The sequence below is a fragment of the Petromyzon marinus genome, chromosome 21 (genome assembly GCF_048934315.1).
Source record: "Petromyzon marinus isolate PM22_M1 ecotype Great Lakes invasive population chromosome 21, UKy_Petmar_22M1.pri1.0, whole genome shotgun sequence".
Lineage (NCBI taxonomy): Eukaryota > Metazoa > Chordata > Hyperoartia > Petromyzontiformes > Petromyzontidae > Petromyzon > Petromyzon marinus.
In genome coordinates, this window is record NC_133687.1 from 11,978,035 (window position 1) to 12,048,966 (window position 70,932).

Sequence of the window (70,932 nt, forward strand, 5' to 3'; positions counted from 1 at the left end):
ATACGGGGGATCTTTGTCTTCGTGTGTGGTATGAAGTCGGGCTATTTGCATGACGCGTCGCCGATAATATATTTTCGTGACGAACGTGTTGAGATTTTAAACAATTTGAAACACTCATTACGTATTGTTCCTGGGCTGTTGAGATGCAATTGTGTCGCTTGTAGCGTGGTCTCTCCGAGCTGCGCGCAACGTCAGTGTTTAACCGGTAACCGGATGAAACGGATAAAAACAAAACACACCTTTGACGGTTATGCAGCACATAAACATATATGAATGTCGAGAGCAATAAGCTCAACATATTTGGCGTTTTTTTTTTAGTGAGAAGCGTCTCGAGCTACCGATTAATGGGTTCTGAAAACGGCATCTGTATCGATAGAGTGCGGTGTGTGTAACGGGGAGTGGTGGCGCAGTGGTTAGCGCGCTGCGCTGCGAACCCGACCACCCGAGTTCGCTTCCCGCTCACAGCCAGGACCAGAGGCGAAGACTGTTGCTGAAACCGGTTCTGGGCCTCCCTAGGTCGACTCAACCTTTAATTTGAGCACTTCGCGCGGTGTGTTGTGAACGCCGTGAACCAAGGGACACCCCTCCTCCCCCCCTAATATTTTGCTATTAAAAATATTGCTATGCTATGTAAATAAAAATAACAATTTGCTAAACCTTGGCCACAATATGTGGACTTGTCTTCATGTAAATCAATGCATAGATTTCTGCTTATATGATTGTGGTTATGGTTGTACTTTATTAATCCCTAATCTCTGCCATTACATACAATGAAACAAGAAAAGGTAAAAAAGTAAAAACAGAGCAATGTAATACAATAAACACTATTAGACATTATTGTACTAAATAGATAAAAAGTCCATCCTATGTGTTAGTGATTTTTTTTTCATATTTTAGGCAGGAAATTCGTTTTCAAATGTAGATATTTTTGCAGGCTTGGGACCCCCAGACACCCTGGAAGATTTGGTCCCCTCCCCCCACCCCCCCATGTTGACTCCATGGCTACGGCCTTGCTGTGAACCTCGTACGGGATTAAAGAGTCAACACGCGCGTGTCCATTCCCTCCAGCACGCCCGCCCTACCGGCCCCCCTTGAAACAAGGGCACGCTACGCATGAATGAACGACTGAGTGAATGAATGAGTTAATGAATGAGTTAATGAATGAGTGGATGAATAAATTACTGAGTGAATGACTGAGTGAATGAATGAGTGAATGAATGAATGAGTGGATGAATAAATGACTGAGTGAATGACTGAGTGAATGAATGACTGCGTGGATGAATGAATGACTGAGTGAATGAATGACTGAGTGAATGAATGAATGCAAGTGTGGACCGTCCAGGGTTCTTGCCACCGCCGTCAAGAGCTGTGCGTAGATAATTTCACCGCAGACAATTCGCCTGCATGCATGCCCCTTATCGGAGCATTCACATTCAACAACAACAGCAACAACAACAACAACACGTAATACGCTTTACACATCTCCCATCGGCCACACGGCATTCCTGGGGGTTTGCGTGAAATATCGGCAGCAGTTTGACCCACACGAGCAAAACCGCGGCACCCGTGTTGAGATTCGGGCGTATCTCCATCATCAGGCGGCCAAAGGTGGGGCGCTATGGACCAGCCCGTGGTGACGGCGGTGAGGATGGCGATCTACAGCCTGCTCCTCGCCTTGGGTCTCCCGGCCAACGTCTACGTGATCTACCGCAACTGGACGAGGTCGCAGCAGCTGCCCCTGGGCAACCTGCTCATCGTCAACCTGTCGCTGGCCGACCTCCTCCACCTCGTCTTCCGGCAGCTGTCGATCACCGTGAGCCACGTCACGAGGAGCTGCGTGTCTGGAGACGCGGTCTGCAACATCATCGGCGTGGGCATGTACGTGACCATCGGCCTGAGCGCCAACTTCACCATGCTGCTCACGATCTACCGCCTCGCGAAGCTCAGGGGCGTGCAGTGCCCCTCGCGTCTCCTGCTCCGCACCGAGGTGTCCAGGTCAGCGAGTCGCGGCACGCGGACGTCGTCGTGGTCGTCGTCATTGCGGGGGGGGGGCAGTGGGGGGGGGGGGCAGGGGGAGTTGTCTGGTAGGCAGTGGGGGGGGGCAGGGGGAGTTGTCTGGTAGGCAGTGGGGGGGGGGCAGGGGGAGTTGCCTGGTAGGCAGTGGGGGGGGGGCAGTGGGGGCCAGGGGGAGTTGCCTGGTAAGTGGGGGGGGCAGAGGGAGTTGCCTGGTAGGCAGTGGGGGGGGCAGGGGGAGTTGCCTGGTAGGCAGTGGGGGGGGGCAGGGGGAGTTGCCTGGTAGGCAGTGGGGGGGGGCAGGGGGAATTGCCTGGTAGGCAGTGGGGGGGGGGGGCAGGGGGAGTTGCCTGGTAGGCAGTGGGGGGGGGGCAGGGGGAGTTATCTGGTAGGCGGTGGGGGGCAGTGGGGGGCCGGGGGAGTTCTCTATAAGGGGGAGGGGGTGGGCAGGGTGCCGCCACGCGCTTTGGAATCCCCAGCTCCTTGCTCCTCAGTGTCGCTCTGGGCCCCCCCCCTACTCTCCCCCCCATCCCCCCCCACTAACCCTCGCCCCCCTACCCCCCCTACTCCCCCCCCTGCTCCCCCCCTGCTCCCTCCCCCGCGCCGTCTCGCGCCCCCACCCGCACGTGTCTCCCAGCAGGTGGCCGTGCCGCGTGGCCGCCCTGCTGTGGGTGCTGTGCGGGGTGTCGGGCGCGCCCTACTTTGTCCTGCTGAGGCCCACGGACACGGCCAACATCTCGTGCGCGTGCACCGCCAACCCGCGCCTCGTGGCGGGCGGAGAGGCCCTGCTGGGCTACAACACCCTGCAGCAGGTACGGGTACCACAACACCCTGCAGCAGGTACGGGTACCACAACACCCTGCAGCAGGTACGGGTACCACAACACCCTGCAGCAGGTACGGGTACCACAACACCCTGCAGCAGGTACGGGTACCACAACACCCTGCAGCAGGTACGGGTACCACAACACCCTGCAGCAGGTACGGGTACCACAACACCCTGCAGCAGGTACGGGTACCACAACACCCTGCAGCAGGTACGGGTACCACAACACCCTGCAGCAGGTACGGGTACCACAACACCCTGCAGCAGGTACGGGTACCACAACACCCTGCAGCAGGTACGGGTACCACAACACCCTGCAGCAGGTACGGGTACCACAACACCCTGCAGCAGGTACGGGTACCACAACACCCTGCAGCAGGTACGGGTACCACAACACCCTGCAGCAGGTACGGGTACCACAACACCCTGCAGCAGGTACGGGTACCACAACACCCTGCAGCAGGTACGGGTACCACAACACCCTGCAGCAGGTACGGGTACCACAACACCCTGCAGCAGGTACGGGTACCACAACACCCTGCAGCAGGTACGGGTACCACAACACCCTGCAGCAGGTACGGGTACCACAACACCCTGCAGCAGGTACGGGTACCACAACACCCTGCAGCAGGTACGGGTACCACAACACCCTGCAGCAGGTACGGGTACCACAACACCCTGCAGCAGGTACGGGTACCACAACACCCTGCAGCAGGCGTTCGCTCATCAGGGCCCCGACACGCGACACCTCACGACAGCGAGGGACCTGGGCTCGATTTCTGCATCTCGAGTGCCGCTCCGTGCGGAGTTTTTGTTCACGTTCTCTTCCCCGCTGTGCTGCAGTCTGCCAGGGTGTGTGTACCAGTGTGTGTGTGTGTACCAGTGTGTGTGCCAGTGTGTGTGTGTGCTCAGGATTAACAGCAGAGGTCTCACTCCGAATCAGTCGAGCGGCAATATCTTTTAATCGATTGCGTAACGCTGTGTGGAAGCTACCTGGTCTGTTGCTCCGCACGAAGCTTTGGGTCTTCTCGGCCAAGGTCATTCACTCCCTTCTCTACGCTAGCGAAACGTGGACCCCCCTAATGGAACATCTTCGCCGGTTAGAAACATTTAGGCTGGCCTGCCTACGATCAATCCTGGATTTACCAGGCTGGATTGTGTGAGGAGCTCCCAAATCCTCGAAAGATCTGGACAAAGTCCCATCGATGAGCACCTCCGGCAGGCAAGGCTGCGTTGGCTGGGCCATGTAGCCCGCATGCCCAATCACCGCATGCCAAAACAGCTTTTGTTCGGCCGGATTGAGGGGGCTAAACGGGCGCGGCACGGGCTAGAGAAGAAATGGAATGACGTGGTACAGGGGGATGTGGAGCTGAGTGGACTTGCCGATGACTGGTACCAGCGGTGTCAAGATCGGCCTCTGTGGAGGAGGCTCGTGAAGGACGCTACCGGGCAGTTGGAGGCAGTCGCCCTCCAACAACAACAGAGGGTGGAGGAGTGATGCTCACAACAACGAGCGGAGTGCCGGGTGGCTAAAGCACAGCAAGTTGGCACAGTAGGGGGCACAGATGGTGCATCAGCCAGTCATCTCGGTCATCTCAGTCAGTCGACCCGTGGCACCTGGGTCTGCCCCGTGACCTCCTACAAGCGGGCGTTTGACACTTTGTTGTATATGCCGGGTCTTGAAAATTTAATGAAAATAATGAAAATTCAATGAAATTTAGAAAAACGCTATAATTAGCCGAAATTATGTTAATTTACGTAATTATGCACATAAATTATGTTGATTGGGTAGGTGTAATCTTATTAAGTTATGTAAATGTGTGCGAATAGGCTAATGCAAGCCGTTATGATAATTAAGCCCTGCCTCGCTGACGAGGACAGTATTATCAATCGGGATCATACAATGAATTGTATGAAGCTATGCAGGTGTGCTGTAAGTATGCTAGATTAAGCTCGGCTTCGTTGTCTAGGGTTGAATTATCAATTGGTATAATACAATTATTCTCGCTTTAACATTTACTGATTATGTCTTAGTGTGTTTATGTCAGGTCTCCAAATTCAAATCTCACCGCAGGATACAGTTCTTATAAATAAGATTATTACGCATGAACTTAGGAAGGCACCACTCAGACACTTCTGTGTTAAGCAATTTTTATTTCTAAACAAAACCTTAACTCTCTAATATGCGAACTCGTATGCTTGGAATTGTCAACACAGTACTCCTGGAGATGTTCCCCTCATTGATCCATACATTTAACCCTCAATGATCACGTTTGTTAACTGGGTAACAGAACAAATGATTAATTCCTTAGAGTAACGCGAGCAAATACGGTGATAGGAAAAAGTCCTTAAAAATTCATGCAACGATATTCATACAAAGGGCAATAAAGAAACATGACCCGAAGGCAAGAGTAGTTATCAATTAATTCATTGGCAAGATTATGCAATTAACAAAAACGAATGACTAAAATACTTCTACAATCGTATTCATGTAACTCGACGGGCAGCAATGTTCTTCACGATCAGTTGATATTTAACGCACCACCTTGGGATGGCAAGCCTTCTTGAAAAACAAAGATAACTTTTTGGAACAATCTTATTTGTCCCGATATGCGTGTTTGTGTGCCTTCTTCGCCACTTGTTCAATTCTTTGCGCAAAGCAGACGCCGGGGTTGGGCATCCCTTGCATCAAAAATGTGTTCGTTCCCTGCGGAGCGGTGAGGGTTGTGAGGTTGTGTGTGTATCATACGGACAGCTTGGCACTCCCTCTTTCACACGGGCGGCCACAGTTTCTGTCCACAGCTGGCTGGAAGAGTCGGCACGACGCTCGCCGTCGGCGCGCGATGATCCCGTCGTCAGATAGCGCCCGCAGCTTGTCCGCTGCCTGCAGTTCCTCACCCTTGTCCTGGTTCCCAGCTGGTGCTGGTCGGTGTGAGTGTGGGTCGAACCCACGGCGCTCTCGCCGTCGCTCTCCTCCTCCTCCTCACGGGCGGCTGGTCAGGCTCTTTCCCCTGCCCCGTGCTCTCTCCTTTATCGTGCAGGTGCCAGCTTCACACGGACACCCGTCCCCTTACTTCAGGGCTGCGCTGGCTCTCAGGCTCTTTCCACTGCTCCGTGCTCTCTGGCGATGCACGATGGATCTCGTCGCTCACCCGCTGCTGCTGGTCCTCTGCGATGCTCGCTTGGTCGACGCTTGGCGCTTTCCGCCCTTCCTCCAGGTCGATCGCTTGTCGTCGCTCGGCACTCTCTCTCTCTCTCTCATTGCCCTTGCTCACTCCTTGACCGTGCAGCTGCCAGCTTCACACGGACACCCGCCTTTACTTCAGGGCTGCGCTTTGTCGTTGCTGCTCAACTCTCGTGCTCTTCGCCCTTCTTCCAGGAGGGCTCTTGCTGTGTGAGCTGCTCGTGCGCTGGCTGGATCACTCACTCTCAAAACTTGAAAAATTGTATTTGCACACCTCTTACACAACTCTGATATGCTTAGCACGATACAGCTTATCGCAATCCTCGAGTCCGCAAGCGACTCAAAACGTCAGACTGAATGTGGAATAAAACTTTCAGCGATGCTCTGTCGGTTCACGCCGAGCTCAGCTCTTAACAACACATCGTCCCTTTCTCGCTGCGAGACACGACACCCAATGGTTGATCTCGAGGCCGTGCCCCGGAGCCAGCCTGCCCCTTAGCAAGACTATTGTCGTTCGCAGCGCTCCGCCTTGCAGAGCTGTCCCGAGCCGAGCTTAAATGTGAAATTCTGCCTCCTCTCTCCGCGTCTCTTGCGAGAGAGAGAAAAAAAACAGATGCCGTCTGTCACCGTACTCCTCCCGTGGCCACAGCTGCCTGGCTGCCCCTCCCCCCCCCCCCCCTTTTTGACCTTTAATAGTTGATGTTTTTTTGTTTGCATTCCCAAGCCCTCTCTTCGTGGTGTCTGCTAAGAGGGAGGGGACGCACCTTTCGTACGTATTTATGGCTACCATGTGTTTGTGTCAAATTGTTGGAAGACAAAGGCGGCCGGGGAGGCTCTGATTTCATTGAATACATATTATCCGGTCTTGTGTGTTTGACCTATTTTCTTGTATCTCTTTTGAGTCACCCTAGGTCTAATCTCTCGTGATTATTATTTGGTTTATGTTTAACCAAGATTTGTAATGCACCATTAGATGTTACCTCCGGTATTTCGAGGGTTTGCCAAGCTTTGTTATAAGTCCGTGTCACCAGGGATCGGTGTTTTATTCTCGAGTTATATTTTGATATCCCGAGGCTGGAGATATAACCAAGCCCTCACTTTCTCGACTGCCAGAATTCACATTCCTTGGTTCTCTTGGTGAAGTTACATAGATGGAAATGTACAATAAGAAACAATATATGAGTTGAATAAGGGTGAAATGAAATAAGTAACAATAAAGCCACTAATATAGACTGCAGTCTATCATGTCGACTTATTCTTATAGCCAAGCTTCAACTTTTTCCGTACAAAAAAAATATATGTCAGTTATAATGTCCGTTTGACCTGCGCTCTGTGTCCGTGCCTGTGATTCTGGATATTTGTTTGTGAACTGTCCAAAGCGCCAAGCAGGTCATGGCATGCGGTCCTCTGGCAATCTGAAGATTTTGCAGATCGTCGTCGATAACCTCCCTTTGCCCCGGAGTTTATTATTTAATGGCCTTTTACGACCTCCAGATGCTTGGTGCTTGTGGGAGGTAGCGGGTTTGAGGGTGCTTTATTTATTTATTTTATCGATTATTGTTTAAAACAAAAAATATTGGCAAAATCATTATTAATATCAATTTTGGAAAAAAGGCCTATAGAGTGAGGGAAAAAATTATTTGATCCCCTGCTGATTTTGTACGTTTGCCTACTGACAAAGAAATGATCAGTCTATAATTTTAATGGTAGGTTTATTTGAACAGTGAGAGATTGAATAACAACAACAAAATCCAGAAAAACGCATGTCAAAATTTTTATAAATTGATTTGCATTTTAATGAGGGAAATAAGTATTTGACCCCCTCTCAATCAGAAAGACTTCTGGCTCCCAGGTGTCTTTTATACAGGTAACGAGCTGAGATTAGGAGCACACTCTAAAAGGGAGTGCTCCTAATCTCAGCTTGTTACCTGTATAAAAGACACCTGTCCACAGAAGCAATCAATCAACCAGATTCCAAACTCTCCACCATGGCCAAGACCAAAGAGCTCTCCAAGGATGTCAGGAACAAGATTGGTGAGAAGGTGACAACAGTTGGTGCGATTATTCGCAAATGGAAGAAACACAAAAGAACTGTCAATCTCCCTCGGCCTGGGGCTCTATGCAAGATCTCACCTCGTGGAGTTGCAATGATCATGAGAACGGTGAGGAATCAGCCCAGAACTACACGAGAGGATTTTGTCAATGATCTCAATGCAGCTGGGACCATAGTCACCAAGAAAACAATTGGTAACACACTACGCCGTGAAGGACTGAAATCCTGCAGCACCTGCAAGGTCTCCCTGCTCAAGAAAGCACATATACATGCCCGTCTGAAGTTTTCCAATGAACATCTGAATGATCCAGAGGACAACTGGGTGAAAGTGTTGTGGTCAGATGAGACCAAAATGGAGCTCTTTGGCATCAACTCAACTCGCCGTGTTTGGAGGAGGAGGAATGCTGCCTATGACCCCAAGAACACCATCCCCACCGTCAAACATGGAGGTGGAAACATTATGCTTTGGGGGTGTTTTTCTGCTAAGGGGACAGGACAATTTCACTGCATCAAAGGGATGATGGACGGGGCCATGTACCGTCAAATCTTGGGTGAGAACCTCCTTCCCTCGGCCAGGGCATTGAAAATGGGTCGTGGATGGGTATTCCAGCATGACAATGACCCAAAACACACGGCCAAGGCAACGAAGGAGTGGCTCAAGAAGAAGCACATTAAGGTCCTGGAGTGGCCTAACCAGTCTCCAGACCTTAATCCCATGGAAAATCTGTGGACAGAGCTGAAGGTTCGAGTTGCCAAACGTCAGCCTCGAAACCTTAATGACTTGGAGAAGATCTGCAAAGAGGAGTGGGACAAAATCCCTCCTGAGATGTGTGCAAACCTGGTGGCCAACTACAAGAAACGTCTGACCTCTGTGATTGCCAACAAGGGTTTTGCCACCAAGTACTAAGTCATGTTTTGCAGCGGGGTCAAATACTTATTTCCCTCATTAAAATGCAAATCAATTTATAACATTTTTGACATGCTTTTTTCTGGATTTTTGTTGTTGTTATTCTGTCTCTCACTGTTCAAATAAACCTACCATTAAAATTATAGACTGATCATTTCTTTGTCAGGGGGCAAACGTACAAAATCAGCAGGTGATCAAATACTTTTTTCCCTCACTGTTTATACAACTTCACGTGGCCTCAAGGCGCACATGGCCTGGCACAAGCGTCGTGGTGACGCCACCGCCACTTAGCGGCGTATGGCGGTTGTTGTTGTTGTGTGCGTACATAGCGAGCGGTGGTGCGACGGTTAGCGCGCTGCACTTCCATACCCGGCGACCCGAGTTCGATTCCCGCTCGCGGCCAGAGACAATGACGAGCATCTTGCATAGGTTCCCGGACCTCCGCTAGGTCGACTCAGCCTCAAATGAGTGCCGAGCACGGGGTGTAAACATCGCCACTTGGGGAGACAAAGGCGGCCGGGCGTGGGTGCTGGCCACCCACCCCCTCGTGTGGCGTTGCCGGCCTTCACAGGTGCTGCTCGCTAGCAGCACTCGCAGCCCCTACAAGTCCGTTAAGGCTACACGGGCGATCTGCGTCTGCATGTGCAGAGGCTGTTTAAGAAACATCCTTCACTGAAAGCAATCCAATTTTGCTCCATTGCATTGGAGCAAGCAGGCCCGGCTCTGCTGCCGATGAGACCCCGAACGTCGAGACCGGTCCGGGGCTTTGTGCTTGCATCGACGGAACCGATCACCGCCTGCAGCAACGCACGCCGCGATCGGGACGCGTGATCGTGAACCCCGCGATTCGCATCCAATTCGCCGATGATCAATCGATCGCTGCCCCCATTTGCCGCTCCGCACGCGACAGGTCCTGTACGAGTTCGCGCCGGTGCTACTGATGGTGGCCGCCAACGCCAAAATCATCGCGTTCCTGGTCGCGCACAAGCGCAGGGCCAGCACCACCACCACCGCCGCCGCGAGCAACAGCAGCAGCAACAGCAGCAGTGCCATCATAGCCGGCGCCCGTCGGCGAATACGAGCGGCCAAAGTGCTGGTGCTGTTGGTGGCCGGCTTCGTGCTGTGCTGGGGCACGCATTTCGTCGCCACCGTCTTCCTGTCCTCGAGCTCGGCGGCGATGGTGGCCGGGCGCGTCGTGGGGATGTCCTTCTCGGCGTGGAGTCCGTGCCTCATGGTGCTGACCGTCGAGGGGCGGAGAGGAAGGGGAGGAGAAGGAGGTGGAAGAGGCGGCGTGTGTGGGCGGCTGCGCGAAGTGTGGAGACGCGTGCGGCCGTGGCACAGCAGCAGCAACAACAGCATCAACAACAACAACAACAGCATCAACAACAACAGCATCAACGGCAACAACAACAGCATCAACGGCAACATTTTACAATCTGGGGGAAGATCGCAGAGTCCGAGACGGGAGGAGGCGGGGGGCACGTGGACAGTGGATAGGGCACAGACGATGGAGCCCAGAGGATAGGGGACAGATGCTATCGCCGAGGGGATAGAGCAGGGACGATGGGGCCCAGGGGATAGGGCAGGGGCGATGGAGCCCAGGGGATAGGGCACAGATGCTGCAGCCGAGGGGATGGGGCATGTGCTGATTTCACAGAAGCTATTCGCAGGTCTCAACTCGGACATTCGTGACGTTCCCGAGTTCGATTTCCGCTCACGGCCAACACCGGTGACGATTATCTGTACCGGTCCTGGGTCTCCCCTAGGTCGACTCAGCCTCAAATTAGTACCTGGTGCGGTGTGTAGTAAACATCGCCACTGGGGAGACAAAGGCGACCGGGCGTGGTGTTGGCCACCCACCCCCTCGTGCCTTCATAGGTGCTCGCTAACAGCACTTGCTCCTACAGTGTGATAAAGGCTGTATGGGGGATCTTTATCTATGTTTTGTTTATGTGTGCGTATGCTCAATTTTAAAATAGGCAAAGTGATTAATAAGTTTGTGCAATTGACTGAAACGTCCAATAAAAATGATTAAACCCTACACTATTTTCAACTATACACTATATATAAACGCTGTATACCCATGAAGAGTCTACAACCAGTACAGAACATTGTAAGGTAGACTCGTTTCTTGTACAAACATTTTTTTCCTGCATGGCAAAAAAAATAAAATTATTTACAATTAAATATCTATTATTTACAATAAAGTAGCAATTTTTTTATTTAAAGCTTTCGTGACTGCAGTGATTCATATTCTTGGTTCTTTCGGTAAAGTCACGTTGAAGGGAAACAATAAAATAATAAATAAAATAATGGTTTTCACACCTGATGATGACTGTTTGTGTTGCAGTCGAAACGTCGTGAGAATTTTATTGTTTTATATATGTTTTATTATTTTATTGTTTCCCTTCAACGTGACTTTACCGAAAGAGCCAAGCATATAAAGTAGCAATTCTTTACACTCTTGATTTGAAGCTTTCGTGACTGCAGGAATCCATATTCTTTCGGTAAAGTCACGTAGTAGGTAGAAAATAATTATATTCCACTGTTGGATGAACGCCATCGGTCAGTGTGGGTTGGTGAATGGAGGGGCAGAGGCATTTGGGCCTCCGGTGCAGATATCACTCGCCGCTGACGTTGGCAGTGGCTCTCACCACTGCGCCACCGCTCCCTCTGATGGCACCCACCACACACCCGCATCCACGAATAGAGGCAAAGATCCCACGTGGAGAATGTCACAGGCAATGACGGAGCCAGGGTTTTCATGTAGGGGGGGGGGGGCAACCCCTCCAGCAATGAAAAATTATAGAGGAGTTGTTAGTGAGTAAGGAGTTGTTAGTGAGGAGTTGTTAGTGAGTAAGGAGTTGTTAGTGAGTAAGGAGTTGTTAGTATTTTGATTTAAAGCTTTCGTGACTGTAGTAATTCATATTCTTAGTTCTTTCGGTAAAGTCACGTTGAAGGGAAACAATAAAATAATAAAATATATATAAAACAATAAAAATTCTCACGACGTTTCGACCATAACACAAACGGTCGTCTTCAGGTGTGTCGGTTTGCATAAATTTATTTATTTTTAAACAGTGTATTTATTTATTTAGGACTAGTCCATCTATGTTCAGAACATAGATGGACTAGTCCTAAATAAACTGCCAAATCGCTGCGCGTGGCGCTAACGTTTTTTTATAAATAAATAAATACACTGTTTTAAAATAAATAAATTTATGCAAACCGACACACCTGAAGACGACCGTTTGTGTTATGGTCGAAACGTCGTGAGAATTTTTATTGTTTATATATTTTATTATTTTGTTGTTTCCCTTCAACGTGACTTTACCGAAAGAACTAAGAATATGAGTTGTTAGTAAGTAAGGAGTTGTTAGTAAATAAGGAGTTGTTAGTAAGTAAGGAGTTGTTAGTAAATAAGGAGTTGTTAGTAAGTAAGGAGTTGTTAGTAAGTAAGGAGTTGTTAGTGAGTAAGGAGTTGTAAGTAAGTAAAGAGTTAGTAAGTAAGGAGTTGTTAGTGAGGACTTGTCCCTTGCTTTTTATCCGACGTGTGTGCGGCGATGGCCGTCGATCGAGGGGTCGAATTGGAACCGCGTGGTGTGGTCGGCACCGCGCTCGCTGAAGGTGTCGATGCCTTCAGGGAAGTCGTGGACTCTGTAGACGCAACTGCGCACAATTCTGAGTCACTTATAACCGCTCTGCCCTTACTTATTGCCAATTATGGACTCAGACTATTGTCCTATCATCTCAGAGTCCCTGGCACGTAATAATATGCTGCACAGTGGCAGCGGGGTTCGCAAAATGCCGATTTATTACTAATAAACCCCAATCACCCGATCAAAATTCCTAATTTCGATCGGATCATTGGGGGGCGGGGGGGGAGGGCACGTACAGCCCTTGGGCCGACAGGCCGTCGGTCCAAGGGCTGCTGTTATCGCGCAAACTTATATCAAGGGCATTCATCTACAAAGGTTTCGCTGGTAATCTATTACCAGAGAAACGCCGTGCTCAAATTGCGCATGTTGTGGATTTACTCTCCAACACACCGGTGGGCTGAAGTAGTAAACTAATTGGCCTTTTCGTTCACGCGACAAATCCCTGACCATTGGGCTGTGTCTGCTGGTGGTGAAGGCTCACGACACATTGATACTTAGGCGATCTAACCACCCCACCCCCCCAAAAAAAAAACACATTTGCTACGAATAACATCGGTCGCGAAAGCGTACCACGTGTTCAACTATATCAAGGCCGCCAGCAAAACGAAGGGGTGATGTGGCCAGCGCCACGCCCCGGCCGCCTTTGTCTCCCCTCGTGCCGACGTTTACACCACCGGCTCCTCAGAGGCCCGATGCCGGCAGCCGCGAGCGGGTCTCGCAGCGCGGCGCGCTCACCACTGCGCCACCGCTCCCTCCCCCCACATTCGAACATCACGCGCGAGGCTCTCAGCGCCAGCTGACTCCGTCTGGCGGTGCCGCCCTGCCAGCCCGCGCGAGGCTCATTACGCGCATCGCGGGCAGAATTGTGAGATCATTTCTCATTCTTCACAAACACCTCTCTCAGCTCCCCCCCCACCCCCCCATTAAGCCAGGGTGCGAAATGATGGCCTGGGGGGAGGGGGGTGGTGGAGGGGGAGTTATGGGAGGGATCGAGGGGAGGGGGGCACTGGGGTACATGTAGCCCCCCCCCCCCTCCCCGCCCCGGGATAAGAGAGGTTGAACTGGCTGCACGCACGTTTCGCGACGCTCACGACATCTCTCTCTTATCTCCTCTTCTATCTCCCCCCCCGCCCCCCCCCTCTCTATTTGTCGCAGCGCTCCCGCTGAGCCCGCCTAACCCCTGCGGTTACATCCACTCGCTCCGAATCATCGACACGCCTGCGGTTGAATTGGCTCTCGAGACCACGGCTCAGACAGATCCCTCTGGCCCCGTGAGACCATAAGCATCAGACGTCATTACCAGCGCTGCAATTAAATTTAGTTTTATTTTATATATATGTATGTACATGTGAAGGGGAGACTTGCGCTGGTCAAAGAAGGGATTCTCCTACAAGCTCATTTAATTTTAACACAAAAAATGTCACCTTCTGATTGGAACCACGTAGACAACATGACTGCTTCTTCTGCTGATTCACTGTCAGTCAAATGCAAAGCTAACCTGATTTCTAAATTCAACCACCTATCAAAGAAGAACCCAGTTCCACGTATAACAAAACTAGACGTTAACAAAATCGTCATTACTCTTTGGTTCTATTCGGTAAAGTCACGTAGGTAAAAAATAAAACAACAAGCACCCCGATTTCGGACAATCTGAAAACAGTACTGGCTAGAGGACTAAATTTTGCTGTCACCCCAAAACATATACCAATAGATGATATCATCTCTCAGGTCGATGTAGCCCTCAAAGGCGTAGGACACATCCAAGCAGACGTTGCGAGAGCTGAAATAGCCACTATTCTTAAGAATGTTAAGAAACCCATTAGCAACATCAGCAAAAATGAACGCTCTGAACTCGCAAATTTAAAAAACAGAAATGATATAGTCATCCTCTCAGCCGACAAAGGCAACGCTACTGTAATTATGGATAAAGATTCATACAACAACAAAATCCAGAACCTGCTCAACGATGGAAGTTACTCAAAAATTAAAAATGACCCTACTAATAGCCTAACGATGAAAACCAACAAGATCATCCATCACAAGTTCGACCTCCCTAATCGAACCAACTAAACGTCCCTTCCTAAAACCTTCTGCTGTAAGACCCCCTAGATTCTATGGTCTTCCCAAGATTCATAGAGAAGGCACCCCACTACGACCCATCGTATCCACAATCAACTCCCCTACCTACAGGCTAGCCCGTTTTCTGTCAGATATCTTGCTACCTTTCACTGGCAAGACCATCTCAGCAGTACATAACTCAGCCCAATTGGTGTCTATGGTCAAAGACGTTGTACTGTCCCCTGACGATATCCTTGTCAGCTTCGATGTGGTCTCTCTGTTCACCAAGGTCCCAGTACCTGATACCATTGAAATAATTGAAAATTTGGTCCAACATGGACTAGACCCCGATACACCTGCGCTGGTTAGGCACTGCCTCACCAATACCTACTTCACTTGGAATGGCACCTTCTACAAACAAAATGAGGGTACCCCCATGGGGCCCCCCTTGTCACCAATGATAGCCAATTATTTGTTTACCTACTTGACTTTACCGAATAGAACCAAAGAATAAGGGCCTTTATTCTCGACGCCAACTCACACCGCACTTCCACTCGTTATTCAACAAAAAACAACCAACCGCGAACTCTCCAACTCGATTCCCTTTAAGAGCGTCACGCCACTCTATAATCGGATCGCGTGTCGTGCACGGTCAGTGCTCCCGTGACCCCTGACCCTCAACACGCGGTCTGTCTTCTTTGGTTCTTTCGGTAAAATCACGTAAGGTGAGAATACAAAATAAAATAAAATGAGACAATAAAATTCTCACGACGTTTCGGACACAACACAAGTAGCCTACTTCAGGTGATGGAACAAAAAACTGTCGGGACGACAGAGCTTCAATGGTCTGTGTTTGGTGTTTGTTTGTGTGCGAGGATGTCCCGAACATCCCCTACATATGGGTAGAGGAGTAAAATGGGGACGTGACGTCATACGCGCTGTGAGGTGCGATGACGTCATGTAACCTGGGGGTACTTAAGGGGGGGGGGGGGCCCCGTGACGAAAGCGGGGTCGTTGGAGGAGTCGGAGATAGAGAGCGGTTGAAGGCAGCTGTAGAGACAGCCGGGGGTAGAGTTGAAGAAGTCTGGAGAAGCCTGCTGTAGTCATGGAAGGAGAGACAGCCAGTAGGCTAGCAGTAGAGAGAGCTAAGGGTCCAAGAGAAGGACCCAGTCAGTGTAGGACACCAACCCCTGGTGTTTATTCTAGATTTAAAGCTTTCGTGACTGCAAGGATCCATACTCTTTGGTTCTATTCGGTAAAGTCACGTAGGTAAAAAATAAAACAACAAAAATCACGACGTTTCGGCCACAACACAAGCGGCCTTCATCAGGTGAAGGGATCAGGCTGTCTCGAGGACAGCGCTGGAGTGAAACACAGCCACGCTCAGACCGCGCTTAAAGGTCCGCGGTCTGAGCGTGGCTGTGTTTCACTCCAGCGCTGTCCTCGAGACAGCCTGATCCCTTCACCTGATGAAGGCCGCTGGTGTGTTGTAGCCGAAACGTCGTGATTTTTTGTTGTTTTATTTTTTACCTACGTGACTTTACCGAATAGAACCAAAGAGTATGGACCCTGGTGTTTACTTACTTGCTTTGTTAATAAACCGGCGCAAGCCCTTACCCGAATACCTGCCTCAGCGTCCTCATTTACCACACAACAAATGTACCGCAAATAGGTTTGCTTGACCTGTCGGCACGTGGCAAAAACCACAAACAACAAAAAACGAGGCCGTTTGCTGCACTCATTCCACAGTTTCTGCGGTACCGTCGCCTGTGCTGTAACGGAGAGCCGCAGCCACCTTGCTGAGGTCACGGGTTCGATTCCGTCTGCCGGGGCGCGGCAGTCGGAACGATGATTGCGCCTTCACTCAAATCGCATCCATCCGCCGTAGCGGTGAACGCAGTAAAGGTTTGCCCTGCCACCAGCCGATGATCGGCAGGTGGCGTGAGGTGGCAGGGGCGAAGTGTGGGCACATCCACGCCTTCCATGCAGGGCCGGATTCAGATTTTATAGCCCGCCTGCGTTACAGGTACTGTGAGGCACCCACCCCACCGGGTAATATTTTCAAAAGGAAAACAAAGTTAAAGAAAAAGTAAAATTGTATTTGTTTTTACAAGGCTAACAGCAAATACAAATTCAGCATTCACAAGAGAAATCACGATTCACTTCGTCTCCGGAGGCCCCTGCAGCCCAGGGAGTCCCCTGGGCTGACAGCCCCTAAAGCCGGTGCCTTCATCCGTCCCTGCTTCCGTGACGTCTCGTCAAACATCCGTTCTGGGGCTCTCTCGAGCGGAGCGAGAAACTTGCGTGGGCGCTGCGCCGTTGCCTTTCACCCCGAACACTGACGGCGAATGAACCGCAGGGCGAACGAGGTCGTCCGTCTGCCCCACAACCGGTTTGTTATTTCGTGACCTAAATGTCGCGCGGGGAGGAGGCAACGATCAGCGGTCGGGGGTGGCGGGGGGGGGGGACCTGTCTCGTTCCGGAGGAGTTCAAGCGCAAGGGAATTCCAGACAGCGGGAGCAGAAGCTGAGAAGGAGCGACCTCCTCCCGCGGATCGAAGGTTGATGACTGCGCGCGGCTTTGTAAGACGGAGGAGGCATCCATTGCTGGAGCAGAGGCGACATCCGACCAGAGGAGAGCCAGATGAGAGGGGAGAGGTGTGAGAGCGTGTGGGGAGTGAAGTGAAACGAGAAAGGGGTTTTATTAGGAGACCGCGCGAATCCGTGAAAACAAATTTTTAAACAACAATAACCTCAACTTTCAACTGCATTCGAGGCTTAGCACAGCGTGCTCACCACTGCGCCACCGCTCACACGACCACAATCGTGAATGCAGATCCTGCCGTGGACCAGAAGATATAAACACCCACACATGCTGTGGTGGACAAGCGACGCTGGCGAGCGCCTAGAAAGAAAGGCCAGCAGCACACTGCATGTTAGGGTGGTGTAGCCAGTATCGCGCATGGCTGTTGTGGCCATGTGTTCGTAATCAAATATTAGTCCACTTCTCTATATTCTTGCCATGTCGTTTTCTAGGGGTATTAATTTGTTTTATTCATCATTACCAATAGCAAGACCTTCACGTCCCAAAGTTTATAGAGCACGTAAAACGGGGTGGAAGAATGCGCCCAGCCCTCGAATCTCAGCGATGTCACGACGCGAACGCACCAAACGGTGGCCGAGAACATCGGTTCAGCACGACGCGATGTCAGGGAGCGCACGCGCGCAAAGGGCCGCGATAGGCGTGATCAGGGTGCCCGAGGTTTGTGTACGCGGTGGGGGGGGGGCGGTTTGAAGGCCCCAGGGTGTCCTTCAACGAGATGGTCAGCTGTCAAGGATGCTTCAGATGTAGGTGATGGTGCAGCAGTTGTCGTGCCGGCGAAGCAAGGTCTCCTCCTCCAAATGCGATGGACGTTCGGCCAGCTCAAGGCGGCGCTCAGGAGCACGCTGTAGCCCATGCGCTGTATGAACCCGGGTTGCAAGCCGGGCCACGTGTCCGTGAGCAGTCGTGCTGGGCAGAGCTGCGCCTATGAGTCCGACGACTCTGGGGGACTCTGGGTTCCCTTAGAGTCTGGACTCAGAGGAGGCTCTCTCATGCACGGTCGAGTCGCGTGCCACTGCCGTGACACTTACGGAGAGTGTCCGGCCGAGTCGCCTCCGTAGTTTTTAAATTTTCGCGGAATATTAAAACTTAACGCGGCACGTCAGACTGAGCAGCGCAGCCCACATCACAGCCTCCCTCCCACAGGGAGCGCTCCCCCCCCCCCCCAGATCACCCCCCTCCCAAGTTCCCCCTTTCCCAGCTCCCCCCCCCCCTCCAGCTCCCCCCAGTTCCCCCCCAGCTCATATTGAAACGGCTGTCCGTCGTATGGACCCGAAAACGAAACTTTACCCGTACAAGAATGCTTGGTGAACCCGTGCGTATGGGTCGAGAAGTTACAGGGACCCTGGTCAGCGATTCCAGACCGCTCCGACCGCTCCCGAGGGCGCGCACAAGAACCGAGGCGGTCTGACGCACGCGGCGACCGATGAAGTGGAGATGCCGCCACGACAGTGGTCATCACGTGGTTACATGGAGAGGGGTGGGGGGGTGGAGGTGAATTCGCGTGCTCCATCTCAACGTAGGTGTACATTGCAAAAAAAAATCTCCAATACACAACCATCGCGATGTTCATTTATGAATTAAAAGGGGATGTGGATACACCACGGCTGCCCTTGTCTCCCACAGCGGCTATACATTTACGGTTGCCTCGCCCTCCGTAGGGCAACCTTAGGGCCAGTTGAGATGCAATCGCAAATCGCCGTTATAGCTGTGGATGTGAGGAGTCAAACCCGGGTTGCCTGGGGCTGCGCTATCCGCTGCGCCATTCCTCCCCTAACGCGCGCGCGCGCGCACAATCACGAACGCATCTCTGGAGGAAATGGCTTGAAGCCACGAAACCTCAGAGACTCACCATTACGCGGGTCGCCTGTAGCTTTTTTTCCAGTCGAGGCTTAGGGCGCGTTCCGTGTGGCTGGGCAATGTTGGCTACGTACCCCCCCCCCCGCCCCCCTAATCCAGCACTGCGGGTAGAGGTTTGGTTGATCACCGCGCACATTTGCGCTGCGTAGCGAGACTCCCTTCCCGTGGACATCGAGGCCCGCCGGCAGAATACAGTCGAGAAAAGTGTGGATTAGTGTCGTCTGTCACTTCTGTTTGGGATAGAGTGCGCCCCCCCACTTCCCCCCTGTCACGTGCGCGGAGTTTTCACGCAGTCTCGCAGTATAAACGCTCGTGACTTATTGGCTGTAAACATCTTAACATATAGAGAACCGCAGAGCGATCGTTCGGCGCTGGCTGGCTCATCCGCCTGGCTTCCTTCCAGCTTGGTCCGTCGTTCCTGCTCAGCGTATTGTGCGACGCAATTTTGCACGAGCAGCGACAACATTCATCGACATAACGAATCATTCTATTCGTGTTGTTGTTGTTGATATTAGTGAGCTCGCCTCTACATTCACAGCTCTCCGACTTGCTCAACAGGCGGTCCACTCGTCTCAAGGTACGTTCGTGTGCTCGCGAACAGATGCTCGCTAACGGCACTTGCCCCAACAGGGTGTCGAAGGCTACACGTGGGATATTTGTCTTTGTTCCTATGTATGGGTGAGTGGGGTGGGGGTGTGTGTAAGCAGTGGCGTATAGTCCTAAACGCACTGCGCTCATGAATCGACCGGCCTAACTTTAATTGCCTGCCTGATACTCCGACCGATGCTTCTGTTGTTGTGGAGTAACTCATGCAGCCAGCTATGGCTCGAAGATTTGGTGTTACATGTTATTTATGTAGTTCATTGTAAAAATTCGCTCACAGTCCCTGTGATCACTGTTACGTTGCAATTATGGCATTAGCTTTTGGTGATTTGGAAAACGTTTTTTGGTTTGGACATGTTTGTTTTGTTGTAGTACGGAGTTTTTAGACTGATGGCCTTAATCTAAGCTTTCTTGTGGTTGTTGTTGTTGTTGTTGTTTGGAAAACGTTTTTTTGGTTTGGACATGTTTGTTTTGTTGTAGTACGGAGTTAGACTGATGGCCTTAATCTAAGCTTTCTTGTGGTTGTTGTTGTTGTTGTTGTTTGGAAAAGGTTTTTTGGTTTGGACATGTTTGTTTTGTTGTAGTACGGAGTTGTTAGACTGATGGCCTTAATCTAAGCTTTCTTGTGGTTGTTGTTGTTGTTGTTGTTTGACTTTCATCCCACTGGGATTTTTAACACGCGGCGTTGGTGTACGGTGCTTTTTTTCCAGCAATATTTTGCTGTTTTTTTTCATGGATTTTCTGTTTGCACAGTCAACACATAGTCACTTTAAGATGTTTTTTCTTGTTCGTGTTTTTGTTTGTTGCGGTTGCACCCGATTCAAGAGCCGAACGGCTCACAGGGGCTATACCAAAATAAACAAACTAACAACCCGGACTGCAAGCCGGGCCACGTGTTCGTGAGCCAGCGGCGCGAGGGCGCTCAGCTCGACGGTGCGAGCAGCAAAGTCTGCACGCGGCGCGCGTCCTCGCCTCGCTCTGGGGGGCTCTCTCTCTCTCCTCGCCGACTCCGCAGTGGAATCCCAAAGCGTGCGCTACCTCCACGCTTCCGTGCGCACAGTTTTGAGCCTTTGTCCTATGGTCGGTAACGTAGAGATTCGTGCGCAACTATTCTTCGAATGAAATCTAGCGAAACGTTGACATGAAGCCGAAGAGCAGAACGGTCCTCTATAAACATGGATGAGATTTTTTTTTAAAGGCGCATTGTGTAAAAACTACACTTTCTAATCATATGCGGCATGTATTTCAATTAAATGTATATAGATACAGTATCTAGAAGTGAATTCTGGAAACATACTCTTTGGTTCTATTGGGTAAAGTCACGTAGGTGAAAATAAAATAACAAAAAATCACGACGTTTCGGCCACAACACAAGCGGCCTTCATCAGGTGAAGGGACGAGACTGTCTCACTCCAGCGCTGTCCTCCAGACAGTCTCGTCCCTTCACCTGATGAAGGCCGCTTGTGTTGTGGCCGAAACGTCGTGATTTTTTGTTATTTTATTTTCACCTACGTGACTTTACCCAATAGAACCAAAGAGTATGGATCCTAGCAGTCACGAAAGCTTTAAATCTAGAATTCTGGAAACAAACAGCAGTTGATGGTTAGTGAGTGTTCGTATCGATAGTGTGGAGCGGTAGTGTAGTGGTCAGCGCTACGCTGCGCTATGAACCCAGCGACCCGAGATCGATGCCCGCTCACGGCCAACACCGGTGACGATTATCTGAACCAGTCCTGGTCCTCCCCTAGGTCGACTCAGCCTCAATTTAGTACCCAGTGCGATGTGTAAAAACATTCGAGAGACAAAGGCGGCCGGGCGTGGTGCTGACCACCCACCCCCTCGTGTGCCGTTCCGGCCTGCATAGGTGCTCGCTAACAGCACTTGCCCCTACAGTCTGTTTTTGTATCGATAGGGAGATGGGCGAGGGTGGATATTTTCACCTGGTTTGTTGTCTGTAGATATAGGAAGATGATTGTGAGAGAGAGAGGGAGGGGAGTTGCATTGCGTAGAGATTCGTAGTAAAAATAGAAATAATTTGAGATATGCAGATGGTATTGTATGAAAATATTATATTGTATGAAAAGCAGAATGCGAGAGCGATTTTAAAATCATGCTGGATTAAAATAACGTTTGAAAGTCAAGTTAAAATACTAACAATCAACTGTAAAAAAATAAACCGGTATGTGTGGCCATAGCACAGAGGCAAATGATACCTGAATGTCAAGTACAATCAGAGTGACACTAACATTGGGCACGTGGAGCCGGTTAACTATAGTGACAGGACCGTAGGTGTGTTACACAGACACACGGAAGAGTAGCACTGGCAAAGAGAAACATTTGCGACAATTGGAGCTGTATTTTTTATATATACGAAGTGATTAATGACGAGAATGAGAATAATACTCTTTGGTTCTTTGGGTCAAGTCACCTACGTGACTTTACCAAAAAAAACAACGAGTATGGATCCTTGCAGTCACGAAAACTTCAAATCTAGAATGAGAATAATGCCGTGTTTCCATATGCGGCTCTGTTCTCGTCTTCTGTGTGGATTTTAAAGCTGGATAATTATCGAGCCAGCTGTAGAAGCACAAACGGATTTTATGTTTTTACAAAGATGTCATTTAATGGACAGACACAAAATATATCACGGATGGCAGCAGCGTACACGGCCAGAATATGAATCGTAATTATAATGATGATTGCTTGTGTTGCAATCGAAACGTCGTGATAATTTTATTGCTTTAGTTTTTATTATTTTATGATTTCCCTTCTACGTGACTTTACCGAAAGAACCAAGAATATAATTAGAGAAGGGTTAGTTATGGTTTATTGGACGTAGAATGTTAAAACAAGGGAGCAGGTATAGAACGCGGGGGTAAGACTGGGCACAATGGAGGTATCACACGCAGCCGGTAAGAGAGCGAATTGAGTTCCCCACGAGCGATGCGAACGATCGGAGTGAACTGGAAGGAGAGTGATGCTGCACTGTTGAGTAAATATCCTCGTAGAGAGCCGAGTGCGTTGCAGGCCGTGATCGCCATCGTCTCTGGGAAAGGACGCGGCTCACGGAGACAGCGAGAGAAATATGTAACTAGTAAAGTGGCACAATCAAAGTGTGATCGTACACTAAATAGGGCGCGTGTTGAGCTGAAGCGAACACATTTTGAGCATTCAAGCGGTGCTCAGCTCCTGTCGTCAGCGCTGAGCTGGTGGTGCAAATTCTACATTCCTATGGGAGGGGGCGATTCTATTCCATAGGACAACCGCTGTTGACTTCCCCGCAAAGCAGTACCCATTGTATCGTCCCCGGAGCGAGGGATGATGGGGCGGGTCAACCGCCTCCAACTAAGATTTGAACTCGCGACTCCTAAACGCGAGCCGCTCGCTCTATCGCTAAGCCAAGTGATCGATTATACAATAAGACAAAACATAAATTTTTGTATTTTAATATTAAACGGGATGATTGATCATAATTGATCATTTTTTTATTTTTAAAAAATCATTGTTTGTTTACGTGTTTTTTTGTCGTTGTAAATAAATATAAATGCGGACTCGTTGTGCTACGGTGGTGAGCGTGCCGCGCTATGAACCGGGCCACTTGAGTTTGATTCCAGGCCACGGCCAAAACCAGTGGGGAGTGATCTCTGAATTGGATCGTGGCTTCCACCCCTTCAGCAATCTGCACTACTCACCCCACCGTGGTGAAGTATGGTCAAACAGCCCCCCCCCCCCACCCCCCATGAACAAAAGAGGCCTTACATCCAGCAGCGAGTTGACAAACGTTTGTAATTGACTATTATTCGTATTATTCATTTTAATATTGTTACATTTACAAAAATGCAAATTGGTTTTCGAGAAACGTTGCCTGAAAACGTGTTTCGACTTTTGACGGACTTTTGTTTGAAGAAAATCAAATAAAAACACCAAACTTTTAAACAAACGCGGCTATAATTGGGAAAGATTCTCACAAGAGCACTGTCGTGTTGAAAACAATATAATTATAAAAAATATATAAAACTCGGTTTATAATGCGCGCGCATACATTTCAGGGATCGGACGCAGTGTTCGATCGAGAAGTCGGAAGCGTGGAGCCAGAGCTCAGAGTCCCTCGTACGTAGCCTGAACAGTTGAGCCTGAACAGCTGAGAGCCTGAGCACACGAGAACCTGAACACGTGAGAGCCAGAATCGTTGAGCGTATTTGTCTACTACCACGGTTACTGTCGCCCTGAACTTTACTTATTGATTCCTCCACCGGTGTTGAGGACTCGGTGCAGCAGACGCAGACTCTTGCGTTTTGTCCATCACACCGTGTTCAACCACCACACTCTGCACGTCACAACACACTCACTCACCCAACCACTCACCCACTCACTCACTCACCCACTCACCCAATTACTTACTCACCCACTCACTCACTCACACAACCACTCACCCACCCACTCACTCACCCAACCACTCACTCAACCACTCACTCACCCAACCACTCACTCACCCACTCACCTACTTACGCACTCACATACTCAAACACTCACTCGCCACACTGCAGATCACCTCCCCCTTCTCTCCGCTTCTTGGCTCGCATCGCTCCACGTTGGATTTTCCTCCTCCCATCATCATCATCGTCGTCTAGTTCCCCCTAACCTCTCACGATAACAACCCTCTTCTCAACTCAAGAAGCATGCTCCACTCTTTATCTATGAACGCCTTCCGTGCGCAGCTCTTTCATTGTTTGCTGGCCCGCTTGGCCCTTTTGGGCCTGCGCTCCGTAAAAACAAAAATGTTTTTTCAAAAAAACAAAAACGTCTCGTTGGCAGGACGACCTTTGTCAGCGGAGGCCGAGCAGAGCTATGCGAGCAGTAGCGGCGGCGGTGGTGCCAGCCGGGACCCAGCGGTGGCGGTGGTGGCGGTGGTGGTGGTGGTGGTGTTGTTGGGGCGCGGTTGCGGCTGCATCTCTGCTCGCCCGGGGCTCGCCGAGCGCCGCGTGCAACACGGACTGCTCCTGCACTCGGGGTGGCATCGTCGCCTGCAATTACAAGCGACTGCGAGGGTTCCCCGCCGGCTTGCCCGAAAACACAACCAGCCTGGACCTGAGCAACAACCTCCTGAGCAGCAACCTCGACGCCTCGGGTCTCTCCTCCCTCCGGTTCCTGCAGAAGCTCTGGCTCAACAAAAACGCGCTGCGCACGATCCCAAACGGAACCTTCCAGACCCTGAGACACCTCCAAATGTTGGATCTGCAGTTCAACGATCTGGCGCGTGTCGACGTGGGGGCGTTTAAAGGGCTTTCGTCCCTGAAGTTCCTGTACCTGCACAACAACCGCTTGGAGAGCCTGCCTGCCGGAACGTTGGACCATCTGCAGGGCTTGCGAGAGGTCCACCTGTACAAGAACGAGTGGAACTGCGACTGCCGGGAGATCCTCTATCTGAGCAAGTGGATCGGGAACCACGGCAAGTTGGTGATGAACCGCCTCATGGCCAACGACCCGAGGAACGTGACCTGCTTCAAGAGTTCCAGGGCCGTGATGGACATCGTCGCCGCTGATAATTTCACGGCTGATGGGTGCAGCGATGTTCGCGTGACGTCTCAAGAAACGACGACGAAGACGACGACGTCCACGGCGAGCAGGAGGAGGGGGAAAGCGACAGCCACCCCCAGGAGGTCACCTCCGAGCAGCGGGAGCGGCTGCGAGCCGCGCGGAGTGGTGGTGGTGGTGGTGGCGGTGGTGAGCGCGCTCATCCCGCTGCGCCTCCATCTGATTTGAATGCACGGCACCCTTTCGTTGTTGCTGCTGCTGCTGCTGCTGCCAGAATCAAGATGACAAGCAAAGACGAATGGGCTTCGTTGCACTTTCTGGAGGGTGTTAAGATGCTCGAACATCGATGATCACAAGGCATGACACATTGTCTCGTGACATGAAACGCGCATGCACACAAACGCGTTCTTGGTGATGTGCGCATTGCAAGCGGTGTCTATGTAGTGTTCGAACATCTTAACACCTCCGGTATTACTGTCAGAAAGGGTAACGCCTCGCCACTTGTTGATGATTTCATTCCGTTCACCGGGGGGGAGGGTCTGCAGCCCATCACCACCAGCATCATCATCACCACCACCAGCAGCATCATCACCACCAGTATCATCATCACCACCAGCATCATCATCATCACCACCACCAGTATCATCACCACCAGCATCATCATCACCACCACCAGCAGCATCATCATCACCACCAGTATCATCATCACCACCAGCATCATCATCACCACCAGCATCATCATCACCACCACCACCAGCATCATCATCACCACCAGCATCATCATCACCACCAGTATCATCATCACCACCAGCATCATCATCATCATCACCACCACCAGTATCATCACCACCAGCATCATCATCACCACCAGCATCATCATCACCACCAGCATCATCATTACCACCAGCATTATCACCACCACCAGCATCATCACCACCACCAGTATCATCATCACCAGCATCATCATCACCACCAGCATCATCATCACCACCAGCATCATCATCACCACCAGCATCATCACCACCAGCATTATCACCACCACCAGCATCATCACCACCACCAGTATCATCACCAGCATCATCATCACCACCAGCATCATCACCACCAGCATCATCATCACCACCAGCATTATCACCACCACCAGCATCATCACCACCACCAGCATCATCACCACCACCACCAGCATCATCACCACCACCAGCATCATCACCACCACCAGCATCATCATCACCACCAGCATCATCATCACCCCATCAGCATCATCATTACCACCAACATCATCATCACCACCAGCATTATCATCACCACCAGCATCATCATCACCACCAGCATCATCACCACCACCACCAGCATCATCATCACCACCAGCATCATCATCACCACCAGCATCATCATCACCACCACCACCAGCATCATCATCACCACCAGCATCATCATCACCACCACCAGCATCATCATCACCACCAGCATCATCACCACCAGTATCATCGTCATCAGCTGCCACGATCTATTCACTGCTAGACGAACCCCCCCACAACCCCCCTCGTCACAATTCGCGTCGCCGTCTCTCACGATCGATCTTGCAAAGTCACAATCCCTCTCTCATCGCTCCATCTCCTCGATTTACGTCCTCTAGCACGCGGGGGGCAATCCCAGTGCTGCTGCATCTGCTGCAGCTTTTCCGTCGGTAGTGAGAATCAGAATATTTATTTAGGCGCTGCACAAATCCGATGAGCTACGGAGCTCTTCGTCACACAAGTCCAGTAGGGGCGAGGGTAAGAATGTGACAACAACCATCGGCACAACAAACACTGCAACCACTTCCCCGTCATCCCTTCCAGCGCAAGCCCCGCTGAGTTCTTCTCAGCGACGAACGCCCCGAGAGCAAAAATTACACGGAGCAAATAAACAGCGGTAGGGTTCAAAGAAATTGTGGAGAGACGCGCGCTTGGAGTTAGACCGAGAGGCAGCAGAGATGGAACACACGCGGGTGAGTGGCATCATCATCATCATCCGAAGTGCTCATACAACAGCAACGACAACAAACGAGTGGGGCTTGAAGCAGGGAGACGCGTCGTCACGGCCAGAAGGGACTCCGACGGTGGTCGATAATAATAAAGGGAGAGCGGCAGCCGATGAATCGGAGCGCGTCCTGGAGGATGTCGGGAACCACCGTGGAGGAGACGGAGCGACCAGGAAACGGAATCGTCGCTCCTCGTGTGTAGAGCGGCGACGGGCGGATCGCCGCGCCGCCAGGCGTCGCGAGAGGAGGAGGCGGCGGCGACTTGGGAGGGATGGAAGCCTTCATCCAGCAGTGGATCGACCACGGCTGGTAAAGCAAACAAGACGTCGAGATTCTGAGCTATCGACGCAACAGCCCTTCGGCTCGGTCAAGGTTAACCACCGCGGCAATGTTGCCATTAATTATGTTTTTATTTTAAATAGTTTAATTTTATATATATACTCTTTGGTTCTTTCGGTAAAGTCACGTAGGTATAAAATACAATAAATTACGACGTTTCAGGCGCACAACAAAGCGTCCATCATCAGGTGTGAAAGCCACGGTCTGCTGCTGATGCAGACTGTTTTTAAAAAGGTTTGAAATGGATGTAGCCCAATCGTCATAAAGAAGTGCCCGGGGCTAGTGATGTTAATGTTGAGTAATTAGCATGTAACTTGTAAGATTTATTTTATTTTATACCTACGTGATTTTACCGAAAGAACAAAAGAATATGGATTACTGCAGCCACGAAAGCTTCAAATCAAGATTATATACATATCGTTGTTTTTTTTTTTTCCCGCGGCTCGGTAAACATTGCTCTCGCAAGCACCGCGCGTGTAGCACGAATACAACCCCCGGGTCTGCAACTCCGCTGCTGCCTCTCTCTCTCGACCACGACGACTCGCACGAATCCCTTCTGCCAGCGGAGCAGCCACCGCCGAGGTAGGGCGGTGGTCACACGCCAGTCAAGCATCGGTCGACTGGTGAAGGCCGCTTGTGTTGCGATCGAAACGTCGTGGGTTTTTTGCTTTTATTTTTTTGTAATTTTATTTTCATTTTATTTTATTATTTTATTCTACAAATTTTGGGGGGATTTTTTGTTTTGTTTAACACGTAGGCTTTCACGACCAATATTATTCATAATAAAGGTTTTTGGGTTAGATCGCGTTATTTATAAATGTGTCGTAACCCTCCACCACCCGATACCAGCATCATCGGGCGAATTGCCCGATGATGCTCGATGTAATTACCAGCGAAACGTCGTACTCAAACTGTAAATGTTGTGGATTCACTCTTCAACACACCGGTGGGCTAAAGTACTGAATTATTTGTCTTTTGTCAACGTGACACTTTTTTGCTGATTGGCCGTGTCGGGTGGTGGAGGGTTACGACACATTTATAAATAACGCGATCTAACCCAAAAACCTTTATTATGGATTTTTTGTTTTCTATTTACTTGACTTTACCGAAAGACTCTACTACTCCTTGGTTATTTCGGTAAAGTCACGTAGAAAAAAATCAAATAATAATAGAATACGACGTTTCGGTTGCAACACAAGCAACCATCATCAGGTAAGAATGAACGATTAAAAAAAAGACAGACACGGAAATAACACGGGCAGACACACATGCAGAGAGAGAGAGAGAGACACACACACAAAGACACACCGAGCGAGACACACACAAAGATAAAACACAGACACGGAAATAACACGGGCAGACACACATGAGGAGAGAGAGACACACACAAAGACACACTGAGCGAGACACACACCAAGGAAACACAGACACGGCAAACAACATCGGCAGACATACATTCTTAGAGAGACACACACACACGAAGACACACACCAAGACGAACCAAGGATATCGGTAAGAATATCGCTACGGGGCTCCTATCTGAACCCCCGCGGTCACACTCGCATCCCAAAACACGACTGCCACCTGTACCCTGGTGGGCCCTCTGTCTTTGCTCAGCCTCGCGACGTTGGCAGGGGCATTCGGAGGGAGGAGAGAGAATGCGTGCGACTTCGGGAGACGAGACGCATTGATTTACGACCGAGCGTTCGCACTCTTGTAAATGATATCATATCACTCGCCACACATCACCGCTCTGCACACAACGCAGCGCAATTCGTCAACAGCACCGCCTTCAAAGCGTAGAGAGAGAGAGAGAGAACTCCCAGTTGAGCAATGTTCATCGGGACACGTTAAAAAATGAAACTTTTTATTGAAGCTCTCCAAAGTACAGTCTCCGACTCTCGTCATCGTCCATCGGTCTCCCTTTCCTGCCTCTCAATCCACGTGCGGTGAAGACGAATTGGGCCATCGCCTGAAACGTATCTTTAGTGTATAAGTGAGCCATTCTGCTCAGTGACGCTCTGCACGGTTCTTGGACCAATGCATCCGGGGGCCCCGACTCATCCGTCACACGACCGGGAGTTTACACTCGACGACGCTCTTCAGAGCAGGACCTGCTACTGCACTCCCATGCCTCGACGTTACGGGGTTCGGGCCTTCTCAAGTATTGCCCGAGGATCTGGAACGCCTTTGCCGGCGGGTGATCCAAGGCATGCTCCGAGCTGCAGGGTGGTTTTAGGAGGGCGTGCAAGACTCACTATTTTTGGTTATTTCGGTAAAGTCACGGACGCTTGGATTGTGTTGCGCCCGAAACGTCGTGATTTATTTTATTTTCTCTACCTACCACGTGACTTTACCGAAAGAACCAAAGAATATGGATTCCTGCAGTCACGAAAGCTTCAAATCAAATAAACTCACTATTTCCTCGTGGCTTTGAACCTAAACATTATTGCATTGTCTTTGCGTTTTATTTTAGCGTACGGTGCTTTGATATCCCCATTGAGTGGACGTGCTATTGCATTTAAAGTAAGTACGGTTTATATATGTTTTTGGTATTTGATTTTCCTTTACAGATAACGCACACGGCACTGTTGAACGTGCTGCGCTGAGTTGTTCATTGTGCACCGCTATCAACTTGAGCACCATCAGCAGTTGATCAGTGTCATTAACGCTTTTAATAATACTATATATTTTAGTAAATTCCCGTGATGGTACTTCCACATAGCACGGAGTTTGCACGCTTACTGTCGTCCGTCGTTATAATCTCGGATGAATCTATGTCCACCCTTTGATTACTTGAGTTCATGATTACATTTTGTTTGCAATGTAAAGCGCTTCGGTGCGATCTTACTTGTGAAAGACTATGAGCCAAAAATAAAACAAATAAAAAGTTTTCGAGTTTCATGTATTAGTTAAAGCCCTGCGAGCCAAGCGGCCCTTGAGTCGGGTGCAGCCGCAACAAACAGAATATGAACAGGGAAACATCTCAAAGCGACGACGCGCAATGGAAACATCATGAGGGCCACTTGTGTTGTGGCCGAAACGTCGCGATTTTTGTCGTTTCATTTTTACCTACGCGACTTTACCGAATAGAACCAAAGAGCATGGATCCTGGGTAAAACCAGCAAATCTTCCACACGCACAAAAACCCCCACCGTATTACAACGCCGTGTGCAAAATAAAACAACACACATGCGAATACTTCACAGCGTAATGTATAACTTTCGCAGCAACAACAACAACAAAAGTCACCTCGAGACATTTGTCGAGTTTCTGGTCTCGTGGCGGCAATGACCGCTCGGGTTCAACGAAGAGACGCCGCTCGCCAGGCGAAGCGAAACACGAAAAGTTTGTGCCACGGCCTCGTGACGCCGAAGGCGATCGCGAGGCTTTGCTCGGCAAGAGGAAGACCCCGTGGCCCCGGGTGTTTTACATCGGCCCGTTGCAGAATTGGCACTCGGAATTGGCGCTGGTCGCCGCTGGCAGGAGGAGGTCACGGGACAGACCCTGGCGGCTCTGAGTTGACTGACTGAGATGGCTGGCAGATGCACCTCATGCGTTCCCGACTGTGACAATTTGTAAAAGGCGCACGCACGCGCGCGTGCACACACACACACAAAATACAAAGATCCCTCGTATAGCCTTAACAGACTGTAGGGGCAAGTGCTGTTAGCGAGCACCTATGAAGGCCGGAACGGTACACGAGGGGGTGGGTGGTCAGCACCACGCCCGACCGCCTTTGTCTCCCCAGTGGCGATGTTTACACACCACACCAGGTACTCATTTGAGGCTGAGTCGACCTAGGGTAGGCCAAGGACCGGTTCAAATAATCGTCACTGGGTGTTGGCCGTGAGCGGGCATCGAACCCGGGTCGCTAGGTTCATAGCGCAGCGCGCTAACCGCTACACCACCGCTCCCCCCATACCCACACGCGCACGCGCGCGTACAAAGATAGTTCCTCGATTTGCGTTGCTCCTATTTACGTTGTTTCAGCGAACGTCGCGTTTATTTTTTTTTGCAGAGAGACTCACCGGTTACGCATTCAGCGTGAACAAACTAAATAATAATGCTAAATATTTGTTTTTGTTAAATAAACCGAATAAACGTTCGTCTCCGGAGGGGCGCGGCGCCCGAAATGAACGCCGACCGTGTACACACACACACAGAGACAGCTGCCAACTCCACGCACAGCACCCGGCTACTCGGGGTCAGCTGCAGCCGTTGCTCTGAGCGAGAGAGCAGAGAAGAGAGAGAAGTGGGCCCTCATCTTGACCCGTGTCACTATTTATCGGCTCGCGAGCCGAGACGCGAGCGTGGCACCACACCGAGAGACGGGGGCGGTGGTGGCCACGCTGCCCCGTGGCGTGGCTGCTGCTGTAGTCCCGCACTGTGTGCAGGTAACAGCGGGGGTTGGTGGATCACACACGGATGCTGCGAACCCCTCTTTCTCCCGTGGGCGTCAAGGAGCCGTGCCCTGGCTCGCTCGGAGTAAGGCGGTACTGAAAACACGTGGACTCGCACCCGTCCCGTCTGTGTATGGGATCGAGTGTTCCCCCCTCGCACGCGCGGGTTTTCTCCGGGTGCTCCGGTTTCCTTAAACGCTCGTTCATTGTCCAATGACACCGCTTTGGCAATCGTTGCTAGCTTCCCGGCTCGCCCGCAAGGCTGTCTTCCCGGCTCGCCCGCAAGGCTGTCTTCCCGGCTCGCCCGCAAGGCTGTCTTCCCGGCTCGCCCGCAAGGCTGTCTTCCCGACTCGCCCGCAAGGCTGTCTTCCCGACCGCACGTGGTTCCTCCTCCGGGCGCCTCCGAGTCGTCCTCTCTCCACGAGGGCGACGAGCGCGAACGGTGCGATGCGTGACGAGCCGAAACAACTACTCCCGCTGCTGCCATTAGACCAACGGACGCGGGCACCGATGCGTGTGGGGGATGTAACACGAGCGAAACAGTGCGCGCAAAGACGAGCGGGTGTGCGCGCGATATACCGCCCTGAGAGACGGGGGAAGGAGGAGCGCGTGGATTCTCAGGAAGAAGAAGCAACATGCCCGAGCAGACTTTCCCAAACTCCAGTCCTGGCGAGCACCCACCACGCTCCGTCTTGCCCGCGTTCACCGATTTACTCCTCCCCATGGTTGTCTCCCACCCCCGTGTAGACGCTCTCCCCCTACACTCCTCTTTTCCGTCAACATTTTACTTTCTGGGGGTCCCCCCCCAACTCCAATTCCCCTGTCACCCCTTTTCGCACCTTCCTCGCCAGCGCCCTTTCTTATAATAAAAAAACAATTCTCTGGCCGTGCCTCTGCGCGACCTCCACACTCAACCAGTGCCGGATGAAGCTAGTGCGGGGCCTGTAGCACGATGTTATAAAGGGGCCCTAAAATTAAATTTAAAAAAACACGTAAATATAAAAACACAAGTTGAAAACTTGCACATTAAAGTTATTGTATTTTTTTATTTGCTATACAGCCAGATAATACGACAAATCGCTAACCTTACACACGCAGTCGTTCGTAAAGTTGAAGGCGGAATAGTACTATAGTAAGAGCAAGTGCAGAATCACTGAACTGGAATTGATAGCTTGAAAGCATTTAGCGCGGCGCCCTTGAAAGTGCGGGGCCCGCAGCATCTACTACATATGTAGCTACTTTTGCTACTGGGATAATCCGGCACTGGATTCAACCCCGACCGCGCGCTCGCACGAAACGTGGGTCCAGTGTCCTGAGCGACCTGTCGTCGGCGAGGGACACGGTAAACGTAACGCAGGCGGCGCTGGGTGGCTCGTCCTGCTGCTGCTGCTGCTGCTGCCGCTCGACGTTTCTTCGATGGCTCCTCGGCAACATTTGATGATCTCCTCCTCCTAGTGTGTAACAATGTCCGTTCATCGCTCCTTCCAAGAAACGTGGGAGCCACGCCAAGCACCAGACCACAAGCCACGACGGCCCACGGGCAGACGACACAGTCCACCCACCCGGCCAAACCCCTCAACCCCCTGCACCAACAACCCTGCCGATCGATCGATAGCGCGGGCTGTGGTGGTGGTGGTGGGGGAGGGAGCTGGTTAACGTGGGAATTTTTGTTTTATTGGGAATCTCCTTTGGAATGAGGGCAGCCAGCCATGCCGGATGACCCTAGCAGCAGAAGTAGCTACACATGCTACGGGCCCCGCACATTCAAGGGCTGTTTTACATCATGATAAAATGGCAAGACAATGTATAGTGAGGGTTTTTGTATTCTCTAGGATAAAATTAATTCGGGCAAAATAATTACATGAATAGGAGCGCATTGTAAAGTTAGAGCGATTTTAAATTAACCGAGTCGGTCAACTGTATTTGCTACTCCCACCTCGTCGGTGTTGTAATCTTATAATTATTATCAAAATCAAATCTTCTGAACTTCTTGTTCTGCCGTTTCAACTCAATCTGTATTTTGTTACGTGGAAAAAAATCCCCTTGTAGCCAATTACCCCGCGCCAGTTGCAGTGACAGCGGTCCGCAGGGTGGAGAGGAGCCCAGCCAGCAGCCAGCAAGGAAGCTCGAGGCATCGAGCGCGCGTTGAATGGCAGCAGTAAGGTGAGGACGATGACGACGATGACGACGATGACGACGATGAGCAGGCTGCGACTTGGTGGCGGGGATCGTGGAGTTTCCCCCACTGGGCTCCATTCCCGGAACTGCACTTTCAGTCGTCATCCCGGCCGGGGTATTTATAGGTAGAGGTGTTCTCGGACGTAAACACAATTTCCCCAACGTGACAATCAGCTCTCTTTCAAAAACACAATGCAGAAAAAAAATCCCATTTTTACGTTTTTATTCCACACGGTAATGAAGATTACACGTTTGGCAGATCAAATCCGATGGCCAGTTTCAAACTGCAATGCTATGGGGATTGAATGTAATCGTTGAAGTTGGTTAACCCCACGCAATTACAAATATACGGTTTTTTTCCTTCTCAAAGGTCTACATGGATAAATCAACCAATGTCATTACTCCTGCATATATATACACACACGCACCCTGTTTAGCCTCAAACTGCTGGGGCAAGCAAGGCATACGAGGGCGTGAGTGGCCAGCAACACGCCCGGCCATCTTTGTCTCCCGAGTGCTGATGTTTGCACACTGTACCATATACTCATTTAAGGCTGAATCGACCTAGGGAAGGCCCAGAACCGGTTCAGACGTTCGTCAACGATGTTAGCTGCAAGCGGGCATTGAACTTGGGGCATCGGGTTCGTAAGGCAGCGCCTCTAACCACTGCGCCAACGCTCCTTACGACACATGCACGCACAAAAGACAAAGATCCCCCGTATAGCCTTAACAGACTGTTGGGGCAAGTGCTGTTAGCGAGCACCTCTGAAGGCCGACACGGCACACGAGGAGGTGGGTGGCCAACACCACGCCCGATCGCCTTTGTCTCCCTAGCAACGATGTTTACACACCGCACCGGGTACTAATTTGAGGCTGAGTCGACCTAGGGGAGGCCCAGGACCGATACAGATAACCGTCACTGGTGTTGGCCATGAGCAGAAATCGAACTCGGGTCACCGGGTTCGTAGCGCAGCGCGCCAACCGCTACACCACCGCTCCCCACAATATGCACACACTCATACACACACATGCACACACTCAAAAGTTCGAGAACAAATGCGTCATTTCTTCCCCCATGAAATGGCCTCAGGCCTTCACGAACTTGTGGGTGACTTCATAGATTCCGACCGATTCTTTGGCTTTCTCATCATAATCGTTCCAGTCCTGTGAAGAACAGTCACGGTGAGTGTGAGCGCACACACGCGCACGCACAGCCAGAACGCACACACCCGGCACGCACATCCGGTTTACACGCACGCACAACCAGCACGTACACACCCAGCACGCACACCCGGTTTACACGCACGCACAGCCAGAACGCACACACCCGGCACGCACACCCGGTTTACACACGCAACACAGTACACAACACACCCGGTGCTCACACGTAAACACGCTGAGTACACACACCCCCAGTAACAACACACCCACAGATCCCTCTCCCAGCATAGCCCACAGGCTGTTGGGACAGTGCTGTTAGCGAGCGCCTATCAAGGCCGGATTGGCCTTGATAGGCACTGGGGCCAGAGGCGCCTTGCCCAGCTGCCTTTGTTTCCCCAGTGCTGTTTTTGTTTGCACACGGCACCTGGTACTCATTAAAGGCTGGGTTTGGCCTACAGGAAGGCCCTGGACTGGTTATCACTCCCCACCGATGTTAGCCACGAGTGCGTAACGCGGCGCTCCAACCAATGCGCCACCCGCTCGTTCACACGCACACAAACGCACGCAAAGACGCACTTACAAGCACAATCGCGCAAACACAGGCACGCACGACAGACCTCATGCACACTCACTCACGCACACACACGCACACAGAACCCCCCTAAAGCCTTAACAGACTTTTGGGGCAAGTACTGTTAGCGAGCAGCTACGAAAGGTCAACGCGGCACACGAGGTCGTGGGGAGCCAGCACCAAGCACGGCCGCCTTTGTCTCCGGAGTGGCGATGTTCACACGCTGTACCAGGTACTGATTTGAGGATGAGTCGACCTAGGGGAGGCCCAGGACCGGTTCAGATAATCGTCACTGGTTTTGGCCGTGAGTGGGAATCGAACTCGGGACGTCGGGTTCATAGCGCAGCGCGCTAGCAGTCGTGCTACCGCTCCCTACGCGCGCACACAAACGCACTTGTTCAGGCCGACATGGCACACGAGAGAGCGGTGTGACCAGCGCCACGACGCCCCCGTCAGCTTTGTCTCCCCAGTGCTGAACACGCCACACATATGGGCGCTCCAGATAACCCCACCACGATTAGGCTTTCGTGATGATAAACGTGCAAGCCATGGCAATGAATTCGCAAAAAATTTGAACGGCACTCATGAACCATCTAAACGTAAGTCGTGGTAACGTTTTTTTTACCAATCGTTTGGAAATTAATCAATTTACGAACACGGCAACTGCGCTGTAAAAACACCTTCACGTGTGGCGTCTCTGCATATTGATCCTAAAATTTTCCGTGGAAAAGTCCACGACAAACTGAAGTCAGATCCAACAAAATCAGAGGAGCAAATGCAGCAAACGTGTTAAACCTCTGACCGACTTAAAATTGTAACTCTCCATTGTAATTTGTAAAGTTGGGTAACCACCTGCAGTGTTAGTTCGCCTGTCAATTGCTTTCCATAATTTAGTTTCGTCTTCCTTGCTGCGTTGTGTTCTGTGCACACGCAACTTACATTTTATTTCATACCGATTTGTGTTTGTGCAATTGGCTTTGAATTATCCCGTGACACCATTGTTTTTGGCTCCGATTTCCATTTGCGTCTATGATTTAACATTTCCTTTTATATTATTGCTTTGGCCATTTGTGAGAACCCAGGTCAATTACTCTCGCAAATGAGACTCATTCTGGTCTCTTGAGTTCTCATCTGGTTAAACAAATTAAACTATACACGCATCCGTTGGGAGTTTGTACGTGCACGCATGAATCTGCTGCGACTTCCGCATCAGCGGGTGTACAGACCACGAAATAGGACGTGCTTCACGGTGAACGCTAAAGATCCCGTCACGTCTAGATTTGAAGTTCTCGTGACTGCAATGATCCATACTCTTTGGCTTTTTTCGGTAAAGTCACGTGGGTAAAAATAAAAAAATACAGTTTATCAAATCGCGACGTTTCGGGGGCAACACAAGCGTGTAACTGATTTTGCCGTGCTAGTTACAAGCTTGTGTTGCCTCCGAAACGTCGTGATTTGATCAACTTATTTTTTTATTTTCACCCACGTGACTTCACCGAAAGAACCAAAAGCGTATCCCGTCACGTCGCTCAAAGAGAAAAGTAGACCAAATTTGAACAAAAAATGACCGCCGCAAATTACTTCGCTGCGATTTTAACAAAGCAATCGTCGCCCCCTGCTGCCGACAACTGGCAGTACCCTCTAGAGGCGGGGCTCAACTGAGGCTTTCCGGGCACACGCTTCTCGTCTTGTCGAACACAAAAGCACCTTTCGTTGCCAGCCTCGCGCCGTGACAACGGCTCTCGTCTAGCTAAACGTGACGTGCACAGCACGTGTCGGTACTCGCTGTTCGCATCGCGACCAACGCAACCGCGATTGGAACGAAGATCCGTACCGAACAACACCTTCACCGTCGCAGGACGCCCATAAAATAATAAGGGCCCCAACACAGCTCATCGGGCCATTCCTGGCCAAGTAAATTAAATCCCTTTACGATTATAAGCACTAGAATTACCTTTTCTTGCAGGTTGATGTCTCCAAATTGTGTGCGCGTATCGGCTCCCTCCGCTGCGAATCCGGCCTGAGCGAGCAGAGTGTAAGAAGCGTCATGGCCAACGACGAGACGCCCACAGAAACACGTGGCGACGACGACAGCCGCGTGTCCCCGCGCTAGTCACCGCTACTGACAGGCCGTCGGTAGCGGGCACCGGTGAAGGTCGCCACAGCAGCACGTCAAGGGGGTGGTGTGGCTAGCACCCACGCCCGGGCCACCTTTGTCTCCACAATTATGATGTTTGCGCGCTGAACTAGGCACTCAATTAAGGCTGAGTCTACCTAAGGCGGAGGGCCTGGGACCTGTTCAGATATTCATCACTGATGCTGACAGCGAACGGGACTCGAAAAAGTACACGCACGCACACTCAAGCAATGAACAACAACAACCGCCATTCGCCACTAAGTGGCGGTGACGTCACCACGACGCTTGTGCCAGGCACGCGCACACACACATTTATCTTATTTCATGGTGATTTACGTTTCCACACCGTTTTAATTTCTCCTGAAAAGCGGTTGTTTTCGCTCCGATTTCAGTTTGCTTCATTGCTGAACTTAGTTTGAAGGTTGTTGCTATTGTCCTTTTGGTGACCCCAGGTCAGTCACTCTTGCAAATGAGACTCCTCTATCCTGCCCTTCTCGAGTTCTCACCTGGCCAGAGAAAATCACCTCGAACCTCGAGCTCGGGTAGGCGCTCGCACGCTCCCTCACCTGCGGTTGGAAATCCACGGGCTCGAGACCACGGCACTCAAAGACGACCACGGTCTTGAAGGTTTCGCTGTCTTCGGCCTGCACACGGCACGACCACCGCCACCCACATCGCTCTCTGCCCTTGGCACAGCGGCGACTGAGCGGCTCGCGGACAAAAGGGCCTCCGGATATTGTATTGCACTGTACCGTAAAAATACGGTCCAATATCCCACACAGTGTAGGTGGGCTCTCATCCAGTGGTGGATTGACAAATAGCAGAAGCGCATGGTCCACAATCAGAGAGTATGTTTTTCCGATTGCAATCAAATGGCCAAGTCTAAAATTAGCTCGTGAATATTTCATCGCGCACCGAACGCAGAGCACAACGCGGACAACAAAATGACACCACATTGGCACGAGACCCCGGAAACTGACACGGCGTACGTCTCGGCGTCACAGACCGACATCCGTGAAACCTTCAACCACAATGTGGAGTGCGTAGTGATACTGCACTGTGTAGAACGCGGCTCTCCACGCAAGAGCGTCAAATAACGCTCCGAAATTACCTGTCTGCGTCTTCATACACTCGCTAACGACATCTTGCCAGTCACGCTTTGGCCTTTGGTAGTCATTGTCACGCTCGATAATTTTAGTACACTAAACCATTGCTGACGCAAAATTAAAAAAAACTCCACTAAGGTGACAATTGTTTTCATCATTGCCCTTGCTGACAGAGCTCTCACCGGAGACGCCGTGACATCGCGCCTCGCGTCCACGTGAGGTTTTAGCATTAACGCCTCTCGGAGCACGTCCTGAACGGCGCAGCTGAACCCTGCTCACAGCTGGGGGTCCGTTTTTAAACTGCGCGTCGCCCTGCGGCCAACCACTTTTTGTCACGAATTCTATCAACTTGGTCAGTTGGTAATACGTTTTAGAATTAATTTAAGGAGCATAACCATGGTTGTTCCTTGCAGCAATATTTAAATTTTCCAAATGTTGCCAGTAGATGGTAGAAGCACCACATGCATCATCACGTGTGTGTGTGTGTGTATGTGTTTGTCAGTCTAGGGTATTTGCCACTAATTCTTTACCTGTGAAAAGCTTTAGTGGGTGAGAATTTAAATGTGTTAGACTCACATTGTATGGCTTCATGGAGTCCTTTAAGATGTCTAAATAAATGGTCACACACACACACAAAGACAAAGATTCTACGGTATATCTATAACATGACTTTTGGGGCAAGTGCTGCCCATAAAATTCACAACCCAACTCGAGTGAACTTGAAAAAAACACAATCAGAAACTGTGACGGCAACTTGAGCTGAAACTCGGAATTTCAAAGCCCAAATCCTGACGTTAAGCAAGTCAGACCAGCGTGTGAAGTGAGAATGGCCCAGCGAATTCACACAGCAGGCCAGGTAATTCACAGCCCAACCTGCGTTGTCAAAAGAAAATGCAGAAACGAGTTGCAACGAGAGAGGCAACTCGAGTCTGACATCGACTTCTGCGACCCACGGAGACACGGCATCAGCGGCTCATTGGATCCTTCAAACGCACGGAATTGGTCACGGATACTCACCTATCGAGTTCTCGCGTGAGCACAGCTTACACTTCTGCACCATGCTGGCACTGCCACGGCCACCCTTAAGTGGTGCGCTCTCCTAGGGCACAAAACACACGGCAGGGCGGCAACGCAGTGTTAACGCTCTTGCCTTACAGCAAGCATCGCCTGGGTTCAATTCCCGACTTCGATGCCTTTCTGTGTGGAGTTTGTAATTTATCTCCCTGTTTTTCATGGGTTTCCTCTGGGGTTCTCCGTTCCCCCCCCCCCACCCCATAGCTAACAAAACAATGTAACTGGTATTGGCAAAAAATATCCCAATGTGGCCAGGACCACGCTAAGCTGGTAATAGTGCCCTAGTGCTCAACCTGACACACTGTACCACAGTTACTCACTGGGGGCCCAGTCAAGACTTAATGAAGGCACGCGATAGGTTTGGGTACCCCTCACCACTGATGTTAGCCATCGCCCATAGTTGATCCCAGATTGTCGAGTGAATGGTGCGGAGCGTGACCCAAAACAAAGATTCCCCATAGTGGCTGGTGGGTTAAGTGCTGTTAGCGGGCACTGATGAAGGTCGGCACGGCACTCCGACGAGGGGGCGGCGTGGCTGGCACCGCGCCTGGCCGCCTGTGTGTCCACAGTGTTGCTGCGTTTACTCATGGATCTCGGGTAATCATTTAAGGCTGTTCTGACCCAGACGAAGCCCACCAGCACCGGTTCAGACATTTGCCGCTGATTACGGTGCGAGCGGGCGGGCGGGAATCAACCTTCGGTCACCGGGTTCATGGTGCAGCGCAACCAACCACACACGCGCGCACACGTGCAAGAGGCACTCGGGACAGCTCTTCACAGACCTGCAAGGAGATGTACTGCCACTTGTCAGAAACTTCGCCACAATTGGCGCATTTCAACTGCAAATAGAAACACGCGGCATTAAAGTGCAGCTATCGCATTCTCCGCAATGACGCGAATGTTCAGTGATACAAGTCTCACAATCATTGCGACCGTTGTGCCATGCTTACAACACACATGTTGCCAGTTACACATGCAAATTAAATTGCCTATGAAAAGGAGGACGTCATTTAATCACCGCACTCCTAAATTATTCTGATAGACAATCTTTAAAGCACTAATTTTAATGGACAAAAGGTAGATTTACACACCACCTGAATCACCACTTCACGATTGATTTTGGGTTAGGCCACGGAATGACCCAATTGAGAAATCCTCCAATACCCAACAACAGCCAAGCGAATTAAAGAGTCGTGTATACACACAACATGCCAATTATAATTGCCATTATAATGAAACAATAATTATCATTGTTTCAGCTCATGCTCTGCTCATGCTCCACTCAGAACAATTCTCACATGTAACTGTAGCTTTTAGACCCGCGATCTAACGCCTGCAAATGCGTCAAACATCTTCAGGTCAGCTATCGGCTGCCAAATCCTACGTGTGAAGTTTAATAAACGAGTTTGTTATTTGATTTCCTGACAAATCATCTGAAATATTTAACAGCGAAAAAAATAAAAAGGAGCAACGTGAATATACTTTGCAAAACAGATGGTACGATTGTCGCGGACTACGTAATTGTGCCACTCGTTGTCAAGTCCACATCGATCGTGGCAGCCGCCATGGTCGTCAAACGTGGTGCCCGTATTTTGCGAAGCGTCGTGCGGTTTGGAGGCACAGGATCTCGGTGGATAGGATAGTGACAAGCACGTTCAGCAATGACAGATAACAGCACTGCAATCCCACCTTCAAGTACCATCGGAAATCTTCTCCACTTGGCCTGAGTCCCGTCAGGTTCTCCATGGTGGCCTGCAGCTGAAGACCGAATCTCTTGAAGAGTTGTAAAAAAAAAAAACTGGTTTTAGCGAGCAAGTTATGAAGGGACGGCAAGGCACACGAGGACGTTGAGTGGCCAGCGCCACGCCCTGCCGCCTTTGTCTCCCCAGTGGCAATGTCTACACACAACACCGGGTACTGCTTTGAGGCTGAGTCGACCTAGGGGAGGCCCAGGACCGGTTCAGATTTTCGTCACTGTTGGTGTTTGCCGTGAGCAACGAATCGAACTCGGGTCACCGGGTTCGTAGCGCTAACCGCTACACTACCATACACAAAGATCCCCCGTATAGCCTTAACAGACTGTAGGGGCAAGTGCTGTTAGCGAGCACCTATGAAGGCCGGAACGGTACACGAGGGGGTGGGTAGCCAGCACCACGCCCGACCGCCTTTGTCTCCCCAGTGGCAATGTTTTTTATCCACCGCACCAGGTACTCATTTGAGGCTGAGTCCACCTAGGGGAGGCCCAGGACCGGTTCAGATAATCGTCACTGGTGTTGGCCGTGAGCGGGAATCGAACCCGAGTCGCCAGGTTCTAGCGCAGCGCGCTAGCCGCTACACTACCGCCCCCCACACATACAACAACAACCGCCATTCGCCACTAAGTGTGCCAGGCTATGTGCACCCTGAGGCCACGTGGTCACGGGGCAGACCCAGGTGCCACAGGTCGACTGACTGAGATGACTGGCTGATGCACCACCTGTGCCCCCTACTGTGCCAACCTGCAGTGCTTTAGCCACCCAGCGCTCCGCTCGTTGTTCTGAGCGTCGCTCCTCCGCCCTCCGTTGTTGTTGTAGGGCGACTACCTCCAACTGCCCAGTAGCGTCCTTCACGAGCCTCCTCCACAGAGGCCGATCTTGACACCGCTGGTACCAGTCATCGGCAAGTCCACTCAGCTCCACGTCCTCCTGTACCACATCACTCCATCTCTTCTCTAGCCCGTGCCGCGCCCGCTTAGCCCTCTCAATCCGGCCGAACAAAAGCTGTTTCGGCATGCGGTGGCTGGGCATGCGGGCTACATCACCCAGCCATCGCAGCCTTCCCCGCCGGAGGAGCTCACCAATGGGACCTTGCCCAGATCTTTCAAGGATTTGTGAGCTCCTCACACAATCCAGTCTGGTTAAACCCAGGATGGATCATAGGCAGGCCAGCCTAAATGTTTCTAACCGGCGAAGATGTTCCATTAGGGGGGTCCACGTTTCGCAAGCGTAGAGAAGGGAGGGAATGACCGTGGCCGAGAAGACCTGAAGCTTAGTGCAGAGCGACAGACCAGGTAGCTTCCACACAGCGTTACGCAACCGATGAAAAGATATTGCCGCTCGACTGATTCGGAGTGAGACCTCTGCTGTTAAACTGGAGCCAGTCAAAAGCACACTACCCAGGTATGGGAAACTCTCCACTCTCTCCACAACTGCCCCATCACCGATTGGGAGTTGTGGGGATGGAGTGTCCGATGGTACAAAATACCCAGGCAGGTGCTTAGTTTTGGTGGGGCTGATGGTAAGGCCCCACCTCTTAGTGGCACGCTTCAGTCTCAGCAGCAGCGTCTCCAACTCCTCCTCCGAATGTGCAGCTATTACCAAATCATCAGCATACATAACGTGGTTGAGCAATAGGGAGCCATCCCTTGACCGCACCCGGGCGTCGATCAGCCTCCCATTATATCTGTACCATATGGAGATTCCCCCGGTACAGCTATTGAAGGCTTCACGAACTACGTGGTCAAAATAGATGTTAAATAATGTGGGAGCCAGAGGACATCCCTGTCGCACTCCAAGGTATACAGGGAATGGCTCTGTCTCCCGGCCACGTAGTTTTACCCGGGCCCGCTCACCATCATTAAGGTCCTTAATGATCGTGAGCAGAGGGTCAGGTACTCCAAAAGCACGAAGAACGACCCAGAGCCCAGGCCTACTGATGGTCTCATAGGCCTTGACCAGGTCAATAAAGCATAAATACACACATATACACACATACACACACACATATACACACACACGGACACTATCACAAAAGCACCCAGAAACTCTTCTTTGGTTCTTTCGGTAAAGTCACGTAGAATGAGAATAAAATAATAAATTGATAAAATAAAATAACACAATACCAGACAGTCTCGCTCCCTTCACCTGATGAAGGCCGCTTGTGTTGTGGCCGAAACGTCGTGAGAATATTATTGTGTTATTTTATTTTATCAATTTATTATTTTATTCTCATTCTACGTGACTTTACCGAAAGAACCAAAGAAGATGAATCATTGCAGTCACGAAAGCTTTAAATCGAAATTCACCCAGAAACTCTTTTCCAGGAAACTCCTGCTAAGTTTTTCGCAATGGGGAAGGCGACGCTTGCTGTTTTTTTTTCCCCCAAGCACGTTGCGCTTAACCCGTCCCGCGTCAAGACTGCCGACGCGTTAGCACAGCACCGTGGAGTGCATCACGCATTAGGTTATCGGCATTATTCTGCACGTGCAGTGCTACACAACCCCCCCCCCCCCCCCCCTTACGATGGGGTGGGGTTTCTCGTCATTGTTACAGATCTGTGTTCACGCACCCGCGGTATTAACCGGGGCGGTTTTTGCTGGGTTCCGACCGCGAACGCGACAGCCACCAAAACGGGCAAGCGCGGCACGTTGTTCGGGCCCCGTCAACACCGCTGGCCAACAAAGTCACCCACGAGTGGCCTCGCGGGGATTCTTCTTCTTCATCATCCCACGATGAACTCGCGTGGAGGAGGATGATGATGATGAGGATGATGAGGAGGATGAGGATGAGCGCCTTGAAGTGACAATGCGCCGGCAGACCGCAGAGAATTCGATTGACGGATCACCGGGGCGTAGCTACGTGTGTTGTACTAAACTGTATTATTTGGTTCTTTCAGGTAACAAGTCACGTAGATAGGGGGGGGAAATTTTAAATTAAAAAACGACGGCGTTTCTATCACAACACAAGCGATCGTCATCGGGGGAGAAAAACAAAGTTTTAAGTTTAAAAAAATGTTAATTCTAAATACATGATCTTGATTTGAAGCTTTCGTGACTGCAGGAATCCACGCTCTTTGCGTCTTCCCGTAATGTCACGTAACGTAGAAAATAAAAATAAAATAAAAATGATATCTACGTTACTTGACCCGAAAGACCCAAAGAGTATGAATTCTCGCAAGTCACGAAAAGCTTTCAAGTCAAAATGTATATAGTAAACTGAGCTACAGATGCTGCAGCACCTGCCGCTGGTTGGACTGTAGTTCTATGCTCCCCATTACGACTTTGTTTTTATTATAACAGCGCTGCCTGTTGCTGGCCGCTGGAGGCACTACGGAGGAGGGGGAGAGGCGGCGACCGCGTCAAGTGATCTCGCTGGGTTAAAGACACGCCGACCACAGCGGTGAAGTATGGACAATTAAACCACGGCGCGCACGTGAAAGCCCCCGAGGAGCGACATCGCTTACCACCATGCTGACGGTGGCAAAGAATCGACGCCGCGTCGGGTCGTAGATGTTGGAATCGATTCCTCCCCAGCCCCTTGTTAGGCCAACGATGTCGCGGCGCCGGTACCACGCGGTGACACTAAATGAAAACGATTCTCGATACGTTCAGTATTGCAGAGGATCGATTCTTCAATCGGTGAGTAAATGGAATCGATTCACAATTTGGTACAGTATTTACGCGTTGGATTCACTAAGGGGGCCGTCCATAAATGACGTCACGCACGTGGGGGGGCGAGACATTTGTGACGTATGACGAGAGGGGAGTTAAGAAATGTGACGTCACATCAAATTGCGCAAATTCGTGAGAATTTTATTGTGTTATTTTATTTTATTACTTTATTATTTTATTCTCATTCTACGTGACTTTACCGAAAGAACCAAAGAAGAATAACATAGACAACACGTTCTACTTAATTAAATAGACTTTTTAAATAAATGTTTTCACGTACAACATCTGAGTGCAGCGGCACATTAAATACGCACTACAATGACAATAGTTTAAAGCGATTTGAAGCATGTTTTATTTTGGGGGGGGGGGGCAGAGCTTTGTGACGTCATATTTGAGGGGGGGTCTGACGTTTTGTGACGCCGTGTGACGATGTGGGGAGGGGGGGTCAGAAATCGTCTAAAATCGCGTGACGTCATTTATGGACGGCCCCCAATTCTGGAGGTCTGATTCCACGTAGGACGAATCCCCTTCCGTAAAGCTCCCTCGCGTTGGGAGGCCTCTTCCGCCAGCAGTGACTCTAGGGGGGAGCAGTTGCAGGGCTGCGCCTTTACTCCATAGCGTGGTGGTGGTGGGGGGGGAGCTTTCATCCAGCAGTGGATAGGCCATCGCTGATATGTTTTATTAATTTCGGTACTTTTATTCGCTTCACGTGATACGGGCATGAGTAATTGAGATTATTTACGACGTGGGTAAATTTAAACGTTAATTTTTATTCACAATTTCACGTGAAACGCAAACTCTCGCGAGATTTTGTTAAAGTTCGCAAGCAAACTCGCGAGACCTCGTGCTGTTGAATAACGAATCGATTACGTCTGCACTATGCATCCCAACACGGTGGAATCGATGTCTTTATATCACACAAGCCTCTCGGCGCATATATTTAAATCCTTAACATGAACAAATCTTAACTAGTCTATTGTTAATAGCTAATGTTTTGCAACAACAAAAACGGATTTGAGAGCAATGAAAGAGTGTGGCCAATGGATGAAATCGACGTTTGGGAATCGACATCGATTTTGCCAGCCTGAATCGATTCCAGGATCTCAGCATGGCGGGTGCTGCTCTGCGAGTGTGCGGCAGGGTAGGGAGCAAAGTTTTAGCGTTTTTAAAATGAACGTTCGCGTCAAATATAACAACAACAATAATGACAACAATAACAACCCCGCGTTGGTCGAGGGTTTTTGCGCTCGCTCGCTCACTCGCTCGCAGCTGGTGGAATGAGGCGTAGCAAGCGCAGTGGTCGTGGATTGTTTCGGCTCTGACATTGAGCCCAGTGGAACAAGGCCATGGAGCCAACATTGTTTCATTTTATTTATTTATTTTTAGTTGGTATAGCCCAGGGGGTCTGGGGTTTGCCCCCCCCCCCCCTTTGCCCCCCCCCCCTCAGAAAAAAATCTAAATTTGAAAACTTAATTTTCTGCCTAAAATATTTTAAAAAATTCACTAACACATAGGATGGACTTTCTATTGATTTTTTTTTACAATAATGTCTAATAGTGTATTGTACGGTATTACATTGCTCTGTTTTTTCTTTACCTTTTCTTGTTTCAGTGTATGTAATGGCAGGGATTAGGGATTTATAAAGTACAACCAGAACCACAATCATTTCAACAAATCTATTTTATAACAATATATTGGGGGGGGAGGTGGGGGGGGGCATTTGAGCATATTTGAATATTGTATATTATATTATACTTACGGCCTTGCAGTGGAAGGCGAAGCAACTTTGGAGGAGGTTTGGGAATGGAGGGAGTGGAGGAGGTTGTGATGATGAGGTGGGACGCGTGAGCAGGGGGAGTGGAGGAGGTTGTGATGATGAGGTGGGATGCGTGAGCAGGGGGAGTGGAGGAGGTTGTGATGATGAGGTGGGACACGTGAGCAGGGGGAGTGGAGGAGGTTGTGATGATGAGGTGGGGCGCGTGAGCGGGGGGAGTGGAGGAGGTTGTGATGATGAGGTGGGATGCGTGTGCAGGGGGAGTGGAGGAGGTTGTGATGATGAGGTGGGACGTGTGAGCAGGGGGAGTGGAGGAGGTTGTGATGATGAGGTGGGACACGTGAGCAGGGGGAGTGGAAGAGGTTGTGATGATGAGGTGGGACACGTGAGCAGGGGGAGTGGAGGTGATGAGGTGGGACGCGTGTGCAGGGGGGAGGAGGTTGTGATGATGAGGTGGGACGCGTGAGCAGGGGGAGTGGAGGAGGTTGTGATGATGAGGTGGGGCGCGTGTGCAGGGGAGTAGAGGAGGTTGTGATGATGAGGTGAGACGCATGTGCAAGGGGAGTGGAGGAGGTTGTGATGATGATGAGGTGAGACGCATGTGCAAGGGGAGTGGAGGAGGTTGTGATGATGATGAGGTGAGACGCATGTGCAAGGGGAGTGGAGGAGGTTGTGATGAGGTGGGACGAGTGCGCAGGCGGGCAGGTGACCCTGGCGGGTATTGGAGCGGCACCTCGTGGTGGGCGACCAATGGGAAGAAGGCCAGCCTGTGCAGAGGTTCGCGGTTCGAATCCGGACGGTTGCCCCTCTTAATTACTTTGGGTGTAGTTTCCGTAAACTTGAGTGAAAACAGTTCACTGATTAGGACTGTAATCCTGAATGTCTGCATTTCTTGAGAATGGAAAAATGCCCATGAATCTCGATCAGCCATGATCAATCCACTGTTGGATAAAGGGCCTTGTTAAAATCATCTCCATCTGCAATGGTATATAAACTGCTGGATGAAATCGAATAATAATGAAAGCTTACGACCCTCAGTTGCCATGCATTGAAAGCATTGGCTAAACGAGCGCTGGGTTGTGCGACCAATGATTGTGCCGACCATCCCCTCCCTGCGTGTCCCAGCTTCTGCTGCGTCGCCCTCCGGCGCTCTCGGCGGCCGCCCTGTTTGGGTCTCGTGGCCACAGTGGGGAGGCCCCGGGGCACCCCGGGGAGAACGGAGAGAGCACCCTCCCGCCGTGGGAGGAGCGCACGGGCGAGCCGCTGGACACGAAGCGCGCGCGCCTGCTGTACGAGAGCCGCAAGCGCGGCATGCTGGAGAACTGCATCCTGCTGAGGTGGCGGACTCGCTCGGCGCGTTAAGCCACACCGTGCCGGCGTGGTCACCACCACCATCGTCGTCGTCTCCCCGATGCTGTCGGGCCTTCTAGGCCAATGTTTTGGACTCCTGACCGCTTTCGACTTCTCTGATTCTCATGAGCAGCCTGGTTGTTATTGGCAAGAGCACTCCAAATATAATCCCGGATCAATGCCAAGATGACACTGGCTGATTTTCAAAATCCTCCATCCCACTGTACTCCCCTCGATGCACTCTTCTGCTCTCTTCTCTCACTCTACTCCCCTCCACGCATTCTCCAACCTCACCCCTCTCATCTATTTCTAATTCCCTCCACGTATTCGCCTACCTCTCTCCTCGCCTCTCAAGCCAATTCTATCAAAGCCCCCAGTCAGTGGGAGGTCGCTCATTCTCGTCTGCTGCCCCTATAGTCTGGAACGCCATTTCCCCAGTCACCCGTGCTGGAGAATCCTTGCCCCTATTGACGTATATATTTTCTTTGAACCTATCTACGTGACTTTACCGAAAGACCCAAAGAATATGAATTCCTGCAGTCACCAAAGTCAAGATTTAATCCTTGCCCCTGATCCAAGTCCAGGCTCAAGATGTTCCTCTTCTCCTCTGCCTATGACCATTTGCCTCCCTATAAGATAAATATGCCCACTTTCTGTTGAGCGTTGTGGGATGCAGTCACATATAGTCTGTTTATAGGCCACAGTGTTAATTGTCACGGTGTGCTTTGTCCTTCCAGCCTCTTCGCCAAGGAGTACCTCAACACCATGAGTGAGAAGCAGCTGCGTTTGTACGACAAACTCATTAACCAGCCAAGCAATGATTGGGATATATACTACTGGGCAACAGGTCAGTCCGCAACACCATTAATTACTTTCTCTACCCAGAAATAACTAAATTCGTGGTGAAATAATTCCGCAACGGAAATAGTCACATTGTTAGAAGTGGCCGGGTGGCTCAGAGGTAAGAGCTTTTGGATCTGTGTGCTTGCACGTGTGTGCAGGTCAGATGTGACTCCATTAAAACATGTTCCTTTCATTGTCACACAAACACACGTGAGGTGGCTAGGCGAGCAAGAGTCCAGACGGGCTGAGCCGACACCACGAAGATCCTGGGTTTGAATCCACGTTATCACTTTCTGTGATGGAACCAGGTTTTGTAACGCATAATATCCCAGACATAAATCTTAAAAGACATTCATCCTGTGGCGGACCTGTTTACTAATCATCAGGCGCACACAGCATGCAATGACATCATATTTCAGCAGAGGCGGTTGGGTCGGTGTGCCACGCGAAGGCCACAGCTTTGGAGATGCTCAGCAGGCAGCCTTTCGACAACCGGCAAATCAATCGGGAGAATGTCAAGGCGTCAAGTTGGCACGGTTGCCTTGTTTTTGTGTGGTGCGAGTGCAGGGGCTCGCCCGACGCCTAGCGAATTCGACACGGAGGTGATGCACCTCCTGCAGGAGTATGCCAAGAACCGAAACATGGAGCAGCGAATCAGCCAGCCAGACCTGGAGTACCTTTTCGAGAATAAGGCCTGAGCGTTCGAACACGCCCGCCCACTGCCAGCAATGGTCACCGTTTCACGGCCGGTCCCGTTTACTCTTGGCAAACAGCGCTGATGCCCCCTTCTTGTGGCCGGTCCACTTATTACGTCACGTGAGCGATTGTCGGCTTTGTTTTCGGGCCGCACATAGACCTCAAGAAGTTCTGCTGCTGCCATCTAGTGGCAACATGCGGACAAAAAAATATTGCACAATGAATAACCAGGGTCATACCACTTTCATTAATTCTGAAACGTGTTACCAATTGACCAATATTATACAGAATTAGTTACAAAAAGTGTTTGGCCGCAGAGAAACGTGCAGTTAAAAAACAGACGCCCGGCTGTGAGCAGGGTTCAGCTGCGCCGTTCAGGACGTGCTCCGAGAGGCGTTAATGCTAAAACCTCACGTGGACGCGAGGCGCGATGTCACGGCGTCTCCGGTGAGAGATCTGTCAGCAAGGGCAATGATGTAAACAATTGTCACCTTAGTCGTGTTTTTTTTCTATTCAAGTCAGCAATGGTTTAGTGTACTAAAATTATCGAGCGTGACAATGACTACGACTACCCACCAAAGGCCAAAGCGTGACTGGCAAGATGTCGTTAGCGAGTGTATGAAGACGCAGACAGGTAATTTCGGAGCGTTATTCGACGCTCTTGCACGGAGAGCCGCGTTCTACACAGTGCAGTATCACTACGCACTCCACATTGTGGTTGAAGGTTTCACGGATGTCGGTCTGTGACGCCGAGACGTACGCCGTGTCAGTTTCCGGGGTCTCGTGCCAATGTGGTGTCATTTTGTCGTCCGCGTTGAGCGAACTCGTGTTCTGCGTTTGGTGCGCGATGAAATATTCACGAGTTAATTTTACACTTGGCCATTTAATATCAAGAAATAATACGACCTGACCAATGAACATTCGCAGCCACAATTTGTCAATCCACTGCAGGATGGGAGCCTGCCCATGCTGTGTGGGATATTTGACCATACTTCACCAGGCTGGTCATAGCGGGTGGGTGAAGGTGGGGGAGTAGATGTTGAAACGTTATACAGTACAATAGATTTTGGACACCCTCACAAACGAGATGTTCCACCTCAAGGAAATATCAACAAGTTCGTTATAAACAGATGCAAGGCAGAATAATGTAAATAAAGATGTACATTATGACTAACAATATGTTTAAAAAAACAATCATGAAATATATCAATAAGTACAATATATGGCCTGAGCCTATGGACGACAGTTGATGATTGTGAACTATCACCATAGTGTACAATCACAGTTGATTTTGGCAGTTATTTAAAAATATTTTTAGTTGGAAGCTGTAGTACTTTAATTTATTAAGGCACTTGTAACAGTTTTGATTTACTGTGTCAATATATTTTTGGACCGTATTTTCTGGATTATAAAACCCACTTTTTGCCTTCTATTTTCAAGCAAAGGTGAAGGGTTGGTCTTATAATCCAGGAGGCACGTGTGCCCATATTAGTATAACCTTATGAAACTGGGCACAGGTGTGAGGGTGTCTTACGCTCTGAAGAAGATGGCAACGCAATGTTATGGTTTTACATATCCGAAGAGAATGTACTAGTTATAAAACATTAGAAATCTATGAAAAAAATTTGCGGCATTAATTATTAATATGAACAAGCTCAGTTTTAGATGTAACTTGTAAAATGCTTTCTTGCTGTCGAGTATTGAAATAGTTTCATAGGTTAATGGTTCATTCAGTACTCGAACTTTAACAATCATCATAACTTGTTTTATCGGTTTCCAAGAGGAAAATAAAATGCACTGTGAAATGTTTTCATGTTCTTAATGATTACATAGGTGTGCACAGTGGTGGTTTGAATGGGGCCATGGGGAAAAGCAGCAAAACAGGGCCCTCCCCTTCATAGCCTGACGCCAAGGCCCGAGTGCAGATACACCATCTGCACACTTTTGACAGCTACAACCACTGGGTGGCCATCATTGTGATCTGCCAAATGCACATTAACACATTCCTGCGGAGGGAGCTGGTAGGAACGTTGGGTTGCTCGGTCAATGGCCAGGGTCAACGGCGGCACGTGGTGTATTCCGCAAATATGCCCGACTGTGAGGGCGGGCACAAGCCGGCGTGAGTGGTTTAAACGTTGAGTTTTATAAGGGCACCACGGGGTGACCAGCCCCTCCCCACCCAGCCCCCCTCCCCACCCAGCCCCACCCTCCCATTTTTGGATGCACGATGGATGGACACAATAATCCCCTGTGGGCTGGTGTAACCAGGAGGTTCCTACCAGTATCATTACAACAACCCAAGTAACTGCCAGAGTTATCGGGGCATATGGATTGCACAAATGTACACAGCCCCATTTGTAAATCCACTGCTGCCTTTCTATGAAGATTGCTCCCAACATCATCGGCCATGAGTAGAGTAGCTACCTGTCTGGGTTCGACCCGGACAGTCTGGGAATTTATGTGATCTGTTGCCGGGAGGCAGCAGGAATTATTGATTTGTACTGAGATCTGATCCCAGTTATCGCTTTGTTAAATCTCTGTTGCAGTGTTTACTGTAGAGCGTTGTTACACCTCGCCCGACAGGTTTGGTCTGCAGTGGAAAATCCGGCCACCGGAGCCACGATCTTCCCACTCGATGACCATAAAAACCCCACGCTCTTCCTGGGTGACTCCTGATAACTGACACATTGTCCACGTGTGGTTTCTCTTGTTATAATGTACTGGAATGTACAATGTGTTAAAATACCGTGATTCACCTTACAGACAAAAGGTTACCAAAATAACAAGGTTTATTGTTCAGTGAAAATTACAAGTGGCAAGAGTGATACGGTTACAACACTCAACTTTATACCATTTAAAAAGTTAAATTTAAAGGTGCAGCCTTGCATTTGCTTGCGTACCGCAAATGCTGGCAGTAGGGCCTCCACTAGAGGGAGCTATGGAGAGCCCCTTTAGAGGGAATTTGGCCTACTCTTCCACGTTAGCTACAATTATGGAAACATTTACATATTTTTTTTATATATGTAGTGGTTGATTTCACTCGGACAACTTTTGCCTTTCTTCCAACACCACTTTATTTACAGTTCTCCACATGTCCTCAATGCTCCACAGTTCCCTTGTTGCCACAGCTCGCTCGCCGTGCCTCACTCGACTCGCTCGCCGCCTTTGTCTCTCCAATCTCCGCTTCTCCGTCAGCTCCGATGTCACTGTGCTCTCTCCACTGCTGGCCGCTTCTCTCTGCTCTCCGCTCTCACTGTGCTCTCTCCACTGCTGGCTGCTTCTCTCTTCAGCTGCTCCACGTCCTGCCTCGTCCAGCCCCCGGACTCCAACTCCCCGTTTCTCCTCGCGTCTCCCCCAATTTATCCCCGCTCTCATCACACCCCAATGAATTAACCCGTGTCCCAACAACGCTCCGCGTGCCCGTGCGCCTGTTACCTCGCCAGACTTCAAGACGCCACCCCAGCCCTGACAACAACACCAGCCAATCACACTCCAGCCCTGACAACAACACCAGCCAATCACACTCCAGCCCTGACAACACCAGCCAATCACAGCCGTCCCTGGCTCCCCCCCAGCTTAATTGGCCCAATCGTTACCTCATCGTCCCAACCATGGCTCCTGGCTGTCCCAACATGACCCGTAGTGTCCTGCCCCCGCACGATCTCACCATTTACCCCCATGCGCCTATTTATTCCACTACATCTATATAATTTTACGTAATTAAAAGACTAATCACATTGAACGTTTACTATCATAAATACACACTGGGGGGAAAAAAACATTGGCAGGTAAATATAAACCTACTTTAATTAATTGACCGGTTAGAAAGTACACCATTTAAACGGCTGTTTTAATTGTTGTAAATACTTTCTAGCCACCAAAGTAATATAACGGCGTTTGTTTTAATAGGAACACTACAAAACACATTTGTTGAACTACACTTACTAATCAGAACATAAAGTACAATCTAGCCACCGCAGTAATATAACTTTTTTTTATTGGCTGGATAAAATTTGTGTTTTTTTTTAAATAAACAATTTAAACGTAATATACACACAGGGCGGAAGTGAAACCCGCGGGTCGCGGGTCAAAGGTCAATCTGTTTACCCAGCAGCCCGCGCGCGCCATCTTGGTGGAGGAAGGGGCCTTGAATGCGGTTCGTGGCGTCGCGCGTAGCTCCTCTCTCTCCTCTCTCTCCTTCGGCGGCCTCCGTCTCGTTCGCCTCGCTCACCCCAACCACCCCCCGCTCCCCGCGCCGCCGTCGACTCGCTTCTCCTCACCGCCTCTCCTCACCCGCCTCGCATCGCGCTGGCTTCTTCACCCCGCCAACCGCTAGCCGTTTACAGTGGGTAACAAAGCACGACTCGCCATCATCATCATCATCTACTTCTTCATCATCCGTTCGGTTTCTGCCGCCCGTTGCTGATGCTATCGCTGCCATTGCTGCTGCTACTGCTACGGGAGCCGCTACTGCTGATGATACTGCTGCTGCTGCTGCCGATAGAACCGCCGCTGCCGGATTATACTGCTGCAGTTGCTGCTGCAAAAAGCAAATTGCCGCCATCGCGACTGCCGATGCTGCCGAGACATCGGCACTGCTGCTGCTGATGAGGATGACTACAACTGTCTCTGATTGCCGGTGCTGCTGATACCTCAGCTGACTCTTGCTAAACCCTGATGATTGCTGCTTGTACTACTTGTGTTGTTGCCTGGGAGCTTGAGGCGAGAACAGCGGCTGCGGTTTGACCGTCCCCTGCACTCTGTGCGGATGTAGCGAGTGGAGAGTGGAAGGAGACTTGGCGAGTTCTTTGCGGAGGGGGGGGATGGGACTCTGTTGTCGTCTGTGTTCGAGTCCATGCTGTGGCGATCTGGATCTGAGTAGGAGAATGAGGCTTGGTAGTAGTCTGGGCCCGCGTTTGTGGTTGGGGTTCGTATTCAGTGTGGGGGGGGGGGGGGGTAGGGGAGGGGACCGAGTTCACATCCCGATCTGAGTTGGAGACTTAGGTATTCGGTGTCTGGGGTTTATTTTGTATCGGGGTAGGTCCTGAGTCGGTGGGTCTCGGAGTCTGTGAGTTGGATGAGGGTTGGAGTCTGTGAGTTGGATGAGGGTTTAGCGTCTGCTTTGGGTCTTGGATTAGAGAGCTGGCGTGGGCATGGGTAGGCCCCAAACTCTGAAAGTTGTGGGATTTGGTGTTGCGCAAGGAATCGGTTGATGTGTTTACATTCGAGTTTATAGTGGACGTGACATTTATGTAACAGGAGCCTAAAGGGGGCGGGGGGGGAGGCATTACAACTGGAGAATGGAACTGGGATATTACACAACACTGAAGGTTTGTTATGCTCGATAGCAAAACGACGGAGTAATGAACACAGTAATGCGTGCGAAGCGAACACAACTTCACAGGACACACATGGATTCATTACAGCCGGGATCTGGGTCTGAAACCCGAAAAATATATTCGCACACGGTACACCACGTCCTGTATACAGCTCGTGTGTATGCCAGTCTACCAGCGAGCCGGAGAATATGCAGTGAGAAATTAAGCCCTGTGTACACACAATACTTGCAGCAGTTAAGCTTAGAGTGAACAACAACACGAATGCAGTGAACGCAATTCATACCAACTTGATGTACTTTAACTTGGACAAAATGCATAGCCCGTTGCAAAGGTCGGTTGTGGATTAATGCACGCCTAAACAGAGACGCTTAAAACACAACATTTTCTGGGACAAAATGTCATAGAAGGCTGCTAGTTATAATATACCCAAATGTTGTTTTCTTTTTACATGGTGACACAGATGCTTGCATTTAATATTTATGAAAGTATTACGTTTGGAGACTAGACACATTTACTTTCGATTCATTTTGAACCGTAATTCGTTCGCATTGCGTTGAAGTGAAATGCATATAAGTTAATTCACTCATGGTGGTACGACGTGATTTTTTTTACTCTGTCGGCTGTTTCTGTCGACGCTTGAGCTTTCCGTCTGTGTCACTGGCGATTCCAGACTGTGCTTCTTGTTTCACGAATACGGCAATTCTCGTTGCAAAACACTTCCATCAATGTCCTTAAAACCCGCACCCTTCCACTCTGCCCCACCCCCACCCATGTGTGCCGGTGTGATTCTATCGGGATTTATGTTCATGTTGACAATAGACAAGTTCCATCGTTCTGTTGCTTGTGGGCATTGACCACAGCAGTTTCGGTTTTATTTGTGATGGCGCAAAAAATATGCCAAGGGGGAAAACGTAAGAGCAGATCGTGGGAGACTTTTAGGGCAGATGTTGGAGGTCGCATGTGTCTCAAGGGGGAAGACGTAGGAGCAGATCGTGGGAGATTTTTAGGGCAGATGTTGGAGGTCGCATGTGTCTCAAGGGAGGAGACGTAAGAGCAGATCGTGGGAGACTTTTAGGGCAGATGTTGGAGGTCGCATGTGTCTCAAGGGGGAAGACGTAAGAGCAGATCGTGGGAGACTTTTAGGGCAGATGTTGGAGGTAGCATGTGTCCCACGGGAGAAGACGTAAGAGCAGATCGTGGGAGACTTTTTGGGCAGATGTTGGAGGTCGCATGTGTCCCACGGGAGAAGACGTAAGAGCAGATCGTGGGAGACTTTTTGGGCAGATGTTGGAGGTCGCATGTGTCCCACGGGAGAAGACGTAAGAGCAGATCGTGGGAGACTTTTAGGGCAGATGTTGGAGGTCGCATGTGCCTCAAGGGGGAAGACGTAAGAGCAGATCGTGGGAGACTTTTAGGGCAGATGTTGGAGGTCGCATGTGTCCCACGGGAGAAGACGTAAGAGCAAATCGTGGGAGACTTTTAGGGCAGATGTTGGAGGTCGCATGTGCCTCAAGGGGGAAGACGTAAGAGCAGATCGTGGGAGACTTTTAGGGCAGATGTTGGAGGTCGCATGTGTCCCACGGGAGAAGACGTAAGAGCAGATCGTGGGAGATTTTTAGGGCAGATGTTGGAGGTCGCATGTGTCCCACGGGAGAAGACGTAAGAGCAGATCGTGGGAGACTTTTAAGGGCAGATGTTGGAGGTCGCATGTGTCCCACGGGAGAAGACTTAAGAGCAGATCGTGGGAGACTTTTAGGGCAGATGTTGGAGGTCGCATGTGCCTCAAGGGAGAAGATGTAAGAGCAGATCGTGGGAGACTTTTAGGGCAGATGTTGGAGGTCGCATGTGTCCCACGGGAGAAGACGTAAGAGCAGATCGTGGGAAACTTTTAGGGCAGATGTTGGAGGTCACATGTGTCTCAAGGGAGGAGACGTAAGAGCAGATCGTGGGAGACTTTTATGGCAGATGTTGGAGGTTGCATGTGTCTCAAGGGAGAAGACGTAAGAGCTGATCGTGGGAGACTTTTAGGGCAGATGTTGGAGGTCGCATGTGTCCCACGGGAGAAGACGTAAGAGCAGATCGTGGGAGATTTTTAGGGCAGATGTTGGAGGTCGCATGTGCCTCAAGGGAGTAGACGTAAGAGCAGATCTTGGGAGACTTTTAGGGCAGACGTTGGAGGTCGCATGTGTCCCACGGGCGAAGACGTAAGAGCAGATCGTGGGAGACTTTTAGGGCAGATGTTGGAGGTCGCATGTGCCTCAAGGGGGAAGACGTAAGAGCAGATCGTGGGAGACTTTTAGGGCAGATGTTGGAGGTCGCATGTGTCTCAAGGGAGAAGACGTAAGAGCAGATCGTGGGAGACTTTTAGGGCAGATGTTGGAGGTCGCATGTGCCTCAAGGGGGAAGACGTAAGAGCAGATCGTGGGAGACTTTTTGGGCAGATGTTGGAGGTCGCATGTGTCTCAAGGGAGAAGACGTAAGAGCAGATCGTGGGAGACTTTTAGGGCAGATGTTGGAGGTCGCATGTGCCTCAAGGGGGAAGACGTAAGAGCAGATCGTGGGAGACTTTTAGGGCAGTTGTTGGAGGTCGCATGTGTCTCAAGGGAGGAGACGTAAGAGCAGATCGTGGGAGACTTTTAGGGCAGATGTTGGAGGTTGCATGTGTCTCAAGGGAGGAGACGTAAGAGCAGATCGTGGGAGACTTTTAGGGCAGATGTTGGAGGTTGCATGTGTCCCACGGGAGAAGACGTAAGAGCAGATCGTGGGAGATTTTTGGTGCAGATGTTGGAGGTCGCATGTGTCCCACGGGAGAAGACGTAAGAGCAGATCGTGGGAGATTTTTAGGGCAGATGTTGGAGGTCGCATGTGCCTCAAGGGGGAAGACGTAAGAGCAGATCGTGGGAGATTTTTAGGGCAGATGTTGGAGGTCGCATGTGTCTCAAGGGAGGAGACGTAAGAGCAGATCGTGGGAGACTTTTAGGGCAGATGTTGGAGGTCGCATGTGTCTCAAGGGGGAAGACGTAAGAGCAGATCGTGGGAGATTTTTAGAGCAGATGTTGGAGGTCGCATGTGTCTCAAGGGAGGAGACGTAAGAGCAGATCGTGGGAGACTATTAGGGCAGATGTTGGAGGTTGCATGTGTCCCACGGGAGAAGACGTAAGAAGATATCGTGGGAGATTTTTAGGGCAGATGTTGGAGGTCGCATGTGTCTCAAGGGAGGAGACGTAAGAGCAGATCGTGGGAGATTTTTAGGGCAGATGTTGGAGGTCGTATGTGTCCCACGGGAGAAGACGTAAGAGCAGATCGTGGGAGATTTTTAGGGCAGATGTTGGAGGTTGCATGTGCCTCAAGGGAGAAGACGTAAGAGCAGATCGTGGGAGATTTTTAGAGTAGATGTTGGAGGTCGCATGTGTCCCACGGGAGAAGACGTAAGAGCAGATCGTGGGAGATTTTTAGAGTAGATGTTGGAGGTCGCATGTGTCTCCTGATCAGTGGCCGCGGGATCTAGCAGAGGGTATTCATCCTTGGTGAGGTGTGGTGCGGTAACATCTTTAGGAGGTATAATGCAAACGGTACCAATACTGGACCCATTTTAAATTCATGACGTTACACTCATGACCACTTCGTTTTGGTGACCCGTGTTACTCTTGGCTAAATAAAATCTACTTGGAACCACTGAAAGCTGCTGTTAAAATAGTATTCTTTACGACAAATGCAAGCTTAAGCAGAACTCCTTTCTGTTTGATTTATTTAATAAAATGTTAATATTTCACCTGTATAAACTCTTGAGATGGAACACCTAATTTGCGAGGGGTGTTCAGGGTGTCGATTGACACATACACAGCAACACCGTAATGATGCCAATTTCAGACATTGCACATATATATTACGTATTACAGTTTGTGTTTATACAATGAATATCACACTCGGCCAAATACATATACGTTCATAATTAAATGTTGCACACTGCATGTCCATATAGAATTTAGGTTAGCTGTAATAGTTGCAAATTAATGTCTGAGAGATTGGTCCAGCGCTGTTCCTGTGGGAGAGTGCGCACATTTGGTTTGACATTTGCCACTCGTCTGTCACTTAATCCATCAGTATTGCTACCAAGAGGAAACTTGGGATCAACCATTACACCTATATATTTAAATTTAGAGAGGTGTATTGTTAAGTACTGATAATTTTTATTCACAATCCCCACCGTGATCAATAGGATGTGTACAACAATTATTTTCTTCTACATGAAGGAACCGGTATGGAAAGAAGGGGTGTATTGTCTTGTTATTTTGATTGACAATAATATTGGTCTGGACAGTGCATAGGCTGATGGACCAAAGCACATTTGTAATTACGTAAGGACACTTAACGAGTTTAGCTTATATTTGCTTTTACCCTTAATGTGTATATTGTTGCAACCGTGGTTTTGAGTGCAACACTGCAATTGTAATGTTAAGGGGAGAGTGTATATGACGTTAATTGTTAAAATCAGAGTTACATGCACCTCTCTCGAGCATAAATCTAGCAGAATGCGTGTTTGTTAATGCCGCACACATTACTTGCAACCTGTAATTTTCTTTATCGGCACCAGAGGTTCACAGCACCACGATAAGGCAACATAATTTTAAGACTCATTGTCAGTGTGTGAAGATCATATTTTCTGCATCTGCAGTTTTTTTTTTTACTACGCGCAAGTACACTGATCTTACGCAGTCGCGCACAATTTGTATTTATATAGCATCTACATGCGTCCCATGTATCGTGACGCCATACAGAAGCAGTGGGTGTTTTTATTTTACAGAGAGAAAGAGGCAGCCAGTCACTGGAAGAGCCTGGCCCTAATTGAACAGGGGCAGCGAGTTAAAAGCCCGGATGGCTGGGGGAAGAGAGTTCCAGACTCTTGTGGTGGCAGCATGAGGAGGAATGAGCAACCTCGCACTGAGGGAAGGTCGACGTTGGGCTTCGACATAAAACCTTGGTTGTTGAAGCAATGTTACCTCTTGCAAATAAGATGCTCTATCTCAAGGGGGTTTTCCAGCTTCTTCGGTTCTTTCGGTAAAGTCACGTAGAATGAGAATAAAATAATAAATTGATAAAATAAAATAACACAATAATATTCTCACGACGTTTCGGCCACAACACAAGCGGCCTTCATCAGGTGAAGGGACGAGACTGACTGGTAGGACAGCGCTGGAGTGCTGTTATTTTATTGTATCAATTTATTATTTTATTCTCATTCTACGTGACTTTACCGAAAGAACCAAAGAAGATGAATCATTGCAGTCACGAAAGCTTTAAATCGGGGTTTTCCAGGTTTAATATTTTCACAAGTGAAAATAAACGTGTAAAATTGTGATGTGCTTAAAGTGGGTGGTTATGTGCATGACAGCTCATTTAGAGCTGAAAATCTTGAATTGTAGGTCAACTCAGCCTACCATCATCTTTGTCATCATTGTCATCACTCTAATACTCATAACATTATTGATATGTGTTACCTACCGTAGGCCTTTTGATAAATTGACCCCAGCTATAGGAATGTGGAATTTACACCAGTGATGTACGGCCACCAATGGAGATAAGTGCTGTGGTGCCATTGCATTGCGCAGGGAGACATTCAGACTGGGATTTTTTTTATGTGAATGTGTTTGGTAGTTTTGTTGATATTGATGAATATTTTTGATGGAACCCGAGCTGAAGAGTGTGCAAAGGAGCATGGAGAGATGCATGCTTGGAATTATTCTGGGATACAGGAAGAATAACCTGTGAGTTAGAGAACATACAAAATATAAAACAGTTTTAAAAAGTGTGTTATAATACAGGGAGACTACTGTAACAGATGTCAGCCAGTGCAGTCATATTTTGGTTTATATTATTCTCTGTAGTCTCTTGACACTTGAAATAAAATGTTTGTGTTTTAGGCTACTCCGTACTTTGTGGGCATAAATTATTCTAATCCTTTACAAAATGGAGTAAATTAAACTTTTGGTGGTTCAATTTTCGATTTAAAGTTTTCGTGACTGCAGGGATTCATATTCTTGGTTCTTTCGGTAAAGTCACGTAGAAGGGAAATAATAAAATAATACAAATAAAACAATAAAACAATCACGACGTTTCGATTGCAACGCAAGCAATCATCATCAGGTGTGAAAACCACAGCAAGAAAATTTGAAAAAAATACATTTCTGGTGGTTCGTTGTGAATCTCCGCCAAGAATGCAAGCTCTGAATTATACTCTTTAGGTCAGTGACGTAGCCCAGCAGTAACGTGTTCACCACTTGTTGCAGGGTCCATGGTTCCATTACAGTGGCCACACGGAATATTACCGCGAGCATAATGACTTTGTTCATCGTCGCCATCTGCTTGCCAGTGGACCTTAATGATCCCCTGACGTCATTTGCAAGAGTAGGCCAATGTGTGCGGATGTCAGCATCCAGATTTTTTTTAAATTAGAATATTACCTGCAAGTTACTCGATTGGGATTAAACATAGCAAACATCTCCCCCCACTGGCAGACTTTTGCAAGTGAGACTATCGTGGTCTCTTTGAGTTCTCACCTGGTTAAACAGATAAACTTGAAACTTTCGTCACTCAAACACACACATGAGGTCGGGTGGCTCGGGGCTCAGCGATGCTGAGGCGGTACCGCTGAGATCCTGGGTTCCAATCCGGGTTTTGACCTTGTGATTAATATGTAGTGAGTTGATGGTCTAAACTGAGTCTTTACTAATGACTGACGTAGAGACCCGCAGACTCGCAAACAACGGCCATAGATTTGCATAGGCTAATTTATTAAACCGGGTTCTCAAATGTAACAAGCAGTTGAATTCAGCCTAGTCACAAATTACATCGTATAACGTTGTTTCACCTCTTGTGTTGTTATATTGTGTTATTGTCCTGTGTTGTCACGTGCCATCCTGTTGTGTCGTCCTGTTGTGTTGTCATGTTGTCTCTTGTGTTCTGTTTCGATTATCTTTTGTGGTTATGTGTTGCGTTGTCCTTTTGTGTATTGTGTTATGTTATCAAGCGTACCAAGTGACCGAATAACCGCCCCGCATCGGCTCTCCCCTTTGTGTCACTGCTGAGTCCCACACGGAGCAGGCTTGTTCGTGTTGTCACGTCGCGATGTCTTGTCATGTCACACCGTGTCAGCGAGTGTACTGACCGAATAACCGGCCCGCGTCTGCTCTCCTCCTTGTATCACAGTTGAGTCCCGCACGGAGCAGGCATGTTTGGCGCTCCAAAGAAGCGGTTCGGGGAGGAGGGAGAGGCCGAGTTTGATGGAAACATGTACTTCAACCAGTCGAGTGTCTTCTCACATAGGCCCGACAAAGACGTGAGTGTCGGAGCTTGCCAGGGTGCTAGCAACAGTGAGGCGCGTAGAAGTGTGTTAGCAACAGTGAGGTGTATCGGAGTGTGCGAGTGAGAGAGAGACGGGTGCCGTATTAATGAGTGCATGGGAGCGGTGTGCGCGAGTGGGAGGTGGGCGTGCTAAAGGTGGCGCGAGTTCGGACCTGTACTGACGCTGCCTCTGCTGTGCGACGTTTCCGTCTCAGATGCTGGGCTCTCCGTCACCATCGGGTCAGCTGTCTCAGTTTGGCGCAAGCCTCTACGGACCACAAAGTACGTCCTCATTTAATTTAATTAAATGTACATCTATGTGAACAGTGTTTATGCTTGTTTAACTAGGAAAGCCTCGCGAGTCTCACTAATGAATTGCCTGAAAACATCTAAAAATAAAAACCCAATAGGGGACCCTCCTGAAAATGAGTCTTATGACTTGGTGTGGCTCTCCTGGATAATTAATTAATTACAGGAAGATCCTGCTAAGTTGTTCGCAGTACGGGGGCGATGTTGCTGCATTGTGTCTTCCCAGTTAAGTAATTTGCAGGTAATATTTTCAGTATTGGGATGTTCAACCAATACTGAGTACATTATTTGTCCTCTCATAGCTAGCTAAACACACAATGCAATGTATTGTGTGTTTAGCTATGTATCAGCGAACCCATGTCGAGCAGGGAGAGAATATACACGCTCCACACAAAAAGGCTGCCAGGTCGGGAATTGAACCCAGAAACTGCTTGCTGTGAAGCGTGAATGTTGTCAATGTGCCACAACCCTGTCGCCATAAATGTTGTAATACACCTCCGAAAATATTAAATGAGGAATTAAGCCAGGCTCCGAAGTGAGACCCCTCATGAAAAAAGTTTTGAGATTCACTGAAGATTTCATGAATACATAGTCAATATGCGAATATTCACAGATCAGAGAACATAAACAAGTTGGAGATGTGATTTGCTTAACTTACATTTTCAGCTTTAAGTGAAAACAGATTTATTTATTTTTTACTAGATGAAAAGAACGGTATATTATACTAACTGCGCGTCACATTTGGACAACTCTCCTAGAGAAGAGTCCGTAGAAAGGGATACCACAGAACTGCTTCTGAATCTCTGCAAGTGACCCCTTATGCACATACATCATTTGTTTTTATATAGTGTCATTCATGCAAATTGCATCTCAAAATGCTTAACATTTTGACCCATCACAAACATCTTAAAATCCCCCAAAAAAAGGCTTTCCCCGCTATTCTTCACCTTGGCAATGGAACCACTCGCTGTAAGTGTTATGGGAAATCACTCTATCGTTGGGGGTGAGGCTTGGCAAGGTTGAAAATAAAATAAACCTCTACGCCGACGATGTGCTGATGACATTCATGGAACCGAATTAATTAGTCCCCCCCCCCCCCATATTAACTTCAGTCGCGGAATATGGAAGGGTATCGGGGTACAAGCCAAATGTAACAAAATTGGAATTAATTACACTATCAGCAGCATCTCCATTAGCTCCGAAAAAACCCGGTCCCATTTAAATGGTCTCCATCCAATATCAAATACCTCTGCGTTATGATGCCCTCTTCCCAGAATTCACTCTTTTCAATGAACTTCACTCCAGCGCTTCAGGAAAGAACCGCATTGCTATCTGCTTAGGCAGACGTCCCCCTTTCTCTATATACCAGAGGACATCTAATTAAGATGATGATCCTTCCCAAATTAATACACCTCATGAGGATGGTTTCCACACAGATCCCGAAGACCTTCTTTGCGACGATCTCTTTTATATGGAACTACAAACATGCTCGTATTGGTTAGTCCCGCCTCATGAAGTCATCAGATCAGGGCAGTCTGGCTCTCCCAGATTTTCGAAAATATCACGAGGCGATGGGTCTTCGTAACATGAAAGGCTATCTTGACACACAGAAGCAAGGAAAAGCTGGGAGCAAGAGTCGGTCAAACCATGCTCCGTTGAGGGATTTGCGCTGGCTAGTATCAAAACCAGACCGTGAGGGCTACAACCGTTCTGAAAGGTCATCTCGACATTGGCAAGCTCGAGTAAACCAGAAACTTACCTGCAAACCCCTCTCCAGAGGGGGTCGATTACCTGTGGTAACCCTTTACTGACGATAGGGAGAAAGGTGATAAACTGGGACAGCTGGAAAATCCCCGGCCTGGACGGCGTCAAGGCCCCATTATCTTTGGATGGAAGGGTGTTACCCTTCGAAGAGGTGCGAACTAAACATGATATCCCACACTCTCAATTATTTTTGATAGCTACAAATTAGCGACGCAATAGTGAAATCCCCGGAGAAGAACTTAGGGATTTTAATTCACCCAATTATCAATTGGTTAGAGACTACTACAGATAAATATAGTCTATCCTAGGCTTATTGGCTCCAGGAAGAAGGGGACCCTGTCTTAAGACCAGCTACCAAAAAATTGTGGGATGGGTCTGGGCCCCATTAGACTTGGAATAGCGTATTGGCGAGCCCCTAAAGCAGGCCCAAGAGCTGCTTCGCTCAAACTCATTCAATTAAAGTTTGTGCATGGGACATACTTAACGAATGAGAGCAGGGCAAAATTTATGAAGATTTCACCAGACCGCTCTAGATGCTTTCCAAGTTCAGTGCAGAATTATCTCCACGCCATCTTATTTGCCCGGATGTGGCGAAGCTTTTCAGCGAGATCACGAAGTTTTTTTAATAACTTATGTAGCACAGATCTATCCCCATCAATAGAAGATACCTTATGGGGAGAAGATATCACAGATTCCTTTTTCATCGTTTTCCTGTGTGTATGTCAAGGAGCAGTAGTGGAGTGGTTAGCGCACTGCACTACGAACCCGGGGGCCTGAGTTCCATTCCTGCTCACAGCCGACATGATTATTTGAACTGATCCTGGGCCTGCCCTATGTCGACCCAGCCTTAAATCTGTACCCAATATGGTGCGTACAAATCTGCGTGTGTGCTTGTGTTCACCCTCTCCAGACCCCCTGGGTCTTCAGATGCGTGGAATGGGGGGCACAGCCCCACAGCTCAACCGGAGTTTATCGCAGGGTGCCCCCTTGCCAGGACACGTGACCCCTACGAGTGTGGGGCCCCCTATGCCGCCTCCACACGCGCCGTCATCACCCAGCCGGTACATCACCCCCCCCCCCGCACCCCTCGTTCACTCTATCATAGTGGAACTGCCGCAATGGTTTAATGGTTCAGCAGCACACTGGACTTGCTATCCAGAGGTCGCCGGTTCTATTAAATCTCCCGATGCGGAAGATGGAACAATGAAGCTAGTTCCTGAAACTCCCGTCCCCCCGCCTCTGTCCACCCAGCAGTATAAATGGGTGCACCACGGTTGGTAGATCAGCAGGTCTTGTGTGGTGGGGTAAAGTGTGGGTACTGCCACCTCTTCGAATACGTTGGTCAACTTGGAAGAGTAGACCAAATACCCTCAATATTTCGCTCTAGTGGAGGCTGTTCTGCCATCAGTGGCGTGAGAAAGCACTTGCAGGACTGCACCTTCACCTTTTACGTCTCTTTTAATATTTAACGTTTCTCATACTTGGAGCAATTTCATGTCTGCGCTGCATTTAGAAAATCATTCCATCCCTGTCAGATCTCTGGTCACCTTTTTCGGTGACTGAATTTTCACACACTTGGTTTAACTAAATAATGGACATGGCATGAAATCAAGGACAATATTTTCCCAGTCGTATCATAAGCAGTAATTTGACCCGAGCGGGCAACAGCATTAGGGACATCTGTAACTTCCGGCAATGACGACGGCAACTGCACAACAACAAGGCTGTTGAAGGCAGAGGCGGTGCTGCTAGCACTCGCAGGCATGTGACCGATTGAGGCTCAATATTCACTTGCGGCGGTGATGTGGCCCAAGCGGTAGCACGTTTGCCGCTTATTGCAGAGGTTCGCGGTCCGAATCCGACAGGCCGCCCTGGTTATCACTGCGGGTGTGTGTATTAACCAATAAAATACTCCGCACGCACTCTGCTTCACAGTGGACTTTAAAGATCCCGTGACATAATTCGCAGCAATAGGCCATCGTGTGCCAGTGTCATGGTCCACATCTTTTTCTAAATGATTCGCAAATGACTCGATCGGAATGACACATACAGTAGCAAACATCGCCCCCTACTATTAGGGTAATGCTGAGTCACTTTGTGCCACACAGGGATAACTGCCACTGGGGGTGCCCTTGGAATATGTCAATGAGATGCAACGTAAGACGCTTATTACGTGGAAAGTGCTCTCTAAGATGCCCCAGCGTAAACGAGTGTGCTGTGTCCAAAATAAAAAAAAATGTAGTATTAGTGTTCTTACCGTATTGTTTTCTGATCGCTCCCAGCGGTGGCCGGCTAACCCGCCCCGTTCTGTTGATCGTTTGCGCGCCAAATCTTTTCCAGGGGTATCCTGGCGCTGAACCCACGGATGAACCACGTGCAGCCCATCGGCCTGTCAAACCGTGCCAATGCAGTGGGCTCCTCTGGCATGGGCAGCCCCAACCGCAGTTCACCAAACCTGCTGTCCATGCAGAAGCAGCAGCAGCAGCAGCAGCCGCCACCGCCGCCGCCACCGCAGCAGCAGCAGCAGCCACCCCGCAGCACCTACGGCTTAGGAGGGTGAGTTTGACTTCGGATTTGTCCACGTAATGATCTGGTCCAATTTGTGTCGTGTTGATCTTCCATCCGACATAGCCAAACAAATACAATTGTCACGTGGTGTAAAAGCGTTTTACCAAAACACGCTAATCCAGTGGTTCTTAAGCTGGGTTCGATCGAACCCCAGGGGTTCGTTGAGTCACTCTCCGGGGTTCGGCAGGGGTCAAGACACACACAGTATAGCGGTCTGGTTCGCACTAACAATGTTGGGCCGTTTTTGTCGGCCGTCAAAAAATTGGCAACACACAATTTTTCTTCGCCGTGTTAGATTACAAATATTTATTTGGTTAGTAAAAATGTGTTACAGAAAATAAATTCAGCCCACTTGGATTATTCGTGACGTCACACTCCGCTTGGCCTTCATTGGCTGCAGCTGATCACGCCACATTGCGTGATCAGGAACTTGGTGCGCTCAGTAGTCGACTTGTGGCTGTTGTGATTGTACGTCATTTGTGATTTTCTTTTAATCTTTCAATCCCTTCATACTAACTATGTCGAGCAAAAAAAGAAAGTGGTTGGACGAATACGTGCAATATGGATTCACGTGTATAAAGGAACGTGATGGGAGTCAAGTGTCATCAATGCATGATTTGCAATGCCAAGTTGAGCAATTCTAGTCTTGCACCGGCAAAACTAAAGGAACACTTCCTAAAGCTGCATGGAGATGGGAAATACAAGAACACAACGCTCGCTGAATTCAAGGTGAAGAGAGCCAGATTCGATGAAAAGGCTACCCTGCCTGTTCTCGGCTTTGTACCAATCGACAAACCGATCCTCACAACATCGTACGAAGTTGCGTACCTGATCGCAAAGCAGGGCAAACCACACACCATTGGTGAAACACTCGTAAAACCAGCTGCGTTGAAGATGGTGAAAATCATGCTGGGAAAAGCTGCTGAAGATAAGTTATCCCAAATTCCTCTTTCAAATGACACTATCAGCAGCAGCAGAATAGACGACTTGAGAGATGCCATCTTGGCTCAAGTAGTTGCAGATCTGATTTCAAGCCCAGCAAAGTTCAGCCTCCAACTCCACCAGACCACCGACGTTTCCAATCTAAGCCAGCTTGTTGTATTCGTGCGCTATATGAAAGACGACATAATAAAGGAAGATTTTTGTTATTTTGTAAGCCTCTTACAACAACAACCAAGGCAGTCGATGTGAAGAAACTCGTGGATGACTTCTTCAGAGACAACGATCTTTCGTGGAATATGGTTTCTGCAGTTCGGACGGAGCTCCAGCCATGCTGGGACAACACGCTGGTTTTGGAGCGCTGGTGAAATCCGATGCACCACACATCATTGTTACGCACTGTGTTCTGCACAGGCATGCGTTGGCAACAAAAACCTTGCCTCCAAAACTGGCAGAAGGATTAAAAATTGTAGTTGAATGTGTGAACTATGTGCGAAATAGTGCTATGAAGCACCGCATCTTCAAAGAGCTGTGTAAGGAAATGGGCTCTGAATTCGAGGTACTTCTGTACCATTCTAACGTTCGGTGGTTATCCCGGGGAAAGGTGCTGAATCGTGTTTTTGCCATGCGTGTGGAATTAGCCCTGTTTTTGCGAGAGTACCAACATTGTCACGCAGATTGCTTTGAAAATTCTGAGTTCATTCTCATTTTGGCGTACATGGCCGATATTTTCGATGCTCTCAATCATCTCAATTGGCAGATGCAGGGCGGTGGAGTCAACATCATTGAAGCGGAAGAAAACCTGAAGGCAATCATCATCACCTGATGATGATTGCTTGTGTTGCAGTCGAAACATCGTGATGATGATTGCTTGTGTTGCAGTCGAAACGTCGTGAGAATTTTATTGGTTTATGTTTTTATTATTTTATTGTTTCCCTTCTACGTGACTTTACCGAAAGAACCAAGAATATAGAGAATGATAACTTGGCAAACTTTCCCCTGCTGGACGACTGTGGTAAGTAAGATCGAAGACGTGTCTGGAATTGGAGACATTTCTGTACCTGGGGAGCTGAAGCAAGCAATTGCCATGCACTTAGATGAGCTCGCAAAGTCTCTCGACGGATACTACCCCACCAGAGAGTCATATCCAGCATGGGTGAGACAGCCGTTCACGTTTAGTGTTGCGACAGCAGATGTCAACGATGAATACCTCGAGGAAATCATTGAACGTCAACAGAGCCAGCTTCAACAGCAACTCTTCAGAACAACAACGCTGTCAACGTTTTGGTGTCACCAAATTGTACCATACCGTCTTATTGCTAAGAAAGCCCTTGAGATACCCACACCGTTTGTTACAACGTATCTTTGCGAGCAATCTTTTTCGAGGATGGTAGACATAAAACAAGAAAAGGAACAGACTTTGTTTCGAAAATGATATGAGAGTGGCACTTGCCAAGGTGAAGCCGCGCATTTCTGAACTTGTATCTGAAAGGCAACAGCAAAAGTCACATTGATTTGCAGTAAATATTCATTGAGTTATGTTTTTGTGTGAAATTCATGTTTTGTTGGTTTTGTTCTTTGAACACAGTGATTTTGTGTGCAACTGATGTACGGTTCATTTTGTGAACTAATAAAATATATACCTATGTTTTTAAGAAATCATATTTTATTTTTCCAATTACGAAGGTTTCGGTGAATGCACTGATGAAGCTTGCAGGGTTCAGCACCTCCAGTAAGGTTAAGAACCACTGCTCTAATCGTTATTGTTTCAGCTCAATGACTGTTGAGTTGAACGATTCTCGCAACCAGATGTAGCGATTAGGTACGCGGCATTTAGCTTGAAACTACTTCAAGCATTTTTTGCAGAATCCAGGAAGTCAGAATATCATGTAAGAAGCTGGGTCAGGTGACATGGTTATTCTGACTTCTTGGATTCTTGTCGTCGGGATGCATTACGAATGATGCTCAATAAATGCTGCGGAATGAATGACATGTTAGGAATGACGTTAAATGAATGAAGTGATGTCAAAGATGCGCTATGAATGAAGTGGAATGTTTAACCACTGCTTGTGCTGTGCGGCTGTGATGTGTTTGGCCATCAGGATGTCAGGATTTGGCCTTGGCAGGAGCCAGGGTTACAGTCTGAGCAACGCGATCACCAACAACAGCTATAACAGCACGGGTAAGTGAGTTTAAAGCGCTCACCCCGATGGTTAGGGTGCCTTATCAGTAACAAATTACTATTATTTTGTGGGTAACAGTGGTGGAAACAGAAAGAGGAACTATTGCAT

At 49.4% G+C, this 70,932-nt stretch overlaps 4 protein-coding genes across 9 annotated transcripts in view; 3 read left to right on the forward strand and 1 right to left on the reverse strand.

Moving 5' to 3' along the window:
- The first annotated feature begins 19,039 nt into the window (after positions 1–19,039).
- Positions 19,040–30,553, forward strand: LOC116944385 (uncharacterized). Its single transcript, XM_032957964.2, has 2 exons — positions 19,040–19,737; positions 24,579–30,553. Exon 2 carries the CDS (start codon positions 24,612–24,614, stop codon positions 25,524–25,526), a length of 915 nt encoding a protein of 304 aa, XP_032813855.2. The 5' UTR covers positions 19,040–19,737; positions 24,579–24,611; the 3' UTR covers positions 25,527–30,553.
- A 3,894-nt stretch (positions 30,554–34,447) lies between these two features.
- Positions 34,448–45,662, reverse strand: CZIB (CXXC motif containing zinc binding protein). 3 transcript variants are annotated; one of them, XM_032957987.2, is made up of 8 exons: positions 45,511–45,662; positions 41,980–42,063; positions 41,073–41,129; positions 40,234–40,315; positions 39,793–39,824; positions 38,677–38,754; positions 37,928–37,993; positions 34,448–35,405 (listed from the first exon to the last, which is right to left on the reverse strand). In XM_032957987.2, the coding sequence occupies exons 1-8, from the start codon at positions 45,514–45,516 to the stop codon at positions 35,328–35,330; spliced, it is 483 nt and encodes a 160-aa protein (XP_032813878.1). In that variant the 5' UTR covers positions 45,517–45,662; the 3' UTR covers positions 34,448–35,327. The 3 variants fall into 3 exon arrangements, with proteins under 3 accessions (XP_032813878.1, XP_075924699.1, XP_032813880.2); XM_076068584.1 differs by lacking the exon at positions 45,511–45,662 and adding an exon at positions 45,286–45,487; XM_032957989.2 differs by lacking the exon at positions 45,511–45,662 and adding an exon at positions 42,789–43,122.
- A 1,100-nt stretch (positions 45,663–46,762) lies between these two features.
- On the forward strand, positions 46,763–50,710 carry SDHAF2 (succinate dehydrogenase complex assembly factor 2). Its single transcript, XM_032957986.2, has 4 exons — positions 46,763–46,859; positions 48,618–48,829; positions 49,580–49,689; positions 50,253–50,710. Exons 1-4 carry the CDS (start codon positions 46,827–46,829, stop codon positions 50,381–50,383), a joined length of 486 nt encoding a protein of 161 aa, XP_032813877.2. The 5' UTR covers positions 46,763–46,826; the 3' UTR covers positions 50,384–50,710.
- Positions 50,711–54,429: 3,719 nt separating this feature from the next.
- The window catches only part of CNOT2 (CCR4-NOT transcription complex subunit 2), a 26,700-nt gene continuing 10,197 nt past the window's right edge, over positions 54,430–70,932 (forward strand). The window contains exons 1-6 of one of the 4 annotated variants that reach the window (XM_032957948.2): positions 54,430–54,537; positions 62,927–63,056; positions 63,277–63,343; positions 66,045–66,195; positions 67,475–67,690; positions 70,744–70,823. In XM_032957948.2, the coding sequence (XP_032813839.2) occupies positions 62,949–63,056; positions 63,277–63,343; positions 66,045–66,195; positions 67,475–67,690; positions 70,744–70,823 (622 nt within the window). In that variant the 5' untranslated portion in view covers positions 54,430–54,537; positions 62,927–62,948. The other 3 variants (XM_032957950.2, XM_032957949.2, XM_032957951.2) reach the window with 3 other exon arrangements.

Bases quoted from the DNA above. Each gene is read 5' to 3' on its own strand.
- SDHAF2 (XM_032957986.2), top strand. From the start codon at position 46,827: ATGGCGGGTGCTGCTCTGCGAGTGTGCGGCAGG. The intron at 46,860-48,617 runs GTAGGGAGCAAA...TGCGTGTCCCAG, and splicing joins CTCTGCGAGTGTGCGGCAGG to CTTCTGCTGCGTCGCCCTCC. The intron at 48,830-49,579 runs GTGGCGGACTCG...TTGTCCTTCCAG, and splicing joins GAGAACTGCATCCTGCTGAG to CCTCTTCGCCAAGGAGTACC.
- CZIB (XM_032957989.2), bottom strand. From the start codon at position 43,076: ATGCCCAGCCACCGCATGCCGAAACAGCTTTTGTTCGGCCGGATTGAG. The intron at 42,064-42,788 runs GTTGGCACAGTA...CAACTCTTCAAG, and splicing joins GGGTGGCTAAAGCACTGCAG to AGATTCGGTCTTCAGCTGCA. The intron at 37,994-38,676 runs GTGAGGGAGCGT...CTGCTCGCTCAG, and splicing joins CCGTGGATTTCCAACCGCAG to GCCGGATTCGCAGCGGAGGG.
- LOC116944385 (XM_032957964.2), top strand. From the start codon at position 24,612: ATGCGAGCAGTAGCGGCGGCGGTGGTGCCAGCCGGGACCCAGCGGTGG.